At 36.0% G+C, this 72,089-nt stretch overlaps 3 protein-coding genes across 6 annotated transcripts; 2 read left to right on the top strand and 1 right to left on the bottom strand.

The window, feature by feature from the left end:
* Nucleotides 1-3,357: 3,357 nt before the first annotated feature.
* On the top strand, nucleotides 3,358-9,356 carry LOC131163823 (protein SENSITIVITY TO RED LIGHT REDUCED 1). 2 transcript variants are annotated; one of them, XM_058120602.1, is made up of 2 exons: nucleotides 3,358-3,616; nucleotides 8,212-9,356. In XM_058120602.1, exon 2 carries the CDS (start codon nucleotides 8,396-8,398, stop codon nucleotides 9,227-9,229), a length of 834 nt encoding a protein of 277 aa, XP_057976585.1. In that variant the 5' UTR covers nucleotides 3,358-3,616; nucleotides 8,212-8,395; the 3' UTR covers nucleotides 9,230-9,356. The 2 variants fall into 2 exon arrangements, with proteins under 2 accessions (XP_057976585.1, XP_057976586.1); XM_058120603.1 differs by having other exon boundaries at nucleotides 3,374-3,616; nucleotides 8,262-9,356.
* Nucleotides 9,357-17,264: 7,908 nt separating this feature from the next.
* On the top strand, nucleotides 17,265-18,954 carry LOC131163824 (uncharacterized protein At5g39865). Its single transcript, XM_058120604.1, has one exon. The coding sequence runs from the start codon at nucleotides 17,747-17,749 to the stop codon at nucleotides 18,530-18,532; it is 786 nt and encodes a 261-aa protein (XP_057976587.1). The 5' UTR covers nucleotides 17,265-17,746; the 3' UTR covers nucleotides 18,533-18,954.
* Nucleotides 18,955-21,075: 2,121 nt separating this feature from the next.
* On the bottom strand, nucleotides 21,076-35,052 carry LOC131163825 (probable ADP-ribosylation factor GTPase-activating protein AGD11). 3 transcript variants are annotated; one of them, XM_058120605.1, is made up of 10 exons: nucleotides 34,738-35,052; nucleotides 34,458-34,577; nucleotides 33,030-33,116; nucleotides 30,386-30,470; nucleotides 29,202-29,277; nucleotides 26,067-26,230; nucleotides 25,742-25,985; nucleotides 24,097-24,213; nucleotides 23,915-24,010; nucleotides 21,076-21,689 (listed from the first exon to the last, which is right to left on the bottom strand). In XM_058120605.1, exons 2-10 carry the CDS (start codon nucleotides 34,498-34,500, stop codon nucleotides 21,408-21,410), a joined length of 1,194 nt encoding a protein of 397 aa, XP_057976588.1. In that variant the 5' UTR covers nucleotides 34,501-34,577; nucleotides 34,738-35,052; the 3' UTR covers nucleotides 21,076-21,407. The 3 variants fall into 3 exon arrangements, with proteins under 3 accessions (XP_057976588.1, XP_057976589.1, XP_057976590.1); XM_058120606.1 differs by having other exon boundaries at nucleotides 33,030-33,110; nucleotides 34,738-35,036; XM_058120607.1 differs by lacking the exon at nucleotides 33,030-33,116 and having other exon boundaries at nucleotides 34,738-35,036.
* Between the last annotated feature and the right edge of the window lie 37,037 nt (nucleotides 35,053-72,089).

The raw sequence follows: 72,089 nt of genomic DNA on the forward strand, positions 1-72,089 counted from the left end.
ACTTGTGGCTATATGTCTCTCCCGACCCTTCTTGGTCGAGTTTTTGCTTGCTGAGAAGTTTCACGGCATCGGAGAGAGCTCCCAACTGTTGAGTCACAGTGATAAGTAGCTTCTGTTGTTCTGCTTGAATTTGTTGGGTATTGGCTTGAGTGATTTGCATCTCCTGCTGAGCTTTTTGATGCTCTTCTTGTCATTTTTTTTAGGGCAGCAATAGACTCCAACATCTGGTTCATGCGAGTTTCCTGTCCCATGGTGGTAGGAGCTTGGCTCTGATGCCAATTGTAATGAATCCACTAACAATGGTAATAAATGCTACAAGAATTGAAATGAACCCAATAAAAATGTGATGGGTACTTAGATGAATTAAGTGCAGAAGAATTGAATTACAGGGATGAATAGAGTTCAATGGTTGCAATTCATACAAAGAAATGGAAAAGAAAAGAGAAATTCAGGTTGGCTAGTTCAAGAGTGCCACTCTCTAAAGCAACAAACAGATTCCCAATTGTCTAACTACCCCCTTATTCTCGCTGGTCACCCCTTTAATACCCAACAACCCGTAGCCAAAAATAACAATGAAGGAAACAAACTGGTAACAAGACTCGAATGGGCTTTGGCCCAGTGCCCTGCCCCTTCCTCGTGGTTAAGTCCTGGCCCGCTTTGCTTTTGCCCAATCTCTCGCAACAAGGAGTTCTGGTCCCTAAGCTCCAGCCCATGTGCCTAGCCTGCAACGATCTCATCCTGCGAAGAGTTGTCCCGAACAAGCCCCACAAGCTACTCAGCAAATTATGTTCGACACTCAGCTTAGAGCCTTCTGTTTGAACTTCCCTATGACGAGTCGTCCCTTCTGAATCCCTCAAGCTGCTCAGCACCTTCTGTCTGACAATTAGCTCGAAACTTTATGTTCAAGCTCCCCCGCTACGCTCTGTCTTGTCCGAGCCCCTCGGTCTGCTCGGACTCCCCTCTGGTCATCCTCTTCGACCTTATTCATGGCAGTCTCGCAGATCTCAGAGGCGGTTGAACCGCGGAGGAGAGGATTTTGATTGACGAAGATTGCGGCGGAGATGAGGGCCATGGTGAAGTAAAGGATGTACACTGGGTTTGTATGTATATATCAAATGAACCGAATTCACTTAATTCATTTAATAAATAGGTTAAATTTGGATGGATCCGTTTATAAATGGATCAATTTGTCTTGAACCCAAATTTGTTTTAATTGGGTGACTCAATAACCCGTAAAATTTCGATCCGTATTGCCACAGGAGAAACCATAAGGAAAAAAAAGGTATAAAATATAGGTCTTCCAAGATCTGGCAAAATAGATAAAAATCTGTTAATTTGAACCATATTCATCATTTTTAACCGACTCATAATCATCCGTTTGTTAAATGAGTCAAATATGAGTTTTCATTTTCATATCCGCCCCCTTAGCTGGTCGGGTCGGGTCGGGTTTATCCGGCCGATATCCGCTAACTCGCTTACATTATTAAATATTAACCTATAAAAGCCCACTACCCCCTAAACCAGTCGGTCCAGCGGCTCTAGCCCACTGGGCACTGCCCAAAGTCCAAAGCACAAAGGCCCAACGCCCAAGTGTCCACCTGGCCCGCACGCGTGCCCCTCTCGAGTCTCGGGAGTTTTTTCCCGTTTTATTATGAAAGATAAATAAAATATTAAATAATACTCTTATTGGGAAAATATTTCCCAAAATGATGCTCACGTAATCTCACAGCTTGGTGCTGCGAGATTTAAAAACCCAACGAATAAGAAGCTGACGCGTGGCATGGTGGTAGAGCAAATCTCACAACACTAAGCTGCGAGATTTAAATGACCAGTGAGTGAAAAGCAGACATGTGGCAAATCTCGCAGCATGATACTGCGAGATTTAAGTGTCCTTATTTTCTTTCATTTTTCTTTTTCTCAAATAAAATCTTTCCAAAAAGGTAACATTAACATATTATATATATATATATATATATATATATATAAAGAAGAAAAAAAATGTCAAAAAATTATGAAACACTAAAACTAGATTCAAAAATGAAAATAAAAATAAAAAAATAAAATTAGTACTTTAAATAATATTTATAAAATTAATACAAGTTAAAATTTTAATTGAATAAATGCTCATTTTTATCCTTGAATAAAAAAATAATCCTTAATATAACCCAAAAGATAAAAAATAAAATTTTTAATAGAATTTAAATTATTTAATTTCAAAACTTGCTTTTTAATTAGTGACATAGGAGCAATCTAATTGTACATGCATATTGACAAATAGAAAATATAATTTTTGAATGACTTTTTTTTTAAAATAATACATATATAGATAATCATATTGTATTAAATTTAATTCCAACTTAATTAATAAAAAGATTTATTGATAAAAGAGATATTTTTAAGATTAAATATTTAAAATTTAACATATATCATATATTAAAATTACTAATTTATATTTAATTATTAATTAATTAGTAATTCGGGTAATTCAATTAACCAAATTAAAGACTCCTCATACTTGAACCGAAAATCGAATACCCAAAATTATCTAAATCTAGAACCGAACCAAACAAATCGAACTCGATCGGTTAATTCAGTTAAACCTGAATTATGCTCACCCCTAACCATGATACAATTTTACAATAAATAAATAAATAAATCCCCATTTTATCATCACTTATTATTATTATTATATATTATTTGAAAAAAAAAGTCATTTAAAAATTATATTTTCTATTTTTCAATGTGCATGTACAATAAGATTGTTCATATATCACTAATTAAAAAGCAAGTTTTGAAATTAAATAATTTATATTCTATTAAAAATTTTATTTTTTATCTTTTGGGTTATATTAAGGATTATTTTTTTATTCAAGGATAAAAATGAGCATTTATTTGATTAAAATTTTAACTTGTCTTAATTTTAAAAATATTATTTAAAATATTGATTTTTTTATTTGTTTTAATTTTTGAATCTAGTTTTAGTGTTTCATAATTTTTTGACATTTTTTTTCTTCTTTATATATATATATATATATATATATATATATATAAATATATAATATGTTAATGTTACATTTTTAAAATGATTTTATTGAAAAAAAAGAAAAGAAAATAAGGACACTTAAATCTCGCAGCATGATGCTGCGAGATTTGCTACGTGTCTGCTTTTCACTCGCTAAACATTTAAATCTCACAATTTGGTGCTGCGAGATTTGCTCTGCCACCGTGCCACATGTCAGCTTTTTGTTCGTCGGATTTTTAAATCTTGCAGCACCAAACTGCGAGATTACGTGAGCATCATTTTGAAAAATATTTTCCCATATTATTTAATATTTTATTTAATTTTCATAATAAAACGGGAAAAAACTCCGAGTCTCGGCCCCTCTGCCCTCCCACTCCTAGAGTCCAGGTTCCCAGCCCCCAGGTGAGCCCCATTCGGCCATTCGAGCCCTAGCCACCGAGACTCAGTGAAGAAGAAGTGGGGAACTGGGAACCAGTCGGCGGCCGCACGAGAGACAAGAGAGTGAGTTGGAAGGAGTTCTTCCTCAGTTCGTTCTGGGCTTCGGGATCTTCCCTCTCTTCCAGCTCAGGCTGTCTGCGATTTGACGATTAGCTGGTTAGCTTCTTTCATTTTATTTTTTAATCCTTGCCTTTCTTCGTTCTTTAGTCATAGGGAGATTGAGACTTCCGATTCCGGGGTTCTGTGGTGGTCTAGGTTTGGGAGGTTCCATTTTGAAGGTTCGTCCCGCCGTTGGCTTCCTTCTATGCTCCTGGTTCTTGAATTGTGTTTGGGCGGGCTGAAGTGCGTTTCTTTTGTTTGTTATTTAGGTTATCGTTGTTATCTGTTGGTGATTTTTGCAGTGTGGTTTCATCTTTTTTGTATTTGTGGTTTGTACTGGTGGTGATTTTTTCCCCTCTTGGGATGCTGTTATAAATTTCGTGATGTTTTTCTTGTTATTTTTTTGTGTGCGATCTGATCTGCCTGTGGACGGCTCTGCTACTTAGGTTGAGCTTGGCCAAAGCAGTAGGTCTATTCTGTTGGATGCAACTGTGATAAGAAAGGGGGTTCTTGTTTGCTTGGAACTTTTGGATTTGGATTGTTTGCATTTGCTTTTCTAAATTTAATTGAAATAGAGCATGGATGGAAAGAACCCAAATAAATTCTCAAAATCCTGAGAGTTATATCATAATTAGAGAAAAATGTACAATTTCTATAATTCCTGAGAAAAATGTAAATTTAAATAAAGGATAAACATAATGACTAAAGTTCAATATATGGAGTTGAAAAGTCATAGATTATGAATCATATGAAATAAGAGAAAGTGCACTGTAAAAAGACTCTTAGATTATGTCAAATTGATTTAGAGAAAGTACAATGTCAAAAACATCCCCCGGGAAGAGGTGGTGGTGGTGGTGGTTGCATTTAAAGGGAATAGCATAGGTAGGATGGAATTTTGGCAATGTGATAACACCATATTTGTGTCATGATTTATTGATGATATTGATTGCCATCTTTTGGGTTTGTGCTTAGATTGTTTTATGTGGTGGTATTTTTTTTTTTTGATTTCGTGTGTTAAATTTTTAATCATTTCTATAATGCATGAAAATTTTTTTAGGAGGTACAGACTGGTTTGCTTTAAAAAAAATAAAAGAGAAAAAAAGGGGGTTAGAATTCTTCTGGTTGTGATATATATCTATACTATCTATAAAAAAGACAACCAAAAGATATGTGTTTTCACATTAGGGTGGTTCCTTGTTTATTTGAGTGCAGTTCTTTGATAATGAAGTCCTTAGTAAAAGCATTAATTCCTCCTTTATAGCCTTAGTACCGAAGAAATTTAATTCTATTAAAGTGGGAGATTTTAGACCTATTGGTTCTATTAGTCTTGTCTCTAGTGTGTATAAGATTATTACTAAAGTCTTAGCTAATAGGTTGAGCGTAGTGCTTGATGATACTAAAGTCCTTTGTTCGAAATCTTTTTTCAAACAATTAACAAAGCAGTAAATATTTGAAATTTGGCAAAACAAACTAATGTTCAAGTTGGTGGAGGCTAGTGAAAATATGAATTTTTAGCTCTAAGCCAATACTTCTAGCAACTACATTATTTGTTATGTTAAATACTTTGACATTTCTGCATTGCTATTGTTGTAGGCCTTTGTCATTTTAAATACTTTGACTCACACGAGTCACACGGTTTGAGTTTCTATTTTGAGTTGGATTGGGATTAATTTATTATGTTTTATTGTACAGTTTTACTTGCATGAATCAAGAGTTGTTAATTAATATAAATGATTGAATGATTGATATAGTTACTAAAAAAGTTAATACACAAACTAATCGCAAGTTATCGTATACAATTTAAATTATTATGATAAAAAATAAATTATTAATAAAATTATATTTGAGAATGGCGGATTATCCGCCCATCCGCTATGAATTATTCGACCCGAAACCGCCTAATCCGCCACTTAAACGAGTCAAATATGGATTATGATTTTTTCACCCGATAATCCGCCTTATCCGTCATAGATAAACCGACCCGATCTGCTTTGCAAGGTCCGTCTTCGATAAATAAAAAAAAGTACTTTTAAGGGAGCAAGCACGGAGCTGGTACGGGTACATCTGCGCGCTGTTGCCTCCGTCATCGCCGCCAGTGCCGCCGGAGGTTAATTTCCGGCAGTCATCTGCGAGTCTTCTTCTTCTTCATTTTTTTTTTCTCTCCGTGAAATCTCAAGCATTGTTTGTATGCATGTGGTAAATCTTGTATAGAAATTTAGGCTTTGCAACCACACAGATCTATCTTTTTTTTTTTGATTCCCTAATTAGCATGTAGATATTACGCTCTTCTGCTGTTGGCTTTGGGGAGAAACCCTTTGAAATAGCTGTAATTCAACCCAGAATCTTCTAAGTCAGATTTCGACTTCAGTGCCCAACTGCCACTCCTTTTCCTTCTTCAAATTTTCATGAAGCTAGTGCTCCTGAATTGCCTGTGCAACAGCTATAGCTAGAGATGGATAGTCGCGGATCCAAGATTTTGTGAGGAGAGGCGAGACTAGACTTCCCTTCTTGGTTGGTGCATGGATTTCGTAGCTTAGATTGGATTTGTGTGAATTTACATAAAATACAGTACAAAATTTGCGTTTGGTGTAAATAACACAATTCCAAAGCTAAGGCCCAAAATCCATGCTCTCAAATGCAATCTTACTAAAAAATTTACATCCTATCTTCTACACTTTCTTTTCACATTTCATTTGCAAATTGATGATTTAATTAAAAAAATAATTTATAACATTAATTTTTATATCATGTGTACTCCAAATTTTTTGGTACTCTCTATCATTGTGAAATTGTTGATTAAGCACCTTAAATTATTTAAATTAATAAAATTTATAATATCCCAAAATGAGATGAATGAATGTAATTTAATATATACACAAATATGTTCATATAGAGCAAATGTATTATCAAAATATAGCTTATCAATGTTAGAACCATTTCTAAAACTCAATATTTGTGGAGAAAAAAGAAAGGTAGATAATTAATTAGAAATTATTTTATTTACTGTTGAATTTTCATGTGCCTTATTCTAGTTTATTGCGACATCATTATAGTGCTCCTTAGAAAGAATTGACAGGATTAATGATTCAGTAAAAAAGAAATTAAAGAGAATCGAATTTTTGAGGTTTGGGAAAAAAGTTGGGTTTTAGGATTTAACATGAGAGAAAAGAGTAAGAGAATATTTTAAACATTTTATGTAAGATACTTCAGTAATATTCTTTACTTAGAAAATTATTTTGAACACAACACAAATTGATCATGAGAGGGCTGAAGTTCAAAATTTAGAAAGGATATGGAGGGATTTTGGAAAGATGATATACTCCCCTCCATTCCCACCCATACACACGTACAAAAGAGAGCAATAATGTAATATTATTGAAAAATCTTGAATACTACAATAACACTGAACAATTTTTTGGTTGTTAGCCCACCCATGTCAGCCCCCTCTGTATGGGGTATCGATGAAAACACTTATTTTCCAAAGCTAAGCTACAGGGGTAAACTAGAGTTTGGTGGTCAAATTCATAAGAAACATATGAAATAGGAGCTGCTGTACTTTGTTGCATTGTACCACCTAATTACATGCTGTAATTAGACAGTTGAACCTCTAAAATTAGATAATGAACTTTCTCTGGAGCGGGTTAGAAACTGTTTGGGCAGTTTATGCTCTGCTCATAGGTTCATTTCACTAATACCATTGTTCAGTATCTATATTTTCACTGTTCTTTTTTCTCCTATATATATTTCTAACTATATTTAAGTTTGCACCAAAGTCTGTCCTTTCATGACACTGGGTACACAGTTACCCAGTTCACTCCAAAGTTTCAACTAGTTTGGGTTTGGAAGCACTTGTAATTTGTCCATGTGTTCTCTCTAGATTTGTTTGATTTGTATCATAATATTTTATGGTTTTCAGACTGCTGTAGTTAGATTTGCAGATCACTGACAACAAAAGTTGAAGTGGAAATTTATTTTAATACATGGAAATAAGGATGGCAGTTGCTTATATAATTTTGGCATAGTTGAGATCAATTTTGGGGTGGATTTTGTGTATTGATCTAGATTCTGTCCAAATAAATTGTTCATTATTTGCTTGATTTTTTGAATTTGAAATTAAGAATATTCCATAAATTTTCCTTTCAAACATGGATCTAGTATATAAGAATACACAATAAGATTTGACATTGGATATTGCTAAATCTGTTATTGCTTTGAGCCAGTCATATCTTAGTTTTTCTTAGTTTTTTCTTCTTTGAAAAACAAGGAAGAAATTTTGAGCCACTGCATTTTGGTGTTTTGGGGTGATTATGAAATCAATGCTTTTTAAAAAAAATATATATCTGCAGCAGAAAGGGTTTTTCTTTCCTCTCCTTTCCTTTTTTGTTTTTTTAAAAATTTTTGTCCCCCGGGGGGGGGGGGTAGAGAGGGATTTCCATGTGAATTATTTTGAAAATTGTTTTTCATACATGTAGAATGTTTTTGGTTACTGCTATTTTCTTAAATGATAAATAATACTTTGTAGTGTGCTCCATGAAATGGCAAATTCCATGACTCATAAAATTTTGAAACTCAATTTCATTGAGTTGGTAATAATCTTGCTATTGACTTTGGTTGATTCTCTCTGGATAAATTGTATGCCATTGGAATAATAGGTGGCAAATTTCTGGACACATCCAATTTGGATCTCAATTTCATCAAATAGGACTCGCCAATGTACATGGAATGCTGCCACCACTTGAATCTTAGCTCATCATTTGGAGTCGTATATTCTTGATTTCATATACTCCTTAAGAAGAGGCACCATTTAGTGATAAAAAAGAGATTCCGATTATATCAATGGCAGCTTCTGCAAAAACTCTTACGCTTGAAAATACTAAGCTCACTGGAGAATGGACAGTTGTTTTACCTCGTCGTGGCAAACATAGAAAGGCTATTCCCAAATTAAAAATGCCAGAACAACCAGAAGCATGGGCTCCTAGTGATCTTGAAAGTGATCACCGCAGAGAATCAAAATTGATGCAGAAGATGCTGATCTGTTTGAAGAAACTTGAGAGCTCACAGTTCTATCAAAGTTTCTTGGATCAAATCCAGACACCTAACATCCTAGACTCCTTACTAAGAATTTTGGGATCTGAATTGAAGATGCAGATGGTGATATATGGTATTGGAAGCATTGAATCATATGAATCTCCTCGATTGCAACTTAGCCTGGCAATCTTGATGAAAAGAAAGTTCAGTTGGATAGGAGACGTAGAGGTATTTGACCCCATTGTTTCTGCGACAGAATCTAGGATTTTGCAGTCTCTTGGCTGCTCTGTTCTCTCAGTAAATGAGCAAGGTCGGCGACAGGCTTTAAAGCCGACAATGTTTTTCATGCCACACTGTGAAGCAAAATTATACGACAACCTTTTGCAGGCAAACTGGAAGGTAGATCTCCTGAAAAACATCGCTTTGTTTGGGAACAGCTTCATGGCGTATGAGAAGTTCGTTTCGGACTTCAAGAACTCGCGTGTGGTGGATTCAGCAACGCATATCTTGGCTATTCAAAGGTTCACAGATGAAATTAAGATCAATACTGTTTCAGATGACTATTTTGGAGCCTTTAATGATTCAAGTTGGCATTTTTTTATCCCAGAATCTGAGAGGCAGCTGCAGTTAGGTAATTTATAACAGAGATTGTCAAGCAGGATTCAGAAACTGCTAGATGATTGAAATCATCCATATTGTTTCTCCATATTTAACTTGGAGAGATTTTGCTTTACTTATAATTGCATGCAAAGTGAATTATGTTGAGAAATGATCTCATTTCAAAACTTATGAACGGATTGGTATCATTGTCAAAGATTATGAAAACAAAAGCTAGAAATGAAAACTGAAAAATAGAATAGCAAGTTAATATTTATAAAATTAAAATAAATTAAAATTTTGATTAAAAAAATGCTCATTTTTTTGGTTGTATAATTTAGAACTTAAAAAATATAATTAAAATAATAAAATACTAAATAATACAAATTGAAAATGATATAATAAAAATAAAAATTATTATAATAATTTGTCTTAATTATTATATTTCAAGGTTTCCTAGTAAAAATATTTGTTAAATGGTCTTTATTATTTATGGATAATTTGTTTTAGTTATACCTTCAGCTCATGCATCATTTTATTTTAATTTTAATTTTAAATTATGTATAAAAATGAATTATTCAATTTAAAAGGTTAATTTTGGATACTAAGGGTCCTTTAATTTTGAAAAACATTTCTTATTTTTAACTTGTAGTTTGCAAAGAATTATTAAAATTTTAACTTATTTTTAGATTTTTTGAGATTCATAAAATAATTAAAAAAATAAAGAGTTTGCTTAAATTTTCAAAATATTTTTTCACTTTTTATTTTTAGATTTAAAAATAATTACGAAAAATTTTATTTATTTTTTAAAAATTTTGTATATGAGGTACTCTTTAGAATTCAGATTTTAGGGCTTAAAAATGAATTTATGTGGATTTAGTAGAAACTCTATATATAATTAACACAAATTAAAATTTAAGATTCAAGTTATGTGTTCAATAATGCAAAGTAAGACTTAGAAATTTTTTAAAAAATAATTAAAAGATCTTTTCTAACTTGTATATAAATTTTAAAAATTGAAAAATATGGTGTTATTTTTTGTAATTATTTGAAAAGTTAAAAATAAAAGATAAAATTATTTCCACAAGTAAATAATATCAAAATTATTTATTGATATTCATTTATTTCATACAAATGTTGTAAAATTGAAAAATTACTTAATTTTTTTTTATATTTTTTTAAAAACTAAAATTAAAAACTACTTTTCACAACAAAACATATCCTAAAATATTATGAAAATAAGTTGATAAAACAATTAAAAATCATAAAATTTAGTTTTTAATTTTAATTTGTAAATAGCTGAAAATCGATAATATAAACAAAAAATTAACAACAAAAATACAAACATTTAAATAAAAACAGAAATAGAAATGATATAAAAGATATCCTTAGATTTCTTCTTCTTGTTGATGATGCTTTTCTTATTTTTCATTAAGAAACTTCTTTGATGATTCCATTCTTTTTTTTTTTTTTTTTTGAATCATCGTGAGAACTTCGGCCATCAACGAACCACTCTTAATAGGACTTTGTCTATGCGTTTTTTTCCTTAATCTCATTTTATGTTTTATTAATTTGAAACTGGAAGGTTCAATTTGAATCAACCATTTTGTGAAAGGAATGAATAGTAAAATTAGGAAATTAATTTTTTTATATTATATTTTTTGTCTATATCTCAAATACTAATAAGAATGAAATTTTATTGAAATATGATTGAAAATTAAGTAAAAAAACCAAACATCAATAACATGTAAATTGGAAAAATTATTGGTTAAAAAAACCAAATAAGGAAATCAATTTTATTTTAAATGCTTTTTCAGGTAATTAATCAAATATGATTAAAAATTAAGAAAAATCAAATGTTGTAAAATAAAACTTTTGTCAATTAATTACTAGTTTATTTTCTTTTTCATTTTCCTTGACATTAAATATTGAAATAATTTTTTTATATAATTTTATTTTATCTTTTTCACTTTTTTCAAGCATTGGAATGAATTTGGAAAATATAAAGGAGAAAAAAAAAAAGATGAAGGAACCCATATATTTTTATGTGTTTAAGAAAGACGAAAAATCAATAAATGAAGTTTTTTTTTTTTCATATTCAATTATATTGTAATAAATTTCATTTTTCTCGCAGCTTTTTAGTAGAGAAGAAATGTAAAAAATATATGTATTTATTTATTTTTTCTCTCTCTAAAATTTTAACTCGAACCAAGCCTAAATTTATGCCGTCAAGGATCGACAATTGTTTTGAATGTATGTGAAGGTTTAAGAAACATTTGAGTGGAATATGCTTATAAGCTTCTCATTGTTTAAAATTTTAGAACTCCATTTAATAAAAAAAATAGTAACAAATTATTCAAAATTTTTAAAAAATTATTAATGCTATGTTTGGGAGCACGGACTTTGAATCTTGAATTTTGATTTGGGTGGATTTAAGTAAATTTTAATACAATTTTATTATATATTTTATCTAATTTTAATACGAATCCAAATATAAGCTCTCTCGAACATAGTGATAAAGTAGAATAAGCTAATATTTAGATTTATATAAAATTGAACAAATTCACTACACTTATGAATTGTCATTTCATTCAAATATGTAAAAATTTAAATAAAAAAAATTAAATTACAAGATTCTAAATATAGGGGTGAGCATAATTCGGGGAAACCCGAATTAACCGACCAATTTCGGTCGGTTCGGTTCGATTACGATTTTACCAATTTTCGGTTAATCGGTTATCGGTTCGGTTAATATGAATTAACAATTCGGTTAACCGAATTAACCGAATTGATAATTAATGATTCTAGTGATTCTACTCTTATAGTTTAATACCAAAATATCTTTTTTATTAATAAAATTAATAGATGAGATGCTTAATTAAGCTTGAATTAGTAAAAAAGTTATAATTATATTATGTTTTTAATAATTAATTTCAAATTATTTCGGTTAAATTCGGTTAATCGAATTACCCGAAAAGGTAATTCGGTCGGGTTCGGTTCGGTGAGCTTCCTTTGTTCGGTCGGTTCGGTTATCAGAAATCATTAACCGAAAATTTCGGTTAATTCAGTTAATTAACCGAATTTGGCCGAACCAACCGTTTGCTCACCTTTATCTAAATAAAGACTAGAATTACATTCTTAGACAAACACTGTTGTTTGAGATGTGACTCATATTTGAATGGAACACATGCACCGGAAAAGTATAGTGATGCAAAGAATAAGGAAGGAGAGTGTAAAAGGGAAACTATTGACAATTAGTCGATGGTTTGTTCTTAGTATCACCATCGATGGTTAGTTGATGGTTTGCTCTCAGTATCAACGTCGACGATTTTAGTCTAATGCAGGATTCAACTCTTAGTATCTTTTCGTCGACGATTTGCCTAAAACTATGGACGATTTTGTTTGGTGCAAGTTACGGATTTTGAATCAGGGGATCAATTGATTGAGAGATTTCGGAGGATTTTTCTCTAAAAATTGTTACAAGAATATTTTAGATGTAGTTTAAGTATTATGTATGCATAGGGTTAGTATGTAAACTATATTTGTAACTCTTGTTTGATGAGAAAGTGAAAATCAACTGCTTGCTCCCGTGAACGCACGTAAATTTCTTATGTCTTTGATTTTATTTGTTTTCCATTATTTTCATTGTGGTTAATTGTTAATTTTCGTATGTTTTTTATTGAGCACTTGCATTACTCGTTCTGGATTGTTTCGAGGTGCGAGGTTTCTACTACGCATCAACAATTATAATTCTTTATTTTGAAATATTCCATGATAATAAGAGGCAAAAGTTCGGTGGCAAATCACTCTTGACAATTGGACGAGTAAAAATAGGATCTTGAGTTCGTGAGTTCGTATCACCATTATAATACCGTAATGAAAAATAACATTCTTGTTAAAGTAGTCAAATTTCTCTTCACAAGTTACTTAAAAAATGCCTAGTCATTAGTATAGGATTTAAGGATTAAATACTATTAAAAATAGGGTTATAGTACGATCCGTCTTACAATTGCTTAAGAGCCAAATCATAAATTTAAGAGAAAATATGGCATTAATAATAAATCTAACTTTGTTGTTCGGTTCAAAGTAATTGTAATAATAATCATATTTATACTTCTTATTTTAATAATTTTTCATCCTTAAATTGACGCCCTTATTATTACAAACAATTAATCTCAAATCTTTAAAAATCAAGTTGCAATTAGCCAAATTTCATTTTAACAAATTCCACCCTATTTTACCACAAAAGGCAAAGCCATTTTAGCACAATTTTTTTTTCATTAAAAAATAAAATATGACTAAATTAAAATAAACATTTGAAGTTCGGGTTAAGTTTGTGGGAATTTGAATAGAATTTTAAATAATTTTAAATATACTCCATGTATATATATATATTTAAAAATACCTCATTAAAAATTAACACGAAATATATTAAGGAATGATAATCATACAAATAGCATCTAAGCCAAATCGCTAGAAGGAACACAATATTTTAACTTGAAATTATTAAACACGAAGCCCATAGCAATAATAGCACAATTAATAGACATTGTCGTGAAAAAAATTATTTTCTTCGCAAAGGAAAGCATGCATTTTGATAGTAAAAAAATTATATAATTTATGATGAAATAAATTATTTTTTCATGATAATTTGTCTTAAAAGGACATCCCAACTTGTAGATTGCTCGTAAATCTAATCAAAATTATCAAATGCAGTCAATTACGACCTCGGCAATTTTTTTAAAAAATAAAAATAAAAATAAAAATAAAAACAAAACAAAAAGGTTAATGGTAGGTTTTGTGGTTACAATTAGGGTCTCTTTACAGCGAAGTCACCACTACTTGGAACCCTAATTTGACATCTTGCCGCAATTCACTGAACTGAAATTATTAGTTGAAGCCACTTTTCATGGGTTGGGACAGTACTGATGAGATTCCATGTCTCTTGGGTTTGGTAACATGTACTTTCAGTAATGGGCCCAGAGGGCCCATCCTTGGAGCCCATGGCCCATCAGTGTGCTGCGTTCATGGAATCATGGCTCCCTGCAAGGGCCCATTTTCCCACTTTGTCCCAATCAGCTCCAAATTATTATTTAAAAATTATAATTTTGAAAAAATTATAATGCAAATCAAGTTTGAAGAAAAGTTGGGAGGAAAATTGAAAATGAGTTGGACAATTTTTTTTGAATGTATTAATTACACTAATTATAATTAATCAATCTTTCTTTCTATTAACATGTGATACGATTAATTATAAATCTTTCTTTCTATTAACATGTGATACGATTCAATTTTTTTTATTTTTTTATTTATGAGCCATTCGTATAAATATTGTTCCAAATTACATATTCCTACATAAAATTGCGACTAAAAGAAAATATACATGATGTTTAATTCAAAGAATATCTACTAGACAGTATTAATTTAGGGTTTAAAATTTAGGAACGTCTTTCCTACATCATTGTACACAACAATCCTTTAAGTTTTGTTTGGAACTCAGAAAGTATTAGAGAAAGGAAAAGAAAATATCAAGAAGTTCACATTTTCACGTTTGGTTGTCCAGAAAAATGAAAAAAAAAAATATCAAATCATTTTGTAAGAAGAAAAGAATAATTCTCCTTCTAGAATTATACTTTTCCTAGTAATGAAGGAAAATTAAAATTGCTTGGATTTTATTCCTTTTTCTTGTTTCTCCTCTATCAACAATTCATCTCATTGCAAGGAAAGCAGATCCTTGCTTTTTAATATGCATTTTTGAGTGTTTGAAATTTTAAGTAGGTCTTGACATGCACTTAAAGTAATTAGAGAAAAAAAAATTAAAACTATCAAATTGTTTTCATATGCAGTCGTGACAAAAATAGCATTATATGTAATTTTTTTTTATCATTGCACCACTGTGGCTTACTGACATCATGATTTTCTTTAAAGATTTTTTTTTAAATGATCGAACTGTTTGCTCACAATATATATACACAAAAGGAAATAGAATTGCAAACCAGTTGTTAATGTTTGTGTCAATAAAAAAAATCAATTATTACTTTGATAAAATTATCATTAAAAATATGTTCGGTTGGTTTAAATTTTTAAATATTTTATAGGCATTTTAAATTTTTTTTGCATAGTTGGAAAAAAAAATCAAAGAAAATAAAACTTAGGTTCATACCTACCTAAATTATATATAAGGTCAATGACAAATGTCTAACCTAAAACCCAAAAAGAAACCCTAGTTACCAAGAGGTGTATAGCACAATTTCACCAAGGCATTGATGGTTGAGGGTGGCTTGGTAGGTGGTACCCTTCCCATTGACCTATTCCCTTTAACATATTCTAATCCCTAAAGGGAAAGAAAAGTCCATATGATACAGCGAAAATTCTACGTGAAATATATTGATTTTTGTAAAAACAAGTAATTTTTATGTATATATACTTTGTTATGTGTAGCTATGGTAAGTTCTACGAGTTCAAATTTAATTTTTTTTTTTTTAATAATTAGGAGTTATAGAAATTAAAATTTTAAAATATAAATTATTTAATTAAATTAATCATATATTCATGATTTAACTATTTTAATTAAAATTTTTTAAGAAATATGTAAAGATAAGGACATTATATGAGCAATGAAGAGGAAAAGTATGAATTGAAAACTACTTCTTTATTCTTAATTAATACTATTATAAACTATAGAGACACATCGCGATTCATGACCCACCAGATGTACCTATTTTGCAGTTTTTAATTTTTTGTCTTTTTGTAGTTATGAAGAGAAATGTGTACAAAAAATGAGATAAAAATATAGTTGGTATAGAGGTGTAATTATGCATAAATTTGTCAATTTAATAGTTTATCCTTTATTTAAAATTTTATAAAATTTATTTTAATTACAAATTTGTGAAGGGGAAGATTTTTTTTTTTTAATAATCCAAATTTGGGAGTCTCTCAAGTTGCAGATGACACTAAATTAAGGGAGGATGTAACAAGACTCACGACTACTTTATGATAATTAAGGATGACTTTCGTGGAAGAAATAATTATTTTTGAATAATTAGGGTTTGATCAAAAAAATTAGGGTTTGTTTGAAGGAAGGATTTTGGTCAGTAAATGAAAGCAAAGGAAAGGAAAATGAGAAGAAAACTTTTTTTCATTATATTTTTCTCTTTAGATCAAATGCTACTAATAATAAAAAAGTGTACTACTAGAATTAAAAATTAAGAAAAATTAAACATTAATGGTGTATAAAACCAAAATTTTGTCATTAATTTGATATATATTTTTTATTTTTGTTCACTTTCCTTGATAGTCAAACATGAGAAATTGAATTCATTTGTCTTTTTCTTTCATTTCTCTCACGTTTCCAAGTTCTAAATAGGGTCTTAATGAAACCTTATAAATATTATAAAAGAAAAATTATGAAGCTTTTAAAAAAAAAACCCAAAATTCTAACATGAACGAGTCTTTAAACTTCTCAAAACGACAATAAATTAAGATAGGACGTGATAAACTTTTTAGTTTTCCAATAATAAACTAAGGACTAGCTTTCACATAAGAAACAAATTATATAATAAACAAAATATCAATCTTTTCCAAACTTATATCTCGAGAGTTTTTTTGAATCCACGCTTGAACAACTGGGGCCAATTCTATGTGCACCTAAAAACAATTGTACCGCAAAATTGAATGCAATGATGAGAAGAGAAAAGAAACAAATCACTTTATTTGTCCATCACAAGACAATTAAACGTATCAAATTTTAACCATTAAAATGAAATAACACAAATTTTTTATAAGCATATCTTTAATAACATTAATAGCTGTAAAAATGTTATGCGTGCTTGGCATTCTTTTGTTTTAATAAATACCCTTCATCCCTTCAGGACAAAAATCCAAACCCAAAATTGACCAAAAACTAAAATAAAAAAAACAGTTTATACGCACATGCGGTAATTGTTTTTCCCAAGAAATATAAAAAACTAAAATCCAGTCCGAGGAAAAATATAAAACACAGAAACTAAACAAAAAAAAAAGCATCTTTCGATCAAAAAAAGTAACTAAAACGCTTTTTTAATTAATTGAAACCAAACAAAGCGCAAGACTAAGAGCGTCTCTGCAACGGTGGGCGGTGTAGGCTGACCTCAGTGTATATCCCAACAGTCCATTTTCAAAGCTTCAAAACCTCTTCCGCGCATTCATTCTCTCCCTCTCTCTCTCTCTCTCTCTCTCATGGATTGATTGCTTTATATCTACGCTTCCAAAACCAGAAGCTCCACGGTTCGCAATTTCTTGCAAAAGCAAACTACAAAAATCAATCTCAACGCAAAAGCAACAACGAAGAACACCCTCTCCTGCGCAGAAACTGAAGCGTCCGAATCAAACCCACCTCCCAAAGCCACCGCCTCCGCCTGAATTGTCATCATTTCCACCACCTACAACCCCAGATCATCCGGTTAGGATCGTCTTCTTCTTTTTCTTCCAGAACACCGCGTAAAAAGAAACTCAGGCTCACCTTTTCCCAGCCCTAATTTGTGACTAAGGATCATCCCATCTCTGGCAGAACTTTTAACCCAGATGGCAGAACACGAGAGTAGCTATGAAATTTCGAGCAAATTAAGTCGCTCTCTGACCGTTCACTCAACCCCCAACCTTGAATTTGATCCCCCGAAAAAGCCCTCCCTCGATCGATCCCAATCGATCAAGAAACTGAGGAGTTCATTTGAAACATTTATCCCCAACAGCAATTCAATCAAAGGAAAAGTCAAAAGACTCTGCAGTATTTTTGAATCCGCTAAGTCTCAGCCGCCGGCCGCCGATGAATCGCCCCCTCAGTCAACAGCCAGTAAATTGAACGGTTCTGATTCTAGGGTTTCTTCGTTATTAAGTAATTGGATAACATTGCCTGGTACCGAGGACCGAATTGTGCTTTACTTTACTAGTTTACGGGGAATTCGGAGGACCTATGCGGATTGCTATGCAGTTCGGACGATCTTTAGGGGATTTAGGTTGTGGGTGGATGAGCGCGACATATCAATGGACTCTGCCTACAGGACTGAGTTGCAGAATGTGCTGGGTGAGAAGAGAGTGAGTTTGCCCCAAGTGTTCATTAGGGGAAAGTATTTGGGAGGGGCTGAAGTTGTCAAGCAGCTTCATGAAGTGGGTGAGTTGGCCAAGCTTCTTGACGGGTTCCCAGTTCGCGAACCTGGGTCTGTGTGCGACAGCTGCGGAGATGCGAGGTTTCTGCCTTGCACAAATTGTAATGGGAGTAGGAAGGTTTATGAGGAAGATGAAGGAGTGTTAAAGAGATGTTTGGAATGCAATGAGAATGGATTGATTCGGTGCCCCGATTGTTGTTCTTAAATTCAGCCCAAAATCAATGAATTTGTGGGCTCATATTTAGTGCAATGGGAACGAATTGATTTGATGCTTTGATTGTTGGTCTTGAATTTGAATCAAAATCAAGGGTTTCGGTGCGTATGCTTTGCCGTTAACTTTGATAATGTAAAGAATATTGCTGCTTTTGGTTTGGCAATGTTTGTGGATTTGGATTCAATTCAAATCTCTCATTGGATTCATCATGTCCTGTGAAGTGTTTGTCACTGGGAGTGTGTTTTGTCTGTTTATTTAAACTGTATTATAAAATAAAGTATGTGTCAGTTTTATACTGAAGTGTTTTCCTTACTGTGGTTGTATGTCACATTTGGGATGGGAGATTGGTTTTTTCGTTTTCATGCATGTGTGATTGTAAATACTGATTTCAATATATTTTGTTCTTTTAGCCACCATTCTGCACCAATAATTGTGGATGAGCAATGGTTTCATTTTCATTGAAAATTTGAAATGTAAATACTCATTTCTCTCTCTCCTGTGCGCTTGGTAGTTGGTATGCGGAGACTAAGAATATGGTCTGTGCTGTGATTCCTCGGGTGATAGTTTTTTGATGATGACTGTTGTTATTATGGCAAACATTGTGACCCTGTTTTATCAATGAAATTATGATTGCATTGTTAACTTATGGAATTTTTTTCAGAAATGGTCTGGTTGTTGTTTGATTGAACCATTTCTTCAATCTTTCATTTGGATTAGATTCTGCTTCTAGTTATCAAATTAGAGGACTTGTGTGCAAATTTTAAGCAAATATGAAATTTCAACATTTCATCATATTATTATTTCAATTTTTGTTTTACTATTAGTTATGGGAAAGTTACTCGTATCATGTGGTAATGGAGGGAGGCTGTGCTTACATCAAGTATATAAATTTTGGTTCAATGAAACTAATATAATTTTCTGAATTTTTTTGGGGTTACCCAATTCTTCTATATATACTTGATAAGTTTCTCACTCCCTTTTCTTTTGGGCTGTCTTAATCTGAATGTTTGGGTTACTGAATGGCTTGCTGATCCACCCTTTTTAGTATTTGGTTTTGGGGCATATGTCTTGAATTTCATCTGAGTATTTTGGTTTCTTTTCAGTAACTTTTGGTCATGTCTGTCCAAAATATTAAGATGGTTTAATTTGTGTACTGTTTTTGCTTAAGCATATGAAAATAATGGGTCAAATTTGTAATCTTGATTGAATCGTTAATCCTTATACTGCCCTTAATATTCTGTTTCAATCCTACTAATGCTAACAAGTTCTTGGTGTATTATATTCTTTTCATCATTACATCTATTTGTGATTTTCCCTTCTCATTTTGGATTAGGGATGGTCCATTTGCCTTTTATTTGGTTTGGGGTTTTTTTAAGACACGAGGATATTATCCTACTTTTTTCGAAGGTTGAATGACGTCAAATCATCATGCCCCTTATACCGCAGGGACACATACTACAATGGATGGGAAAACGGGCTGCAATCCCGTGAGGGGAGCTAACTCTAAAAACCGGCCCTCAGTTTGGGTTGCATGCTGCAACTTGCCTACATAAAGCTAGAATTGCTGTTAATCGGGGTCCGTTCCAGACAGCTTTCCTTCCTTTTCCTGGGATAACACTTCTTGCAAGCTTTTTCCTCATCGCCCTCCCTGTGGAATTCTATTGTCTATGGTCAGATTCATGTTCTTTTTGTTCTCCCAGAAGAGAAGCTACGTGTTTGCTGACACTGGACTTATCCATGCTGTTCAAAGTTAGTTTTAATTGGATTAGTGCCAAACTCAGCCTGGGATGAAAGTTCTCTTCTGGGTCTTAATTCTCAATCTATTTTGTTTTCTGACATTTTCCTGAAAGAGATGGAATTTGTTAACATTTGACTTGTCTGTCCACTTATATAATGGCTATTCATCTGTACTCAGTGTTTTGTGTGTCATTCACAAAGATGATCGAAGTTAAGTTGTCATTGTAAAGAATAGGCGATGTCCATTTATTGTTGCTTTTAACAATGCAAAATTCTGGCTATCAGCGCATTTTACACACAGCTCTCACAAAGAATGCACACATGATCTGTGCAGATTCATGGATTTGTAACTGTAATTAGCACTTCTTCCTCTCAGAACTATGGAAAAAATCATCTGTATAAATGATTTATGAAATAGGAAAAAGCTTATTAAGAGAACTTCTTGCTCAAACTTCTTGCTCAAAGTGTCTATGGAGGTGCGCTTTTGTACACTATTTTAATTCTGTTTGTCCTGTATATAACTCTATAATTTTACAACAGGTGCTTGTATAGCAATGAGGTTTCATTGCATGGAGATGGTTTCCTACTTGGAATCATCGTATTACAGTATGTGGTCTTGGACTCTTTTGTGCAAATCTTGGATAAAATATGCTAGTTTTTTGTTACTGTTTATTTGTTTTCAGGATGTTTCCTGTTCGTTGTGGCAACAGTTGATGCTGTTGTTGCTTCCAGAACTGCAGGGAAAATATGTTACAACTCACCGAAATGAAATAAATCCAAATCCTTGGAGACACTGATTTGAGAGTTGAATTTGTTCATTTCTTGAAACTAAAGCAACAGGTGGGAATAAAATGAAAAAAAAGGTTTGATTAAAGAAGCAATATTAACATTTTTCGTGCCCGTGCCCGTGCCCGTGCCCTTGCCCTTGCCCTTGCCCTTGCCCGGTGAAGAGTTTCTTTAACCATGCTTGTTTACAAATACACATATGGATCCATAACTCCATATGTTTGATAATGGAGAACTTTCCCATTCTCATTAAATAAAAGGAAACAACTGCATGAACACACTTGACAGGGCTTTGGATGCCTTTCAGATTACACTGATGAGCACATCATTGTTTCCTATGCTGCTATTGACTCAAAAGAACACACTCAAGCTCAATCTCTAGCAGTCCTCTCTCGACTTTCTGCAGCCTGAGAGTGATTTCCTGCTTTACTTTCCCATCCACCAGGGAGATGATACTATCTTTCACCAAGGTGTTCTCTATGCTTGCCACCCACTTCCCGAGCTGCATCGCTTCTTGGATTGCAGAATTCTCATAGGCTTTGGCAGCAGAGAGCAGGGGTTGAATGTCGATCTCCGCCTCCCCCATAAAATCATCGGTTGAGAATGTATCTTTGTCATAAACAAGCTGCAAACAACAATCCCAAAAGGCTCATTAGACATGATTCAGCACAGGAAAGCTTTTCATGTCAGAATTGATGCCTAACATATTAATAAACTACAGCATGCAACATTAAGTGCTTGATTCTATTGAGCTGTTCAATTTATGATAATAGGAAAAAGTAACCCCTACCAAACCCATTTAAAAGGCATTGTAAATTTAGAACAAAATCAACAGTGTTTTGTTTTTATTTCTAAACCGAAACAAGGACCAACTTATGTAAGTGATCTGATTATACCACTTCAGTTTCATAGGTAGCAGCCAATCCCTCAAGTATGTTCCATTTGATGTGAAATTACTGACGGCAAAAATTCTAAAAGAAATTCAATTTCGATCTCATCTAAAATCCACCATACTCTTTTTATTTTGGTACAAGGGAAATAAAAGATCCAGTAAATCTCTTATGCTGCCAAGGAATATAGAAACATAAAGTGAGGACCCAGACCCTTTGAGTGTTTTTTAATCTTTACAGAGGCTGAGAGGACACGGTCATATTTTCTCCATTGGACCTCAGTGTGACGCTAGCTGATTGGGTCGCATAAGTAGGTACTCAGAGCAAATGTGTGAAAACAATTTATCAGGGCAGTGGCATTGGAGTTCACAAAGAGTACTATAAAATCTAATCTCAAATGAGTACTATAAAATCTAATCTCAAATGGCTTCACAAAGAAGGCAAAGGCATTGGAGTTCAGGCAGTGGCCAAGAGAGCTTGTTTGGCCATCACAGTATACTGTTTATGGTACTTTAGCAACAAGAGGAGATTTGAAGGCTTAGTCACCCTTCCTGATGCTGTTATAAAGGTGATTCAAACTCACACTTTTAGAATAGTGTAAGATAAATTTCCCATTCTCTGTATTTGAGTTATAGTTTTTTTTTTGGCTAATTTACCCCTGGGTATGGGTTTTGATGTATTTGAGTGGTAGTTATTTGTGGCATGAATGCCCTGGGTTTTACCCAGTTTGAGTTGTATTTGCTTCTCTGGTTGTGTGAGCTATGGGCTCCCTTCCTGGGTATGCCCAGTATTTGTACATATCCATTTGGTCTATAATATAATTTTCTGATCAAAAAAATAAAAACAATTTATCATGAACATTAGTTTTCATGTAATTCTGTAATGGGCTACTTCCAAAATTACGGTTCATTCCTATTTTCACATATGAATTTTTTAAAAAAAACAGAAGCAAATTATCTATCCATGGAGTCACTTGTGTGCAGCATGTAGAGTGAAACTGACAATCAAACAATATATTAGTGCCAAGAAAGGACAAACATAAGAATCTATGCCATTAAAGAGTTTAATTTTTTATTTTTTCTTGTTTAGTTGGAATGAGAAATGGATATGCTATATTCAGGATGCAGGGAAAAAAATAGAATCAGGTGAATAGGGGTCTCATAAACTCTGTGTGGAAAAGGGTATCAGAAAGTAAGAACAGAAAAAAGAAACATGGAAGAGACGCAGGAGAATTGCATATAGGGTGAAATAAATCAGTGCTGGAAGCAGAGAAAAGAGGGGAAAAATATGTACGGCAAATATGTTTATCATTTTGTGAGACTAGATGATGGTTTTTCATATTATTTACAATTTATAAAGAGATCGCTGAGGAAATAGAGAAGGAGAAAAAGAAAAAGAAAAATGGGATCCTGCTGCTACTTTTTTAGCCATTAGGAACCAAGCTTCTAGGATTTTACTGTCCTTTCCTTTCCAACAATTTTTGAATTCAAAGCCAATGAAGCTACGATGTTGAAAGGCGGCTTGATCTACTTAGTGCATTCAATACATTATGTTTACCAATTTAGTCCCTAAAAGGAGTTTAATCTATACAAAGATAACATTTTCAAAATTTGCCCAGAGTCACGTTGAAGCAAGCAAGTTGCATTGTCAGCACACACACACACGCATAGAGAGAGAGAGAGAGAGAGAGAGAGAGAAAGTAATATTTTATTATTCTCAAGGATCAGTATTTGGTAGTATATGAGCATCATGAGACCGTAATAAAATGAAAAAAGAATGAGCAGGAACAATCATGCAGCTTAGTATCAATATATACCCAATGCAGGATATTACCAGAAATTGCAAGACATTCTATAGCAAGGTTTGCATGTGCCTGGATGAAGTGTGGAAATAATTCAATGTGCATCCAAATTTTCAGTTCCACATCAAGTTAGAATATGCATGAGAGAAACTGACTTACCAATTTTAGGGGAGGAATAGTATCCGGAATTGACAGTAGTAGGCTCTCATTCCAGACTGGGTTCAGATTGCTTTTTATAACGCGCGTCTTCATTGACTGCAACAGAATTTATGAAGAAATTAATCTTTAACAGCCAGTTGACCCAAGGGAAATAATCAGGAGTTGCATAAGACATAACTCACTTGGTGCCCCAATGTAAGGATGACATAAGGATCACTAGTCACTACATCCCGAACAGCTAAGTTGGTGCCTCTAACGACATTGACCTTTATCAATCCGACAAATTCAACCATACCCGCCTACAAACAATACTCATAAGAGCTATAAGACACAGGAATCCAAGTCAGTTTTAAAATCTATAGTGATGTTTGGATTGATTGATGTCTAGATTTTCATAGAAACATCTTTGCAATATGCTGGCTTTCAAAGTATCCTTTTCTTGTGGCATTAATAATAATAAGGGGGGATTCCAATTTGGGGTTGAGATGTTCTTGTGAAAGTCCTGGAAGGCTATTTGACAGTTATATCCTCTTTTTATTCCTTATGGAATTTTTATTTTTTTTTGGTGGGAAATAGGCATCATACTCAGTTTTGGGAAAACATTTGGGTGGGCGTTCTTCGCTTTGCTCATTTTTCCCCTTTTGTGCAGGCTGTCCTCTTCGCACAACGAATCTATTTCTTCATTCTTTATCTCTAATGGGGCTGGATTCTATTGTTTCCATTTTTGTAGGGTTCCTATTGAAAGGGCAGTATTGGAGCTTGCCTCCTCCTTAAGTTTGTTGGATGATAAGATTCTTTCCAAAAGGAGGGACTAGTGTTCCTGGATTCTTGTTTCTTCAGGGGAATATTCTTCTAAATCTTTTTTTTGAGCATTTAACCAATAAAAACTTGCCTTTCCCGCTTCATAGATCTATTTGGAAGGCTAAAGTCATCTCTAAGATTAATGCTTTTCTTTATTTGTTTGGTCGTTTTTAATAGAGTTAACACTACAATATGCTGCAAAGCAGGAGGCTTTTCAAGGCTGTATCTTGGGATGATGTTTTCTTTGTTTTGAAAATTCAGAATCTGCTTCTCACTTGTTCATTCTTTGCTCCTTTTCTTGGAGAATGTGGAACAATCCTTTTGGTTTATTTGCAGAGAGTGGGGTACGTCTGGAGTTGGTGGAATCTCTTTTTAGATTTTGTAAGGGGTAAAGATGCTTTGGTGTTGTGGAGGTGTGCAATTTTTGCAGTTTCATGGGGGGTTTTGGGTAGAGCAAATGCTTGTATTTTGACGGGGACGAGGATGCATTTGATTATGCTTTTGGACAGGATTCAATATCTTGCCTCCTTGTGCATTTTTGCAGCCAGATGTTTCATAAGGTTTTCTTTTTCTGATTAACAGCGTGATTGGCTGGCTGTGCTGTTGATTTATTTTAATTTTTTTGTTCTTGTATCTTTTGAGGATTTCTTATGCTTCTTGTTATACTTCTTATTTTTCGTAATAAAATCCCTTATTTTTCAAAAAAAATAAAATAATGATAAAGGCGAAGAAGCTTGGTTTAAATTGACAGATAAGATTAGAAAATCATGAGTAATTTTTCAGTAAAAAGCCGAGAAGTCATTGAAAGAATATGAGAATCTAGTTTCTTTCTTTCTTTCTTCTTCTTCTTCTTCTCTTTTTTTTTTTAAACTGAATTCTTCAACTAAACAACAATTCGAAAGAATGTGTATTACTTCACATTTTCCAACTGTATCATGCTTCAATTATAAAAAGCAAATTCAAAGTTCAAACACCCTTGAATAATCTGATAAGCAATTAGCATGAGTCAAAATAGAAAACGATTACCAGAGAGTTGTTTTTTCTTGAGTGCCTGTGCTCTTCTTTTCTTCTCCAGCTGTTCCGGAATGCCTGCCCAAGTCCATGGATTCGACTAGTTGTTTGTTTCTCATATTGTTTCTTATCTTGGGTTGGACCAGAATTATGGCTCAGATAACTGCCTGGATAGGGAGTTGAACTACAATTACGAACTGAGAAGGGGCAGAACAGCTGTTCATCTGAGTTCACAAATTGTTGTAGCTCATATTTTCTCCTGAATATTCAAATCAGAGGATTTGTGAATTAGAATGGTTTTCGGTTTCTGAAGTTATGAAAAATGTGATACCCATATTACCTGATAAAATCTGAGCGCTCCTCTATGGAGGAATCTGGTTTTGGTTTTTTGTAGTTTTCTGGAATCGAAGCTTCATACTTCAGGTTTACCAGCGTATTTCCACCCAAGCCTACTAAAGTATCAACTTGTTCATCTGTCCATTGATCTAGTTTAACAGATAATACCTGCAATATAAATAATAGTCACTTAGTCAGAAAGAGAAACCTATTCTGTTGGCACACTACCCCTACCATGTTATTATTTCAAATTTTATAGAATGCCCAAAGACAATGCTTTTATCGATTTATTTATTTACTGGATGCGGGCCCAAAGACAATGCTTTTATTGATTTATTTATTTACTGGATGAGTGCCCCCGCGGGGGGGGGGGGGGGGGGGGGGGGGTGTGGCGCTCTGGAAATGCAGTGAAGCAGCATTTCTTCCCTCACTAACCTACCCATTAATTGAGTTTTTATGAATATGAGACTGCATGCAGTAGAAAAGATGCTTAACATCTAGTAGTTCAGTATTGTAAGTGAACACCTCTCCACTAATGGATTTAGAGTTTATGGATCAGCTAAAAATACACCATTGATAAGTGACTTGTATTACTTAAAAAAATTATATATGCACATAAAGGATCAAGCTATAAGTAAGACAAACACCATGGGATAAATCATCTGGTATATGCTAGAACAAGAGGCAAAAACAAGCAGTTACATTTCTTAAATTTTTTTGCAATACCCACTGCACACCGCTCCCTTGACATATAGCAGCGGGATATCCCTAAATTGCTTTTCACATATAAGATGACAAATACTTTTGAGTTGTAATTAAAAAAAAAAAAATGATATCACACACACACACAAGTTGCTGGGCGATGATCAAATGTTCTTTAGTAGCATGGAGGCTACATCTCAATAGGTGCTAAGGCGGCTCTTATTCAGCTGGCAGTGGCTACTATTTTTGTTTTCTTATTGTCTTGCTTAAGATTTTTACCATCATTTCCAAAAGATGTTCAAGATGATGACAAGGGATATTTTCTTGTGGTTTGGAATGCTGAAGAGAAACAACCATCGTATTGAACAGAATGGGGGAGTATAGGCCTAATTCTTTAGGGGCCTGTTTGGAACTTGGAAAATGTAAGGTAAAGGAAAGGAAAATATTAATAATTTGGTTATCAAGAAAAATGAGAAAGAAAATTAAATATATAGCAGAAGTTCAATTTTACATATCATTAACATTTGCTTGTTCTTAATTTTTAATCATATTAGAACAAATTATTTTTAATCATATTTCATATAGAAATAAAATGCAATGGAAAATAAACTTTCTCCTCAGTTTCCTTTTTTTTTTTTTTTTTTAATTACTTAAACAAAATCTCGATCCAAATAGAGCCTAGGTGATCTTGGTAAATAATTACGCAAAAAGGCCTTGAATACCATTGCCTGGAGCAAAAGAATCTACTTTTCACTTTACCAGAGATTCAAGGTCTAGAGCATGTGCACCTATATGCATGTAATAGATATTCATGTATGCATAGTTATAAGGTAAGCTGGAGCATATGCTAAAAGTAATAATAGAAGCAAGAGAAATCTATATATATATATATAGAGAGAGAGAGAGAGAGAGCGATGAGAAAATGAATTGATAAATGAAGTCCAGTAGTGGCCCTCGTATGCTACTATGCTCTAAAGTTTATGTCTTGAGTTTGAACCCAGCATCATGCAGCCTGCGTTGCCAATTATATAAGAATTATGCCCTGCACCACGAAGCACTGAAAACCTTGAATCTCATTAACTTGCCACCTACCACAATGGACTAGGTTCTCTCTCTTGCCTTTCTTCTCATTGTATGATGCTTGTTCTGGGTTGAGAAAAGATTTGTAATAACTTAACTCCAGGTTATAGGTTGAGAGGTTCCTCTTGTAGTGATATTTTTTACATCTTTCTTGCTTTTTTTCCCCCTTTGCTAATAAAACATCTCTTTTCCTAGTGGCAGTATATGAACTTCAGTTCATCCCATATGTCACCTAATTATTTGAATAGATCAAGGGGCTTTTGCCCAATTGAACAATTCCAAGATCAAGGTGCATTGTCCAGCAAGCTCAGCTCTTATCTTCCTTTTGACACCTCATTTACCTCTCTCACCAGAAAGTATAAATTGAACTACTAAAGTTTCCCATTGGTGGCCACTAAAAGGCCTTAACCCCTGTAATTTGCTTCAAGGCAGACAGTATGGATATGTACTCTTGATTGAACAGTAGCTTTCTCCAGATTATGAAATATCTCCATTGATCTAGACTGTTTAGTCCTCAGCAAGTATGGCAAGATTCAGAGGCGGTCTCCATAAAGTGTTTCTTCTAGCTGTAGACAAAATTTCATGTTTTGAATAAAAAAAAAAGGAATTGCAGCACTTTTGTTTTCATGAGGGCCTTTTAGGAAGAAAAGAGTAGGAGCATCTTTGAGAACAGGTTTAGGAATGTAAGTCTTCCTGTTAAAAAATCAAGGTGCTTCATAATTCAGGGGCATCATTAGAGATGACATTGGATGATTTTTTGACAAGGCTGGAAATATTAAAGAAGCATTTTGTAACATTTATTTCATCAGTTCCCAAATTGGTTGAATTCTTATGTCCAACATCTGTATTTAGTGAATAATTTATAGAACTATTGCGTCCAAATTTAACAGCAATGCAACAAGAACAGAGTTTTCAGCGTTACAAGATTCAACCAATCAACATAAAATCAAGATGACAACATCAAACTTCATTTGATTTTTTCAGTTGTACTTGAATATCATTGCTTTGTCATAAAGTTAAGCATTCTCACTTTGAGAACTCTTAAACTTATCCTTTTGTGGCATGAGTTGAAAGAAAGCATCCTTCTCAATTCTACATGCATACTACCTAGTAGTTATCCTTAACGATTCTACATGCCTGTTTTTCAAAAAATCTGGCTGACTTAATTATCATCATTTTTTAAAACAAAAAGTTCTCGAGGAGCATGATTCCTCCTTTTACCAATCCTAATGGCCTGATTTTCAAACATAGGGCAAACGATCAGATAATTTGTGAATATGAGATTCAGCTTTTACCAAATATAAATTGAGATGAAAATTCGTAAACCAGGTTTAAGAGCACAGTTTGAATTCCATACCTTAGATATATGCACTCCAAGGCTTCTATGCACGCCAGAACACTTAATACAGATAAATACTCCAAGACTTAATGATCTGATGTCCACCAAGTAAAGTAGAAAGAACACATTATTAGAAAGTAGAGTATTAAGTTCATTTCAATGCCTGCCAAAGCTAAGCAGACTCATTAAAAAAATGAATGGAACAGAAAAGTAAGAGCAAGCTCCTTAGGGGTCTAAGGTACCAGTAAAAACAGGAGCTGTTAGGGTTTTACATTATAACAATAATGTGAAATCTATATAAAAAATACCAAATACAGTGTTTTTTGTTATCTTAACTGTCAACTGTATGCCTAACCAGGTAATATCAGATACAATGATGTGACATCAAAGAGGGAGAGAAGGAGAGACTAGAGAGAGAAGAAAGAGGAGGGAGAAGAAGGCAGAAGGGAGAAACAGAGATAACTTCCTGATTTCTAATTCACTAAAAGCTGCCTTCAACAATACAACCTCCTAATATATACATAAAAAAACTAAAACAAATAAAATTACAAATAAACACCTAAATAAATAATAAAAAAACCCATGGGACACAATGTCCTGCTTCTAGCTATGCTTCACACAAGGGGAAAACTGACCATCCTAATTTTGTTTTGGACACTGCGCTCTAGTGAGGTTTTAAAAGTTTGTTCAATGTTCTATGACTCTAAATGTATTACCCCACAGGATGTGTTGTAAGCTACATTGATGATGTAAACAAATCAAATAATTCCAAAGAAACTTGTAGAAAGAAGATGAAATTTTTAGTTATTTTTGAAAATTATGTTAGTACTTTTACACGAGCTATATATTTGGTGAGAATAAACACAAGAAACATAGGGAATGTTGTGAGCTGTAAAAGAGGATTTTGATATATTCTAAGAGTGTACATTATCTTTGGAACTATGAGATGTATTATCTGATCATATTTACACAAACTATTCATGACATCTATCGATCATAATTAATGTGTACAGAAACATCTGTACTATCAACTTTCAATGTACATGTTCTAAGGGTTCTCATTTTACAGTAACTATATGCATCATAACCATATAAAACTTCAAAGCATCTTAGAAGTAATTTGCACATGAAAGCCTACTGCAGCCGGATAAAGAGTAAAAAAGGCAAAATTTCCCAGTCAACTATTAGATCATGATACTTACACCCATTTTGGATGTGGAGATCCACAATCTGCGCAAAACCTGTTGCCAGATTCACGCAACAGATTCTCAAGTCTTCTTTGTGCGCCTAGTCAATGAAAAATGCAAGTTACAAAAGATAGGTAAAAGTAATCATTCTATAATGCAAAAAGCTTTCATAATAGGCCAAATGAGATATTATGTCCCTAGACAACACTAAGAGAAGCACGCCCCTGATAATTGATGCTATGGAAATTGAATTATTCTAAGAATGTGTATACCGTAGTGCAATCTTTTACTAGCAGTAATGGGCTCTAGAGATGATTTGAATTTCAGAAATAATTGATGCATGTATCAATATAGAATTCATTATGATCGAAGGAAGTTTCAGGAGGACGAAATACAAAATTTGACAATGTTAGCATATCTATATATCCATATTAACAAAAAAATAATCCTAGTCATACAAAGAAATCATCAAAGGTGAGGCTTGTGAAATGCACTGACATTAGGTAATTGGAATAAGTATGCCTTTGAACTTTGTCTCTCTCAGAGCTAGTGGTCATTTAGGCATTAATAAGATTGGTTCCGTACAAGCCACATTTCAAAATGCTGAATTGTTTCTATGACTAATGCTAAATCATACTATCATAGTAACTCAGCACATAAGCTCCTAGCAGCTTAAGCTTTCAGGAGTTATCCTGATTCTGATTACTTAAAAATTTGTATTCCAACATTGAATTTATTATTTGTCTATTTGTTGCCTAAAAAAACTTTGTGAATTTCCACCAAGAGATTTTGCTAATGAAAAAGCTTTTAAAGCTTTTCGAAAATTAAATATGTCGGACATTACGATTTTGAAGGAGTTTCGAATTAAACATCAGGAAGTTCGCGCCAGGCCTGGAAAAATTATTTCGTGGGTTAAACCTCTAGCAGAGTAGATAAAACTTAATTGTGATGAGAGTTGTAGGGGCAATCCAAATACTTCAGGAGGTGGAGGAATTATTCGAGACTGTCATGGCATGGCGAAAGCGGCTTTTCAAGATATTTTGGCAATGGTATGAACAATAGTGCGGAATTAAAAGCAATTCTGGAAGGAAACCGCTTATGTAAACGACTTCATTATTATAATGTGATTATTCAATGTGAATCGCGAATTGTTGTTGATTGGCTTCGGAAAGGTAGATGTACCTTGTGGTATCTTTGAGATTTTTGGGAGGACCTCGTGGTGGAGCTGGAAGGAGTGAACTTCATGGTGATCCATCAATATAGAGAAGGCAATAGTGCGGCTGATTTTCTCGCTAGAGAAGGAGAATTGGGAAACAATGTCATATACGAAGAACAACATCTTTTACCATGTTCTTTGAAAGGTATCTTTCGGATGGATAGGTTAGGTCTAATTTCTTTTCGTCATTAGTTCAACCTCTTGTTTTTTGTTTGGTGGGTTTAGGTTTGTTTTAAGGTTTTGATTTTTTTTTAGGCCTATTTAGAGTTGTTTAGTGGTTATCTATTTGTAACTTGTTTTGCTGGAATCACACTTTTCCTCCGCCATAAGTGAGGGGTTTTCTAATAAAGAAAGGAGGTGCCGCCCTTTTTTACCCAAAAAAAAGCTTAAGCTTTCAGGACCAATGTGATGGCTTAACCTTAAAGAATAGAACTACATTTTTTGAAACTTCAGTTGCTTTGATTTTATCTTCCATATATTTGTTTTCTATTTTCATGTTTTTGAAAAATGGTGGCGGTCAGCATAATGGTAGCAGTTGTGACCATCGTAGACATTACACAACAGGTAATGGACATCACATTCGTGAATTCTTTTCTGCTTTAGCAAATTTTCCAAAATTCACACATCTTGACCCCATAATCTGACATGCTAATGTTTTTAATGATTTGAAGTAAATTTTAATCAATCTAAGTATAATGAATATTACAGGTGTTGGATGTTACCTTGGTTTGTTTTAGTTTTTGTTGTTGCACAATTGCTACAAAACATTCATATTTCAAGCAAGAACACAAATGCACAGCACTAGAACGTGTTTTTGTCTCCAAATTAGGTGTAGGAAAAATATGAAAAATAAGGACAAAATAACTTATAATATGCAAATATGTATGTTCTTTTAATGAGGGAAAAAGTTAATAAACCTAAATGAAAAAAATAAAATTAATAATTAAAATAAAGTCAACTTAGAATTTAGTTTCTAAGGTGTGAACCTTTAATATAGAAAAAAAGAGTGGAAAAAATGCAAAAAAAAAAAAATACAAAAATCTATTTTAGCCATTCACAGCTGGTTGGATAACGTCATGGTCTACAATGATTCATAGCTACTATTATGGTACCATAATGAACCATATTGTCCAATATGGTTGTGAATCAAAGGAACCTCCACGATATTGCCCTGTCACAGTCTCGAAATCCACTGATACCATTGCATAACAAACAGTACAACAATTACGCACCAATTTTTTAAATAACAGAACTTATTTTGCATATAATTTCATTTGGTTGTGACACAATGAGAAGTACCTTCTCATAGACCAGAGGCATTGAAACAGACAAGTTCAATGTAATGGTTTGAAAAAACATTAAAGCACAATATATTCCGTTTCGAGAAAAACATACGCAATGTAATATTCAGTCAAGAACTTCAATAATTAAAGCACAAGATACCAGTAGAAGGTGTCTGTCCTTCCTTTTGGCAAGTCCAACTTGTTGAGGGGTCTGAACATAATAAGTCTAATAAGCAAGCCCCTGTTCCTAAAAATTGAAAAATCAATAAGTTGATGATAACCAATTGAATAGAAATACACAGCATGTGAGTGATTGGGGCACTAAAATGAAATCTATGGAATCTCACAGATATAAGACCCGTTATACGTATATGACATGGAATGTTTCTCCTCCGAAGGTCCTACATTGATATTAAGTTCTACATAAAACCAATGCAACTTTCCCATTAACTAAAATTTCACACTTTTAGAAACAAAGGGACACATCAGACAGAACCAATTATTCACATGTTTGTGTCATGGAGAAAGAAAATAAAGGATGGCCATTTCTTCAACATGCAATTAAGCTTATAGCGATCAAACTCAATAGAATGACAAGACTGTTTGACAAATCTTAGAAAATGAACTGTATGTAGAGGTTTGTGGATATCATTATTGGACATTACAATTCCAGAATTCTACTTTGGCAGAAGAACCCTAACAGAATCAACAAATGCAATGAAGTTTGTAGAAGGAAACAGTCCCAAAAACTATTATGTCAACCTTACTTTACCAGGGAAAAGTGCAAATGATTCATTTGTTAAACCCCACAAAGAATATGCTTATAAATGCATGAACTTCAATTAAAACATGGTTCCCAAAGGCTCTATGAAAACTACAGACCATGTATCTGCCATTCTTCATTGAGATTCATCTTCCTTCCAACATCAAAAAGCAAAATCACAAATACTTTTATGTTAAAAGTGCCTTCAGTCTACTAGCGACTTCTGCTGACATGCTGTCTGAGTTTTCTTTTCATGTCTTCAACTAAGTACAATTGAAATTGACAAAGTGAACTATTATTATCAGATAAAATGACACATAGATCACACCACAGTACACCATTTCTTCATCAGAAGCCCTTCTGTTTTGCCAACAACCAACACACCAACACATTATTTTTTATCTACAATTAACTGAGGGAATGATTTGCGAATTCCACATTCCTTGATAATATCTTCACGAATATTATTTCTTCAATTTAACCATAATTATTCTAGTGTTACTTAAATCTATTGTATTGCTTCCGCCGCCCCCCGCGCGCGCCCCCGGGGGGGAGGGGGGGGGGGGGTGGTGGGGGTGGGGTGTGGTGGTGTTGGGTGTCGGGGGGTGGGATCTATTTTCACCATCATGGACCGATGGCACCTCATCAAGACTATTTTGGTGCAACCCTATGAAAATGTATTTCTGTTAAACTTATCTATTAAAAAAGTCATAAACCTTTTGAAATTTACCCTACAGAAAGCCAATGCAACGTAGAGAGACAAAACTCGTTTAAGCCAAATAAGTGTCTCTGCATAAAATTTTCATGAATAAACACAAAAATTACCTGAAACATTGTTGAGCCGAGTCTCTTCCTGCTCAGTAGACATCTCCAGCTCCTAAATTTTGAAACCCAAACCATGAAATTTGCTACAATATGAAAATACCCATCTCATCAGCTTCCTCTCTGCATTTGACCAATTGGGTGTTAAAGAACAAATTCAAATCAACCTCTTTATGCAAAAATATACATGATTCAGAGAGAGAGAGAGAGGAGAGAGAATTTGAAAAACCACAACATGAAGGGATTGGAACAGACAAAACGAAGAACAGCAACTAATTCTTACAGATTGAAAGAAGGAGATGCTAACAAGACTTGGGAGAGGAATTTGAGGTCGAGATTAGGAACGATGCAATGAAAGAAAAGGGGATTTCACAAATAATGGGCGAACCCAGGAAAAAAAAAAAAAATCGTGAAAACTGCGGGGATTAATATTACATAAAAGAACAGTTGACCGGAATCAGGAAGATTTGATGATGGGTGGGAAAATTGGGAACAAAAGATTTCTCGTTTTGTTTTTCTATCGAATTTTGTTTATTTAATTTTTGTTAAATGAGATTTTGTCCCCACCAAAAAGTCAGGGACGAGTTATTTGATTTTCGGAACGAGAGTTATTCTGGTCGTTGGTTCGTCACCGGTCATCTGAACGCTGAAGGACTACCGCTCCCCCACGCGTTCCCCCAGCGCGTGTACATCTCCGGATAATTAAAATGTGCTCCCTATATTAAAAAGAAATGTTTTTAAAAACGTGAGTCACTTGCTCCAAAATTTTCCTTCAAAAAAATTAGTCTATATATTATTTAATTATTTTATTTTTTAATTTTTGTACAATATATATTATAATGGGAATATTATTTTTTAAAATTTATAATTTTAAACTATCAAATTATCAAAGTCTTAATACCAATTCATTGATCTCCAAATCTATAATTTTTTTAAAAAAATGCATATATATTTTTTTAGAAATTTAAATATAAAAACAAAAAATATCATTTTTTTTAGTTAATTTCAGTTTCAATTGCAATGTTCTAAACTTTTTCTAAAGATTCAGCCATTTAAATGTAATTTCCTATTAGGAACAAAATAATGCGAATCATAAGTTAAAAACCTAAATTTTTTTTTTTTCATATTTTCTGATAGCCAGCCAATAAGAGGGAGAGAGACATGTGCACATTATCATAGAGGAATTTTAACACATGCTATAGCGAGTTAACTTGAACCTTAGAGAAATCTCATTTTCTCACAACTTCTCAGTCGCATGTACACAAAGACTAATTGTCAAAAAGTATTGTGAAAATCAATACATGAGATATTAGATCTTAAAAGATTGAAAAGAAACTAGTGTAATGAAAAAGGGAAAATTGAAAAGTTTGCGATAGAATTAGATTGGTCATCGATATAGTCTGATGAGAATTAGACCGACCTTACTTCATTGTTTTGTATTTGTTGTTACGATATACTGTGAACTGGTCAATAAAGCAATGATATGAGGGAGAGAGAATTAAAGATGGTAATTATTATAATTTGGTATTAAAACCTATTATTGTGAAATATAAATAGATTCAACATAATATTTCTCAGGGAGTGTAGCCAAGACAATATTTATTGTTGACTAAATTTATGCATATGATTATTGAGCTAATAATAAATCTATCTCTACGATCTAGAATATTGCAATTGCACTAATATTATTAATTTTTTTTTTAATTTTCAAAAAATGTTGATTGATTCTTATATTTTAAAAAAATTTAGTGAGTAATACTAATTCTTACCATTATCAAAAGAAAAGATTAATGTTACGCATATCAAACATTGCTTGCAAACTTGTTTTGGACAAGAAATAGACGAAGTAAATATAATTATTTTGAGTCAATGTTTTACAACTTAATATAGATAAATTATCATCTTAGTTTGACTGATTATGTAGATCATTCTCATTAACTGATTTTTATTCTATAGAAAAATAGTTGTTGTAAATTTTATATTCTTAATTCAAAACTACTACACAGGATGGATTTGGATGTCAGAGACAACCTCCTATTACATATATTCAAAATTCTTCTATTTTGGGGGTTCATTTTTCATTTTTTGATTGCGAGTCAATATTAAATTTACAACTAAATATAGATCAATTATTATTTTATCTTGATTGATTATTTAGATCATTCTCATTAATTTCTTTCTATTTATTTATCTATTTATAAAAACTGGTTAGTTGTTGCAAAATTTTTCCTTTAATTAAAAATTACCTCAACATCGCCAATTTTGGATGTTAAAAAAATCCTCTTAATATTTGATATATCCCAAAAGTATATCACCTCATAAAGTCAACAGGAGACTAAGACCCAACATTGATGAGGGCAGTTACCACCAAAGTCTATTGCTCGGTCAGAGCAATTGACGCCTGCCTTATAAATGACGAGAGCAATCCGTGCCAATGAGGAGCGATTCATGCTCGTACCATAATTCGCCAATAAATGACATATCACCCTCGGGTCCTTCGCTATAAATAGGAACCCAGAGAAGAGGTTAAGGTATCTCATTCTTAACCCATCTTTACTGTTGCTTATAACCTTTCTAAAAGCAGTCCCTTACTTAGGCATCAGAGAGATCCCCCGGAGTATACCCCGGGTCCTCCAAGCCTCTCTTTCTTTGTCCTTTTCAGGTGATCGGGATCAGAAAACTCATCGGAGGTCACTTGATAATTTTTTGTTGCAACTGTTGGCGTCGTTTGTGAGAACATTTCTAAGAGGTTTTCTTCCTACTTCTGATCTTCGATCCCTGATCACGATGACATCATCAGAGTATTGGCTCGATCTCTCTTTCATCTTGATCGCTATCAATTACTACACCATTATCAATGTAGAGACCTGAACCCGTAAATAAGGAAAATAAATAAGAAAGGGGTAAAAAGGGAATAACAGCAGGGTTCATCGACGAAGGCAGTATGTTCATCGACGAAGTCCCTTCAACTCTTCGTTGTTGAAATTCAGAGTGTTGTCGACGAAAAAATACCAAGCTAACCAAAGAAAATATCCAGATGGGGTTTGTTGACGAGGGAAGAGTTTAATCCATGAACAACCTAGCTGGTTTGCCGATGAAGGCGCCGCTTCGTCGACGAATTTGACTCGGTCAAAGGCTCTATAAATATTATTTTTGGTTGCTTAAGGGTTAAGAAAACCCAAAAACTCACTCTCTCTCTCTCTAGAACCAGCGAGTTCTCTCTCTCTCTCTCTCTCTCTCTCTACGATTCTTCGCCGTTCGTCATCCGTTTCGACAATCGGAGGTTCCTGCGTGGATCAGAAAGAGAAACTCTATAGTTATAGCTGATTAGATCATTGTTTTGAGGATTTTCGGGATTTTTCCTAAAATCGAGGTAAGGATCTGGATTTGTTTTTGAATTGGTAGATCTGTAGTAAATAGGATTATATTGAATTATTGTTCTTCGATTTTTAGGTTTTGAGGTTTCTGTGTCATAGTTTTGGATTTTTAGATTTTTAGCTCGTGTTCCGGTTTTTACGTTAAAAGGTAATGGGATTTGTTTACATCAGTATTTTTAGAAAAAGAAACCACAGAATATGTAGCCTATGTTTATATGTACTTATTGGCTGCTTATTTGTAAAGTTTTATTGGGTATAAATGTCGAATCTTATGGTTTTGGCAAAAATGGAGTTTTTGGCATATGATCTCCAAATTTCTTATACTACTTTATTTGCATTAAAACTAAAGTAGGAGATGCTTGAAATTCTTAAATAGCAGCAGAAATGATATTTTATGAACCGGCTTATATGAAATGTATAATTTACCAAATAAGTGTGACATATGATATGAATTGAATCTTTATTGATTTGAGATGTACGTGTATGAATTATGGGGACTAAAGTCCCAAGTGATTATCAGAAAATGCAGAAAACAGGTGCCAGTTAGATGTCGTGCCAAGTATGAGAAAAGGGTAAAATCGAGAGGCTACGAGCTGGTTTTTACCACAGTATGAATGAAAGTATGCATGAATGAGATTATGAAAACACTATATATGATATTGGGACTGCAACTTGTCTCAATAGTATATGAAGCTTTAAAAAAGCTTATTTTATGTAGGCTTAGTACCGTTGCCAAAATAGAGGTACAGTGCAACCACACGTAGTTATTGTTCAGTGTGGGTACCCAGTAGTAGGCTTTGTAAGAAGGGCCATTGATCAAAAGGGATCAGAATGGTGATGGCCAAGTTGGACTACAGTATGTTATGATGCCTGATGATGCCTGTACATACAGGGCTCGATCAGTGTTTTCTTATCGCACAACCCTTGCCACGGGGAGTTACTGGCATAGTTATGATAGTTTCGAGCTAGACGGTGTTCTAAATATGCCTATACATGATTTAAAGGCTTTACTGGGCAGAGTCACAGGTCTGAGTACCAGACGGAGGGATCGTACAGTGTATGGGCCTGTACCCTACCCTAACCTCGGGAACTCTCACTTGTAATGATGTTGGGTTTTATATTATCAGGGAGTTATATATGCACTATATATACATTATAATATTAAGAATGTGCAATTTATGTAACTGTTTTCAAACAAAAATATAACTGTACAGTCACACACTAATATAATATCTTCCTCTTTACTAAGAAGTGTCTCACTCCAATCTTACAACCTTGTTTTCAGGAGTTACAGGAAATTGGTCCTAGTCTTCTAGAAAGACTTTAGAGCGTAGCGTCTGGTTAGCTAACTTAAGTTTTGTAGGAGTTGTTTAGCCAGGATGAGCTTCTTTTTGGGAATGTAATATAGTTTATGTTTTACGTACTGATGAATGTATGTAAAGAACAGTTAGATGCTTTGGTATGTCTATTAGAATCCATATGAATGTTTTATGTTTTTCGAAATATATGTGAGTATAGATCATTATTAAATACCCGTATGTCCCTGTTTAGGGCGGGTAGTTATGTATGTTATAAGGATTTGTATAAGATATGTATGTATAGTAGCACTCTGGGGCCGTATTAAGGGTCGGGGCGTTACAATCAAACCCATCTAATAATTGGGTGCAAATATTATCAAGATGGACGGTGAAGATTCCATTCCTCCATATCCTGTATTTCCAAGAGTCAATGGATTTGAAACGTTCAATGGTTGCATTCTCAAAATTTACAATTGCTTCATCATTTTGTTGCATTAAAATTGCCTTTGAGCTCATTTTGCAGGATTACTAATAATCGTAATCCTACACTTCTACTAACCCTGTGGATGTAGAACTTTGCTGTCCCCATTTCATCATCATTGCAGATTAGAAACAAAAGGAGTGGTGATGAGATCTCCTAAAGCCACGATGAGAACACAACATTTTAGCAAAGGAATCGAGAACTAGAAGGGGATAATCAAAAAATTTATGACACCACACAAATCCTTATCAAATGAAGGATCTAAAAATCCTAGCGGCTTCTCTAGCACTTGTGAGAATGCCAACCGCACCACAACTCGGAGTCTCAGCGACCGTTCCATTTGACCACAAAAAATGGAGCCTTTTAGATCCATGCGCCTGGAGCTTGGAACCGATTCTCAACAACATCGAACCTTCTCACAGTAGAGCAACACGAGCCTTTGTGATTGAAGCGACTCCCAAACCCATTTCTCCATCCCTACTCTCAATGGAATTTGGATTTTCTAACTCAACAATAATATCAAGCTACCACTCCTTTCTGTCAACACTCCATACAAATCTTTAACTTGTAAATCTTTTATATCGGTAGGGAGCTCTTTAGGTTGATTAAGGAATGAATTATCCCCATTTGAAACCCATAGGGTGTTCTAATAGGTTGACGCTCGTCTTTGGATTGAAACCTCTCTTTGTAACGCCCCGTCCCCCTACGTGGGCTCGGAGTGCTACTAATCCATTCATTTACCTGATAATCCACATTCTAACATCATGTACACAGCGTAAAACATAAATATAATTTCCACAAATATAATACCAGAGTTTACTATTTCTATCCATAATCCAAAATAACTATTCATCACCTGTATTCTCATATATACACATATCTCCCAAAAACATTCAGTATTCACAAACACCAGTATGTTTCACAATCATCCATATCTCAAAAGACTTAAAACATAAAACATAAAATATAAAATGTATACATCCCAAAATATCATCAAAATTATACCCTTTTTTCTAAAAAATGCTATAACAGCTCAAGCTCTCTAAGCTCAATCTCGTGGAGACCCTGAAAAAGATAAGTCATATTTGGGTGAGACACATCTCAGTAAGGGAAAAAACAATATATTAAAACAGCGTGTGACTAACATAAGTTAATATAACAACATAATATTTAACATTTCAAAATCGTTAACATAATTTCTGAAATCATTTTCTGATCTTATACAAACATATGCAAGGTATTTTACCCACGAGATTACTTAAGGATAGGGGTGATTACCTACCCATACAAGTAGCACCCCTATGCTCTAATACATTTGGCAACCCGAAGGTCACTACTGAAGCATATCAGGGCACTCACCTTACTCAGTAAGCCCTCTAGTGTTAGACTGATCTCGTACTCACACAGTTCAAACAAAGGTTTACCAGCAAAGGCCCCCAAGGATAGGGAAATCTACCGGCCCATACAAGTAAGTTCCCTCTGCCCTAGTATGTTATGCAGCCTACTGCTACATTTGATACTACTAGCGTACTCACCTTTCTTAGCAAGCCCTCGGGCGAAGAGTATGCCCCGCCCCAATTGTAACATATTCTATTAGCATAAATATTTCTAATATCATAATACATTATTCCTTCTATCATTATTCAACCATTCATGTAATGACCTGGGGAATTATGGTATTTAAATAATAAAGAGGGAGAAAAAGAAAATTAAAAGGTGGCACAGCAGGTCCTCACTTTCGTCGACGACGTGACATATTGGGCTCGTCGATGAGGGTGCGCTTCGTCGATGATAAAATACCGAGAGGCTATTTATCCATCTCTGAATTTCATCAATGAGAAACAAATGTTTGTCGACGAACTTCCTTTGTGACCTCTTCGACAAGGTGACGTGGCTCGTCGACGAAGGCTAGTGTATAAATAGTCTTAAACACGATTTTTCAGCTGATTTTTCGCGCAGAAACCCTCCTTTCTCTCTCTCCTCTTCGGTTTCCACCCCTTCTCTCTAAGTTTATGGGTCGGATTCTCGCCGGTTCAACGATCTGAGGCCACCACGACACTCCTAGAAGAGTTCTCTTCAAATCTGCTGGAGTGGATCGTTGGTGGGGCTAGCTTGAATTCCATCCCAGATTCCGGATAAGGTTTTTTATTCAGTATTTGACTTCCCTACAGTTGTAGAAAATGTAGTACACGTAGAAATACTGAATTTTTGTTCTGTGAGATGCTATTTTCAGGGTGTTGAACGGGGAACCCTGCAAGTGCAAGACTGAAATATTTTAAGGGCTCTTTAGGAATCAGATAAGGGGATAAATTAAGTTAGTTATTTTATGAAAATATATGTATAATTTTACAGCATCTGATTTCAGGAATATATATATATATATATATATATGTGTGTGTGTGTGTGTGTGTGTGTGTGTGTTTGGGAAAATACTGCTATAAACGATCATATGTTCTAAATATGCGTAATACATATTTTGTGTGGCATGAGTAGAGTTTATTATGAATTACTGTTTTCTGAGAAAATGTTAAATAATACAGAGTTTTTAAATGGTATACCGGCGTATGGGCCGAGAGTTATATATGATATATCGACGTACGGGCCGAGGATGTTCTCACATGATATGTCGGCGTACTAGCCAAGCCTTTTATATGATATGTTGGCGTATGGGCCGAACTTCTTATTTGATATGTGATACGGCGTGCAGGCCGTGATTGATAAAATATGAAATGTTGGCGTAAGGGCCAATGATTTTCATGTTATGAATGAATGTGATATGATGATATTGATTTGACAATTATTATATGGAATAACAATGTATCACAGTTTAAAAATATGTTATATGTTATCAGAACCTGGTTGACTTGGTTTAGGCTTACACGAGCATTATGATATTGTGTTATCGCTGTCGTACGGGACAACGTGAGGATGGATAGTCGATGTGATTTATTGAAGTGTTGGCGCCCCTGGTGTACGAACCAGGTCTGGCAGGCCCATCGTACTTACAGAAATTTGCTTTGACTTGGCAGTGGTCGTCCAGCCATTGTCAGGTCCCACTTCTAGGCCACACAACCTAGTCATGTGGGGGAAAGATATGACACCAGTCAGCTAACCTTCCAGGGTTATTTTTGTATTATTATCATTATTATTATGAGATGCAGTATGCTTATAAAAATCTAGTATGTTCTACCATGCTATGATTATATATGTTTTTCCCAGATATGATACAGACAGTTTCATTAAATATGTTTATGTATGGTTTTATGTATAACACAGAAATACTCATGTTGCCACACACTAGTATTAGTTTATTTTTCTTACTGAGAGGTGTCTCACCCCAAATTATATGAACATTTCAAGAGCCTCAGAAAGGAAAGCGAATAAAGTTCCGTTGCGTTAGATTTCGTTAGTCCTACCCTATCTAAAGGGTAAGTACTTGCTAGGGTCATACGGATTTTGGGTGGTGACCCTAGGACTATTTTGGACACTTTTGAGATGTGTGTACCTATATGATGGTTGTAGTAAACTATGGTATTGTGTCAAATGGTACTATGAGATGTATATGGTTTTATGTTTTTTGCTGCTTAGGCTTACGTGTTGTATTTATGATGTATCCCTGGTACCCACGAGTTCAGGTTGATTATGATCTGGTAGGTTTATTACATCGATTTTTATTATCATGAAAAAAAATGGTAAATAAGCAGGTTGTTACAATTCACATCTGTTCATGTTCATAGTTTTAACATTTCATTTCATTTTACTTTAAGTGACTCTTTCCCATTTACATTGTTCACATTTCTCATTTCATTCCATTTTTATTTCATTCCATTTTCATTTCATTCACTTATACTACAGTTACTCTTTAGCCGTCATCAGTTAGTCCACATAGAAATGCGCTAGAATCTGCTAACACAACTCCTTGTAGCTGTCATCAGTTAGTCCATATAGAAATGTACTACAATTTGATGACACGACTCTTTTTAGTTGTCTTACATTTACATGGTTGCATTAACATACACAAGTAGCATAGTTCATATTATATTTCATTCTCAATGCATTACTTAGCCTGCATCTCATACATTTAACATATATTTGCACAGAACTTACATTTACTCACGCCACACAATTTAACAATAAAATTCATAAATTGCCTGTAAAATAAGTCAACCAACATTTAACGTTTATATACTAAAAATACCTTTCATTTCTTACATAATTATCGTGAAAATATCTTTCACTTTCATCAGTTCATTTTCGCATATACGTATCTAATAAACAATCCTAAGCTTGGAAAACATAATTTAAATGGTTGGCATTTTAAACTTATACCAAAACATGTACACATATATATAACACAATTCATTTTTCATTAAATTCATAAAAATTCTTATCTAATATATATTTTTCCTTTACTTGATTTCCTGAACTACGCCAACAGGGACCCCGAAAAATACCCGCGACACTCACCCGAACCCTGAATCAAAAATCCTAATTCCATTAAATCAACCCTAAATAAAATACTATTTTAACATTTCCTGGTCCCATAAATTCTAAATAAATAATTATACCCTCAAATATAACCAATTTACCTAATTTTCCAAATCCCACTCTCGCTTTGGAGTGGGGTTTAGAAAACCCAAATTGAAAATTTACTCTAACCAAAATGACGACGATCGTGACTAAGACCCCGTGGTGGTGCCTGATCGTTGATTTGACTAAAGATCTAAGGAGAAATTGAGTAAATTAGGAAAATTTATCTTACCCCAGGAATGGTACCTATGCCACTCCCACGACAAATCTGCTCTAGTAAAAATGTCGGTGGCGGAGTTAGGAATCCAACGGTACCCTTCGTTTCCCGATTGACTGAATATTTTCTAAAAAATTGAGGAGAGTAGGAGAGGAGACGAGGAGAGAGACGGAGAAAACAGACGGACGCAGAGAGAGCTTTCTAGGAGAGGCGCATATTGAGAATCCAATTGAAATTGGATTCAAATGGCTTCCTAAAGAAGCTTTACCTCTATTTATATATATATATATATATATATATATATATATATATTGTAGTAATCCCAAAAAAAATTAAAATTTAAAAAATAAAAAAAACTAATTAAAATTAAAATTAAAATAAAAAAATAATTAAAAATGTAAAAAATTAATTAAATTATTATTAATTAAATAATATAATAATAATATTATTATTATATTATAATAATACTATAATACTATACTAATATATAGGATATACATTAAGGGAAACAATCTTGAGATTGAAATCTCAGGATTGTAGAAAGAAGAGGCACACAGCCCCTCTCATCTCCTCATCTCCTCATCTCCTCTCTCCTACTCTCCTTCATCTCATCTCCATTATTCGGCCGATCAAAAATCCAAAAATACCATTGAGCTCTGCTCGCTGCTATTGACATTTCTACTGGAGCGGATCTGTTGTGGGAGCGGCATAGGCATATCCTCTAGGGTAAGACCAAATCTCAAACTTATCTCAATTTCTCTTAAACTATAAGTCTCATTAACAAACGGAAATTGCCAGGAGACTCGTCGGGAGATTCTCTACAGTCTAAGTAGAGGGAGTTTTCAAATTGGAGTTTTGGGGTACTAATCTTAAATCGGGGATAAGTTTGATAATTTAGGCTTTTATTAGGCTATTTAGGGTATTCAAAACTTAGGAAACTTTTAGGGAAAGTTACTCTAGGAATTATGACAAATAATATGGCGAAATTTGAATTTCAGGGTTTAGGGGTTTTTGAACACTTGTGGCATAGGCCGGGGTGTTATTGGGCTTTTTCAAGAATCGGGTAAAGGGATTAAGTTAAGTCAGTAATTTTATGAAATTTGAATTAATTTAATTGTTCTGTTTATATACATATATTTATTTATTTATTATTTATTTATTTGGGAATTTAAAGGCTATTTTGAAAACCAACCGTTCAAAATGGACTTTACAAACATAGGTTATATGGTATGATATTTTTTAATAAAATGAACGGTGGAAAACTTGTTTGTTTATATGGATATGTTAAAATGTGAAAAATTGTGTGGTAGATGATTTAATTTGTATGAATTATTATATATCTGAATTTGAGATTTTGAAATACTGAATTGTTCGAGAAATACTGGAAATACTTGTGAAAATACTAGAACTGTTTATGAAATGCAGGTGTTTGAATTAACAGTCGGTGGCCGGGTATTATTTGATTGGCCAAGGGTTAGGATTATTATTTGATGGCCGAGGGCCGAGTTTTAATTGATAGCTATATGCGGGATTGTGTTTTGTGGCGAGGGAGCCAAGTTTTTGGAATAATAGGAAATATATGTGAATTAATATTTTAAATGATGATTTCTATTATCTAAATTGCATGATATGCTTTAGGAACCCTGGGGACCAGTGTAGTGTGAGCACGGTACTATTGCTAATTAGACCATGTGCACCCACACTGTTTGGATAGAATTGTAGGGGGTCCAGACGACTGCCTGCGTTAGGTTGAAATAAGGGCGTTGGACTTGCAACTTTGTTGTGGATGCCTGCAGATGTGTTTGTAGAGGATATTATTTTTGACTTTGTTTGGGCTGATCACCCAGGCTTAGTCCAGCCTTTAGGCCGCACAACCCGTGCCATGGGGAAAGTGAATGACGTATTTTTCACAAGGAGTGTCTTATATGCATATCTGTTAATTTATGTGAATATGAATAATTAATAAGATAATTTCGAAGGCTTGCTGAGAAAGGCGAGTACCCTAGTAGCAGTAATGGTATTAGAGTATAGGGAAGCTACTTGTATGGGCAGGTAATCTTCCTTATCCTCAGCTAATTGCCTATGTGAGTGTAAATTAAGAATGTTTTCATAAATGTGTTTATCTATTTAGTGAACTGGTTATTTTCTATACACTAAATGCATGTTGGCCACACACTGACATTAACTTAGTCTTTCCCTTACTAAGTTGTGCCTCACCCCTACTTTACAAACTGTCTTTTCAGGGAATCCTAGAGATCGGGTCTAGCAGGCTAGAGGAGCCGGACTAGAGGTGAAAACTTATGTAGGTAGTGTGTAGATAGAGATTTTATTTTTGTTTAGTTTATAGGATGTAATTATGTGAAAATGGATATATTTGTGTATAAAGATAGTTAGAACTTTGGTAATGTAATTTGAGGATTTTATATTTTATTTCCATTGCGTACGTGTGTTTTATATTTGGTGAATAAGGTATCAGGTGCACTGAAGTCACTAAAGTAGCACTCTGAGCTCATGTGGCGGGTTGGGGTTGTTATAGGTGGTATCAGAGCCTAGGTTTGTTAGGTTCTGTAGACTTCGAGGATTGATAATTACCAGAATATAGGTTGAGATAAGATAAGGATAGGAGTGGGGAGGTTAATATGAGTTTTGGTCTGGAAGTTTGGAGGCAGAAATCTATTAATGGACTTCTGTGATTTTCTAAATCAATCGCGAGTTTCAGAAAACCATGGTAAATCCATCAATGGTTTCGTTTTTAGGTTGAGAGACTTGAACTCAGGAAATTTAGGTTGGAATGTAAGTATAAGTGGGTATGTGTGTGAAGTTAATGTTGGGATAGAGATTTTTACCTTAATGGTTTGTGATAGAATTGGAATATGAATTATTAAATTAGAATCTATATATTATATCCATTTTATTATTCCATAGTTGCATTAATTATGTTAAATGTGAAATTTCTAAGTCAGGTTATATCCTATTTACATTTTATTAGATAGTGTCATTGTATTATTTGATTCAGGTGCAATCCACTCTTTTATGTCTCGAGGATTTATTAAACTATGTGGGTTAGGGTTCAACTATTAGAGACAAAGTTAGTAGTAGGTACACCGATAGGGTCAGTACTAGTATGTAGCAAGGTGATCAAGGATTATCCAGTTAAGATTCAGGGGAGAGTGCTGCCTGCTAGTTTGATAGTTTTTGATATGCATGGTTTTGACATTATTCTGGGCATGGAGTGGCTAGCATCTAGCTACGCGAGCATTGACTGTCATAGGAAGGTGGTGGTATTCAGACCTCCTGGGGAGCAGGAGTTTGTATTTTTTGGGCTATGTGTTTGTTCGGCACCATGGATCCTTTCTACTATTCAGGCGAAGAGGTTACTTTTGGGGGGATGTTAGGGTTACCTTGCAGTGGTGAAGGAAGCATCGAAGTAGGAGCTCAAGTTCGAAGATATCCTAGTGATAAGGGAGTTCTCTGATATTTTTCCAAAGGATTCATCGGGGTTGCCTCCTGATCGTGAGGTGGAATTTGCAATTGATCTGATCCTAGGGACAACACCTATCTCCAAAGTCCCATACAGAATGGCTCCAATTAAATTAAAGGAGTTAAAGGAGCAACTACAAGAGCTTCTAGACAGGGGGTTTATCAGAACGAATGTATCGCCCTGGGGTGCACCGATGTTATTTTTGAAGAAGAAGGACGGGTCGATGAGAATGTGCATCGACTACCGAGAGATTAATAAAGTAATAGTGAAGAACAAGTATCCATTACCCCGAATTGATGACCCGTTTGATCAGCTTCAGGGTATGCAGATTATCTCTAAAATTGATCTGCGATCTGAATATCATCAGGTGAAGGTTAGATCAGATGATGTATCAAAGACTACTTTTCGAACTCGGTACGGCCACTTCAAGTTCTTGGTTATACCGTTCAAGTTGACGAATGCTCCAACGATATTTATGGATATGATGAATAGGGTATTCCACGAGTATTTAGAGTAGTTTGTTATTATGTTCATAGATGATATTTTGGTCTATTTGAGGAGCCCTGAGGAGCATGAAGCTCATCTGAGACTAGTACTTTAGGTGCCCAGGGAAAAGAAGTGTAACGACCTGAATAAAATGACATTTAAATAATAAAAGAAAGGGAAATGGAAGCCGGAAACATAAGTAAGCAGTTGACTTCGTCGACGAACACGTCGACGACATTGAACTTTGGAAGGATTAAGAAAAGGGGATCAGCAGGGCTTCGTCGACGAATACAGGGGATTCGTCGACGAAGGCTTAAGAAAATTCTTCGACGAAGGACTGAATTTTATCGATGAAGAAATACCGAGAGGGGGGTTTGAGCCGACTGAATTTCATTGACGAAATTTATAAAGAATTCATCGACGAAGGACGGACTCGTCGATGAACCCTGTTCTATATATATGTAAATTCTGATATTTTTAACTTATTGAAGAAGCCTTCTCTTCTCTCTCTCTCTCTCTTCGGTTTTTTCTCTCTCTCTCTCTCTCTCTCTCTCTTCGATTTTGGCCCCGTCAGTTGCCGGATCGAAGATTTGAGGCTACCACGATGCTCCTGTCGAAGTTCTCTACAAGTTTGTCGGAGCGGATCGTCAGTGAAACGAAGTTGGAAATCATCCCTAAGTTGAGATAAGACTTTATACACAATATTCAGATTTTTGACAGTTGTAGAAAGTGATATGTGCGTAAAAATACTGAATTTTAATTTTGCGAGTTTTCATTTTTAGGGTGTTGAGTTGAGAACCCTACGGGTGCGGGGAAGATTTTCTTAAGGGCTTTTCAGGAATTAGGTAAGGGGATAAAATAAGCTAGCTTTTTTTGAAAATTGTATGTATATATTTATAGCACTCATTTTCAGGAAAATACATATGTTTATATATATATATGAATTATGTTTGGAAAATACTGTTTAAATAATGATATGTTGAATACGTGGAAAATTTGTTCAGTGTGGCATGAGTATAAAAATGTTGTGAAATACTGTTTTCTGGGAATGTGGATGGTATAGATTTTTTATGATGGAAAACCGGCGTTTGGGATGAGATATTTATATATATGTGGATGTGATTTGCCGGCGTACGGGCCGTACTATGTGGATGTGATTTGCCAGCGTACGGGCCAAGCTATGTGATTTTCCAGCGTACGGGCTGTGCTATGTGATTTGCCGGCGTACGGACTGAGCTATGTGAATTGCCGGCGTACGGGCCGAGCTATGATAAAATGTGCAATACCGGCGTACAGGCCGATGATTTTCATTATACACGTATATATGTGAAATGATATGATTAATGTGAAAATAAATGATATGAGATATCTATGTATCACAACTTTAGTATATGTTATATGATATCAGAACCTGGTTGGTTTAGTTTAGGCTAACACTTGCACGATGTCATTGCTATGTGTCCATGGTCTTTGTGATCATGATATCTGTGTTAACGCCGCTGTACGAAGTGGTGTGAGATTGGATAGTCGATGTGGTTATTTTCAAGAAGTGTGTTGTTATCGCCCCTGGTGTACGGACCAGTCTGGGTAGACCCATCGGACCTACAAGCTATTGTTTGACTTGGTAGTGGTCGACCAACCATTGTTAGGTCCTGCCTTCAGGCCACACAATCCAATCATATGGGGGTAATACATGACAACAGCCAGCTAACCTACCAGGATTGTTTTATGTTATTATTATTATGATATGAGATGAGATATGTTATGAAAATGCAGTATGTTTTGCCATGTTTTGATATACATATGTTTTCCCAGATTTGATAAACAGTACTGAATATGATATGTATAGTATATGCAGAACACGGTATACTCATATTGCCACACACTAGTATTAGTTTATTTTCCTTACTGAGAGGTGTCTCACCCCTAAATTTTATAATTTTTTTTTAGGAGCCCCAGATAGGAGAGCGGGAAAAGCCCCGCTGATCTAGAGCAGTGGTTTTCCCGTTTTGAAGGGTAAGTTTTTGGTAGGGACAGTTAGGTTTTGTGGGGGATTGTCCCTAGATTTCATTTTTTGGATGTATACACTGAGAGATAGTGATTGTAGTAACTCTGGTATGTTGTAATGCACGTTATGATGAGATATATATATGATTATATGCTTTCTGCTGCGTAGGCTTCTGCTATAGATATATTCTTATATATCCCTGGTACCCACGAGTCCAGGTGGACGGTGACCTTCTGAGTTGGAACGTGAGATGTGTGGTATTGATTTTATGATGATATGATTATGAAAAAAAAAATATATGAAAAATAAGCAGGTCGTGACAAGAAGTTATTTGCTAAACTTGAGAAATGTGAATTTTGGCCAGAGCAGGTTGCATTTCTAGGTTATGTAGTATCCAAGGAGGGGATTTCAGTGATCCTGAGTAAAGTAGAGGTTGTAGTTAAGATGGCAAGGCCGAAGAATGTGCAGGAAGTTAGAAGTTTTCTAGGTCTTGCCTGATACTACCGCCAATTTGTCGAGGGGTTCTCCAGATTATCAGGGTCTTTGACACGACTCACGAGGAAGAATATGAAGTTTGATTGGACCGACGAATGTGAGCATAGCTTCTAGGAATTGAAGCAGCGCCTAGTCACCGCCCCAGTGTTGGCCCTTCCATCAGGTGAGGGTGGATTTGTAATTTATAGTGATGCATCGTAGAAGGGACTTAGTTGTGTTCTAATGCAGCAAGGGAAAGTCATTGCATATACGTCTCTTCAGTTGAAAGAGTACGAAAATAACTATCCTACACACGACTTGGAGCTGGCTGCAGTTGTGTTTGCATTAAAGATTTGGCAACACTACCTTTATGGTGTAAGGTGTGAGATCTTTATCGACCGTAAGAGTCTCAAGTATTTCTTCACCCAGAAGGAGTTGAATATGAGGCAGCGCAGATGGCTCAAGTTGATAAAGGATTACGACTGCACCATTAGCTATCACTCAGGAAAGGCGAACGTGGTAACCGATACATTGAGCTGGAAATCTGGGGGTACGTCAGCCTCAGCAGTTATGACTTCGCACCAGATTGTGATGGACTTGGAGAGGTTGGGTGTAGAATTGGTAGAAGGGAATCATCAGGCGTTCATTTCTAGTCTGGTGGTTCAACCGATTTTATGGGAGAGAATCAGAACAACTTAGTTGAAAGATGCAGAGTTGATGGAGATTGTGGAGAAGATACAGGATGAACGGCACATCGACTTTAATGTTGCTGAGGATGGAGTTCTCAGATTTCACAATCGATTGTGTGTGCCAGATGACGCAGAGATAAAGAGGATGATTCTGGGGGAAGCTCACCGTTCTCTCTATTCTGATCACCCAGGTAGCACGACGATGTATAGAGACTTACGTGAAACATTCTGGTGGAGTAATATGAAGAGGGAAATTGCTAAATTTGTATGTCAGTGCTTAACGTGTTAGTAGGTGAAGGCAGAACACCAGAGGCTAGCAGGACCACTTCAACCACTGGACATCCCTACGTGGAGGTGGGAGCATATCTCGAGGGACTTTGTATTGGGATTGCCTTCAGTGTTGCATGGGCATAATGCCATATGGGTAGTGGTTGACAGATTGACGAAGACTGCCCATTTCATTCCGGTTAGAACCAGTCATTCCATGGATAAGCTGGCAGAACTCTATGTTCAGGAGATAGTTAGAATACGTGGCATGGCCATGTCCATCGTTTCAGATCGGGATCCACGGTTCACTCCCCATTTTTGGAAGAGTTTGCAAGGAGCGTTGGGTTCTTAATTCACTTTTAGTACTGCATTTCACCCTCAGACAGATGGACAAACTGAACGAACCATTCAGATTCTCGAGCATATGCTACGGGCATGTGTGTTAGATTTTGGGGGCAGTTGGATTTGATATCTGCTGTTGGTTAAGTTTGCATATAATAATAGTCACCAGGCCAGCATTGAAATGGCACCATATAAGGCCTTGTATGGTCGTAGGTGCCGATCTCTGTTGTATTGGGATGAATGAAGTAGGCGAGCGGCAAATTTTGGGACCAAAACTTGTTCAACAGGCCTCTACAAAGGTCAAATTTTTCAGGGAAAGGATCAAGGTAGCCTAGAGAACGGGTCTAGCAGGCTAGAGGAGCCGGACTAGAGGTGAAAATTTATGTAGGTAGTGTGTAGATAGAGATTTTATTTTTTTTTAGTTTTAAGGGATGTAATTATGTGAAAATGGATATATTTGTGTATAAAGATAGTTAGACCTCTGGTAATGTAATTTGAGGATTTTATATTTTATTTCCGCTACGTATGTGTGTTTTATATTTGGTGAATAAGGTATCAGGTACACTAACATCACTAAAGTAGCACTCCGGGCCCATGTGGCGGGTCGGGGTCGTTACATATATATATATATATATATATATATATATTATACTTTAACTTATATTATATTAAACTTACATATATATATATATATATATCTTTATTCCAATTAGTTTTTTTTCTTTTTTTTTTCTTTTCATTCTATTCTTTTTTATTTGTTTATTTAATACATTAATTTAATAATATTTAACTAATTAATTGATTAATAATTTTAATTAATAACATTTTTTTCTAGGTTATTACACTCTTTGATCTCTACATTTATTTGGTTAAGGGGCGAAAATCTGCCTTCAAGATCAAGAACTTCTCCTCGCCATTTCAATTGGCTAAAGAACATTTAGATGCCCTTGATTTTATTGCGGAAAATGAAGGATTTTGAGACCACTCGGCAAGGAAGGAAGTACATACAGCAAACTCGAACGGAGGTAGCAAGACTCTCCGCCGCTGCAAATCGATTCTCACCGTTGAGAGAATCTAATGATGAATGTGAAGATGGTCTTGATTTCATTGTGAATCAAGGGGGTAATAGACATGTTTGGGTCAAGAAGAGTCAGCCACAGATCCGTGAGGAGGTGGTGAGGCTTAAATATGTTCATCACAAACCCCAAATCGACTTAGAATGCTACGAGGAAGGAGAAAGCTGATTGTGAATCATTTGATCTATAGGTGACAACGTTGAATATATAGGTGTTTCTGAAAATCTAAACCGGGAATCCCATGTTCAAATGCAGGAGGTTGTGATCGAGTCATCCGAGGATGAATCTAATTGTCACGCCCCGAACCCGGAAATGGGACCTAGGGTGAATTTAAGTAACCTAACATGTCTCTGTATCAATTAAAACATACATGATACAACATAAAAAGAGGGTCCGACCCCTTGGGGTGAACGGATGCCCTATATACATACATACAAACGTCTATACTCATCAAAATACGCAGCAAAATACGGTGTTTTATACATAACTAGTGTCATACCAGAGTCTATACTATACAAGGATATACATCCCTACGAATACCATACATACTACGGGTGTTTACAAAATCCATCACAACAACCCGGCCACTCTCACCACGGTAACTACCTGATACCTGACTATTTTATAAATCCCTAGAATCATTTTGGAACTCACGTTCCTATACATTTCAGCGTACGGTAATTAGCCACCACATAGCTGTTTTACAAATACCTGGAACAATTTTATACAACCATACATACCACACTTATTTGGTTTACGGCAAATCATATCATTTACAATTTCAAGTATACAGTTTATGCAAATATGGATTACGGTCACCTCAATAATACAATTTAAACAAGACAAGCGATTTTCTAAACAAAGTAGAGATGATACCCGAAATCCCCAATTTTCCCGAAAACTGTAACCTAAAAATCCCGCATTTTTACCCGATAGATTTCCCTAAATAAGTAGCCAAAACATACACATGATCGTAGCCTACAAGCTGATTTCAAAAAAATGAACTAATATAAACAAAATCCCCTTACCTTAACTCGAAATTCAACTACGAACTCTACGATCCTCAAAACTATGAACCGAGACTCCGAAATCTACAAACCACAGTACAATACATACTTACAATCCGTACTACTACACATATACCATATCAGAAATGAAAACCGAGCCTTACCTCGATTTTAGCCTGAAACCCGAAATCCTCCGAAACAAGATTTCGATCCACTAGAAACGTAGAGAATCCTTCATTGATCCTCGCTATAACTTTGGATTTGCGAATCAGATGATGTACGACAAATAAAACTAGAGAGAGTGAGTGTAGGGAGAGTTCTAGAGAGAGAGGGAGAGCTTTTGGGAAAACTTAGTCCCTAAGCAACCCAAAATATCCCTTTATAGCACCTTTGACTCAAGGGATTTCGTCGACGAATTGGTGTCCTCGTCGACGAAGTCTTCAGAAATTTCGTTGACGAGATAGGAATTTCATCGACGAATCCTGATATTTAAATTTTCCTGAACCCCTCGGCTTTTTCTTGTCAACGAGCCTCTGAATTTCGTCAACGAGTTCTTCACTAGCTTCATCGACAAATTATGGCTTCTTCGATGAAGTCTGTACAATTTCCACTTTTACCCCTATTTTACAAAATAAACCCATATATCACGGTTTGAGTTCTTACAATCTCCCATCCTTACAAAAATTTCGTCCTCGAAATTTGCATTCTCTTTACAAACACATTCATACTAATACATACATACTCACTCTAAAGTGAAACCAAAATGTCACGATACATACACACATACTCTAGAGAATACGGCGGCCATTTATACGCAGCCCTGTTACGATACATACATACATACTCTAGAGAATACGACGGCCATTTATACGCAGCCCCGTTACGATACATACAAACATTCCCTCACTCATGGCGGAGGAATACCGTGGTTACCTACATACACGGTCTCGGGAGCTTACAATACAACATGACTCTCCCAGAGACTAACCGCTAAATACAATATGATAACAAAGGATTACATACATGCATACATACTCATATCACCCTGCTATCCAAGTACTACTCTGAACAACTGCGGATACTTCCGACGTATTTCCGTTTCTAGTTCCCAAGAAGCTTCCTTAATCTCGTGGTTTTGCCACAAGACCTTCACCAATGGTATTTCTTTGGTACGAAGCTTTTGAACTTTACATTCCAGAACCTGAACAGGTAACTCCTCATATGCTAAAGTATCCCTAATTTCTAACTCATTATAACTAATAACATGTGAAGGATCCAATACGTACCTCCTCAACATGGATACGTGAAACACATCATGGATGTAGTGACCCAAAGAATAATAACATTTTAATAATAAGAGGGAGAGGAAATAGATACAGAAACAGAAGGAGGCTGTGGACTTCGTCGATGAACGCTCCGCGTTCGTCGACGACATTGCATTTTGAGGGAAATAAAAATTTCAGAAGGTTTCATCGACGAAGGTTTAAAGAATTTTGTCAACGAATACAGGGCTTCGTCAATAAGAAAATACCGAGAGACAGATCGGGCTTCTCTGAATTTCGTCGACGAATATAGGGCTTCGTCGAAGAATTTATTGAAGGATTCATCGACGAAGTGACGTGTCTCGTCGACGAACCTGGCCCTATAAATAGTGGAAACCTGGGATTTTTATCATTTTCACCGCGCCTCTCTCTCTCCTCTCTCTCTCTCTCTCTATGTCACTCTCTCCCTTCTTTCTTCGATTCTGGCCCGACTAGTCACCGGATCGACGATCCGAAGCTACCACGACGCCCCTGGGGGAGTTCTTTGCAAATCTGCCAGAGCAGATCGTCGGGAAAATAGAGTTGGATTTCATCCCAAATTTAGGGTAAGACCTTTTAACCTATTTTTGGTCTTATGGTAGTTATAAGAAATGATGTAGGCGGAGAAATACTGATATTATGTTTTGGCATATGTTGGTTTCAGGATGTTTTGTAGGAGGCCCTACGGGTGTTAGACTTGTATTCCCTAGGGGCTTTCCAGTAGTCAGGTAAGGGAAATATGCTATGCTAGGTATTTCTTAAAATACTATACAACTTATTTAATTATGAAAATTATGTATTTAAGTATGTTGTGGCTTGTGAATATGAATATGGTACGGGTATATGTTTTACGAATGCTAGTTTCATGATTTTACGAATTTCAGTACCATGATTATGTGAATTTCAGTACTATGATTTTATGGATTCTAGTACCATGATTATACAAATCTCAGTACCATGATTATACGAATCTCAGAATTATTAATATGCAGTTTCAGTGTTATGAATATATAATTCTCAGCAGTACGACGTATGAATTACAGTACAGTTTATGCAGTATCATGGTTATTACAATTACTTCAGAATCATGGTAAATTAGTTAGCTTTGTATAAAAATATATTATATGATATCAGACCCTGTTGGACTTGTAGTTACAGAGTACGGTACCGTTGCTACAGATATTATGTTACTTTATGAGTGCAACCACCTATTCATATAATATGTGGTAAGGTCGACCACCTAGGCCCTTGAAGAGGTTAGGCTCCCCATCCAAATATGGGTTGAGGTGGGCAGTTCGACTGACGGAGTTCAGTGATTTATTCTTAGTTGGCCAGCCAGGGTAAATTCAGCCTACGGGCCACACAACCTTGTCATGAGGGGGCAAGTCATGACACACAGATAGCCACAGGGAACAGTTTCAGTTACTATTACATACGTACGGATTTACAGAAATAGGGACCCTACTTATGTACACTAGAAGTACTTTGAATTATAACCTATAAAACTGCTATGTTAAACAACGTGGAAAGGGGTGGTGTATTTTGTTATTTGTACTGTACTTTTGTATTTAGTTATTCATGTTTATATGAAAACAGATTTCATGATATATAGTAGCTCATTTTCCACACACTAGTAATAGCATATTTCTTCTTACTGAGCGTTGGCTCATCCCAGTGTTGAAATATTTTTCAGGTGATCCAGGTAGGCGAGCAGACCAGGCTCGCAGATAGAGAGGCGTCTGTAGTGCCCTGTCAGAGAGTGAGTACATTTTTGGGGACTGTTTTTGTATATCCCAGTATAGTTGAGGGAATTTTTGAAAAACAGTTATATGTGTATATTTTGGGAAACACAGTAGTACTCTGTGATTGGTTTTCGTATTGTATGTAATGATTTATGGTTATGTTTACATGATTTCCGCTTCTTGCTGCTTAGGTTTATAGTTGGGTTTACCCCCAGCATGGTATCAGAGCATGTAGAATATTAGTGGAAAAAAATCAGTTAATTAAGGAGGTCGTTACAATGGACCCTTGAGAGTGCTGGGGGTAGTGCAACTCTGTAGGCTACTGGACCCACTCGCTCAAGTACCTCGAATGGTCCGATATATCTCGGGCTCAACTTGCCCTTCCTTCTGAATCTCATCACTCCCTTCATCGGAGCGATTCTAAGGAATACTTTACCCCCTACCTCGAATTCCAACTCACGGCGGTGAACATTCGCGTAACTCTTCTGCCGACTCTGAGCCGATCTAATCCTCTCCCAAATCAAACCTACCTTCTCAGATGCTTGTTGCACGAGTTTAGGCCCTAAGACCTGATGTTCACCGACCTCATCTTAATACAAAGGAGATCGACACCTCCGACCATACAAGGCCTCGAACGGTGCCATCCCTATACTAGCCTGGAAGCTATTGTTATAGGCAAACTCCACTAGTGGCAGAAACTGAATCCAACTACCACCGAAGTCTAATACACAAGCCCGTAACATATCTTCCAAGGTTTGTATTGTCCTCTCCGACTGTCCATTAGTCTGGGGGTGGAACGCTGTACTGAAAGTAAGCTTCGTCCCCAATGCTTCCTACAAGCTCTTCCAAAATCGAGAAGTAAACCTCGTATCCCGATCTGAAACAATGGACACCAGGACCCCTTGCATTCTCACAATCTCATGCACGTACATATCAACTAGCCTACTCAAAGGGTAGCTAACCTTCATCAGTACAAAGTGAGCATATTTCATCAGCCTATCCACAATTACCCAAATAACATTCTGCCCATAAAGCGCTGTCGGTAATCCGGTAACAAAGTCCATGGAAATATGCTCTCACTTCTACACCGGAATAGGCAAAGGCTGCAACGGCCCTGCCGGCCTATGATGTTCAGCTTTCACCTACTGACACGTCAGACACTGCTCCATAACTGAGCAATATCCCTCTTCATACCACTCCACCAGAAGGACTTGCGCAAATCCCGATGCATCTTCGTACTACCCGGATGTACCGTATACAAAGAACGATGCGCTTCCTCCAGAATTGTCCTTTTGATCTCATCGTCATTTGGAACACACAGTCTAATCCCAAACCTCAACACACCTCTGTTAGAAATGTTAAAATCCGCAGCCGAACCCTGCTGCACTTTCTCCACAATCTCAACTAACTCCGCATCATTAGCCTGCCAAGGCTTTCCAGGTCCTGCCTGACATGATGCTGAGTTACAACTGTAGATACTGCTGCATGTTCTGACTTCCGACTCAATGCATCAGCTACCACGTGAGCTTTTCCCGGATGGTAGCTAATCGTGCAATCGTAGTCCTTAATCAATTCTAACCACTGCCTCTGCCTCATATTCAGCTCCTTCTGAGTGAAAAAGTACCTGAGGCTTTTGTGGTCAGTGAAAATATCACACAGAACACTGTACAAATAGTGTTGCCAGATCTTCAAAGCATGAACAATAGTAGCTAACTCTAGGTCATGCGTAGGGTAATTCTTCTCATACTTCTTAAGTTGCCGAGAAGCATAAGCTACCACCTTACCTTGTTGCATAAGCACACATACCAAACCTTTTAGGGACGCGTCACTATAGATCACAAAACTCCCATCCCCCGAAGGAATGGTCAACACTGGAGCAGTAACCAGCCGGTGTTTCAACTCAAGAAAACACTGCTCGCAATCACTAGTCCAATCAAACTTCACTCCCTTCTTAGTCAATCGTGTCAGAGGTCCAGATAATTTAGAGAATCCCTCCACGAACCGACGATAGTAACCCGCCAGTCCCAGAAAACTTCGAACCTCTTGCAGGCTCTTCGGTTTAGCCCAGTCGACCACAGCTTCGATTTTGCTAGGATTAACAGAGATACCACCCTCAGACACCACATGGCCTAAAAAAAGCGACCTGTTTCAACCAGAATTCACATTTCTTCAGCTTAGCATACGGCTTCTTTTCCTGCAAAATCTGTAGCACTAACCTCAGATGTTCCACGTGCTCTTTCGTACTCCTTGAGTATACCAGAATGTCATCTATGAATACCACTATGAATCGATCTAGGTACTCATGGAAAAACCTGTTCATCAGATCCATGAACACCACCGGAGCATTCGTCAACCCAAAAGGCATGAGTAAGAACTCATAGTGGCCATATCTGGTTCGGAAAGTAGTTTTCGCTACATCCTCTGCTCTAACCCTCACCTGATGATATCCTGATCGCAAATCGATCTTCGAAAAAACCTGCGTCCCCTACAACTGATTAAAGAGATCATCTATACGAGGCAAAGGGTAATGGTTCCTCACCATCACTTTGTTGATCTTATGGTAATCAATGCACATTCGCATCGACCCATCCTTCTTCTTCACAAACAGTACTGGAGCTCCCCAGGGCGAACATTAGTTCGAATGAATCCCCTGTCCAGTAATCCCTGCAACTGCTCCTTTAACTCTCGAAGTTTTGCTGGAGCCATCCAGTATGGAGCTTTAAAGATCGGTGTCTTACCGGGTAGCAACTCTATCCCAAAGTCCATTTCACGAACCGGAGGTAAACAGCGTAAATCATTTGGAAACACGTCCGGAAACTCGTTGACTACCCGAATGTCCTCAAGCCTCAACTCATTCCGCGACGGTTCCTGGACACAAGCTAGGTACCCCTGACAACCATCCAAGAGTAACCTCCTTGCCTGTAATGTCAATAAAATCTGTGGCATCAAACGCACACACGATCCCATGAACTCATACTTCTACTTCCCAGGAGGTCTGAACACTACTACCTTCTTCCGACAGTCAATCACCGCATAACTGGAGAACAACCAATCCATCCCCAAAATGACATCGAACCCCGACATGTCGTATACCATAAGATTCGCCGGTAATAGCTTCTCCTGAATTTCCACTGGGTAGTTTACCAACATCTTCCTACAAAAAGATGTACTCCCAGATGGTGTAGTAACGGATAACACCTCATTCATGACTTGGGTATCAACCCCACACCGTCCCACAAAATTCACAGATACAAAGGAATTGGTTGCCTCGAATAAAATAAAACAATAGCTCTATTCGAAAGCAATAACATGGTACCTGTCACCACGTTCCCAGCGTGTTCCGCATCTACTGGAGTAAGTGAATATACTCTCGTCGGAGTCATGGTTGCCTAGTGGTTCCCTTGAGGCATTTGATTACTCCCACGGTTCTGACTCTGTGCAGGCATAATCCTCCTTGGTTCCTGACAGCTCTTCGCCATGTGGCCTGACTTGCCACAGTTGTAGCAAACACCCCAGAATGGCCGACATTCACCATCATGCCATTTATGGCATTTGGCGCATGGTGCGGAGGATGGATCCCCCTAAGAACTCTATCGCTCGGTGTTCTGCCGATAACCAGAGTTGTAATTCTTCTTCTTCTTCCACTAGCTCTACCGAGGTCCACTCTGAGGACCAGAAGATACTGGCCTCTTCCCCTAAACCTGCACTACCTCATCTCCCCGAAGGTCGATTCAACTATGATGGCTTTATCCACCAGAACGGAGAACTCACGGATATGCAACATCCCTACAAGACAGTGGATATCCTTCCTCAGACCCTTCTCAAACCTCCGCGCCTTCTCGTGCTCATTCAGAACCAAATACGGTGCAAATCGAGATAACTTGATATATCTGGAAGCATACCTCTACACCATCAAATTTCCTTGCGTCAGGCCCGAAAACTCATCAGCCTTTGCATCCCGGGTGGAGACCGAAAAGTATCTCTCGAAGAATATCTCCTTGAAGCGGCTCCATGTCATATTAGATGGACCAGCTCTCTGCCTCTCAAGCAGACTCACTACTGTCCACCATCGCCCTACCTCCCCAGTCAACTGGAAGGTAGCGTACAAGACCTTCTGCTTCTCAATGCAGTGGAGGACTCCCAAAATCCTCTCGGTCTTCTCAACCCAGTCCTCTGCCACTATCGGATCAGGTCCTCCCGTAAATGTCAGAGGGTGCATGCGTGTGAACCTCTCGATGGTACACCTCGCATCAATAGGAGAACTCTCACGTCTCCTAACACTCCGCCCAATCTCTCATATCACCTGTCTCACCAAACCACGAGACACAGAAGGAGACTCATCGCTTTCCATCTCCTCAGAGCCACTCTCCAAGTTATTATCCTTGGGCTGCATTCTGAAAACAGAATAGGAATCGGTTAAAATTCCTATATCGTACGCAGTTAACACAATCATAGTCCTAATCATGTCAACTATCACTCTCATAGGTCTAAGTTTGTCCCGTCACACGACACGGATCCATCAATGGTTTGCCTTGCCTTTACTGGAATCGTCATTCCAGGAAAAACACGGAATACTGCTGACACATCCCGATCTAGCAACAGAACAACCCTCGACCAACACTACCCATTTTCTACATCTTATACTTTGGTATGCACACATCAATACTCCTAACCAAGTCTACAAGACCTAACAACCTAGTTAGCTTTTATACCAAGCTGTCATGCCCCGAACCCGAAAATGGGACCCAGGGGTGAATTTAAGTAACCTAACCTGTCTCTATATCAATTAAAACATACATGATACGACATAAAAAGAGGGTCCGACCCCTTGGGGTGAACGGATGCCCTATATACATACAGACAAACATCTATACTCATCAAAATACGCAGCGGAATACGATCTTTTATACATAACCAGTGTCATACCAGAGTCTATACCATACAAGGATATACATCCCTACGAATACCATACATACTACGGGCGTCTACAAAATCCATCACGACAACCCAGCTACACAAACTCATACCTATCAGGCACTAGGAGTAGCTACACAACACCCCTCGCTTCCAGACACTAGGATGCTAGTTTCGGTTACCTAAAGGACCTGAAAAACATTTATATATATTCGGGGTGAGACACCTCTCAGTAAAGGAGAAAATAGGTTATATCAGTGTGTGGCATACCAGTGTCATTTTACATACTTCAACACACTATACATACGATATAGTTTGAAACAATTCGTACAATTTCATACATATACATGCAGTTCCATATAGTTCTAGTATTTTATCAAAACCATTCCAGTGCATACGATACCCAAAACATACATACATACAGTCAGTGTCGTCACACTAGTTCATAACTACACAAGGTCACCTCATCTCATAGCGATTACATTGCTACATACGCAACTACGCTGCGACGATCAAGGCCCAATAGTGAATCCATTGCTACATACGCAACTATACAAAGTCACCTAGTCTCACAGCTATTACATTACTACATATGCAACTACGAAGCGACGATCCGGGCCCAATAGTGATTACATTGCTACACATGCAACTACACAAGGCAGTCTCACCATGATTACATTGCCACATGCAAAACTACGCTGCGACGATCTCAGGCCCATAGTGAATCCATTGCTACAAACGGTGTAGAACACACCCTTCGGTGACCAGCCAAAACATACAGGTGATGTTTCACACCTCGGATATAGAGCTGACCACTCTCACCACGGTAACTACCCGATACCTGGCTATTTTACAAATCCCTGGAATCATTTTGGAACTCACGTTCCTATACATTTCAGCGTACGGTAATTAGCCGCCACATAGCTGTTTTACAAATACCTGGAACAATTTCATACAACCATACATACCACACTTATTTGGTTTATGGAAAATCATATTATTTACAATTTCAAGTATACAGTTTATGCTAATATGGATTACGGTCACCTCAATAATACAGTTTAAACAAGACAAGCAGTTTTCCAAACAAAGTAGAGATGATACCCGAAATCCCCAATTTTCCTGAAAACTGTAACCTAAAAATTCCGCATTTTTACCCATTAGATTTCCCTAAATAAGTAGTCAAAACATACACATGATCGTAGCCTACAAGCTTACCGATCCTAATTTCGAAAATGAACTGATATAAACAGAATCCCCTTACCTTAACCCGAAATCTAACTACGAACTCTACGGTTCTCAAAACTACGAACCGAGACTCTGAATTTTACAAACCACGGTACAATACATACTTACAATTCGTACTACTACACATATACCGAATCAGAAATGAAAACCGAGCCTTACCTCGATTTTAGCCTGAAACCTGAAATCCTCCGAAACAAGATTTCGATCCGCTAGAAACGTAGAGAATCCTTCACTGATCCTCGCTGTAACTTTGGATTTGCAAATCAGACGACTTACGACGAATAAAACTAGAGATAGAGAGTGTAGGGAGAGTTCTAGAGAGGAGGGAGAGCTTTTGGGAAAACTTAGTCCCAAAGCAACCCAAAATATCCCTTTATAGCACCTTTGACCTAAGGGATTTTGTCGACGAATTGGTGTCCTCGTTGACGAAGTTTTCAGAAATTTCATCGACGAGACGGGAATTTCGTCGACAAATCCTGATATTTAAATTTTCCTGAACCCCTCGACTTTTTCTCATCGACGAGCCTCTGAATTTCATCGACGAGTTCTTCACTAGCTTCGTCGACGAAGTCTATACAATTTCCACTTTTACCCCTCTTTTAAAAAATAAACCCATATATCATGGTTTGGGTTCGTACACTAATGAAGAAGAAGATGGTGAACCAAATCTTCAAGTAAACCCAATAGGTTCAAATTCGAAGAAGGGGATAGATTCAAAGTCATTTGACGACGAATCTGATGAAGATAATGATGGTATATTAAATTCAAATGTTTCAAAATCGAAGGAGTTAATAGATTCAGATGGGGAAAACGAAGGCGAAGATGGAACTGATGCTTTAGAAACTTTTGGAACCAAGGATACTGTTGATTCTGATTGTGTGTTGAAGTTGAAGAAGTTGCTACGGTTTTGGGTGGGACTAGAGCTTGCACTTCAGGTCTTCGTGCACCATGTGTTCAACGAAAAGATGTTGAGAAATGCTGCTGCTCATTCGGGTAAAGGGAAGGGCTCCACAGGTGCTAGTGTGTAGTGACCCAAAGAATAATAGTATTTTAATAATTGAAGAGGGGGGAAAATGGAAACAAGAACAAAGGCAGGCAGTAGACTTCATCGAAGACATCGCACTTTGGAAATAATAATAATTTCAAGAAATTTCCAGGCCTCGTCAACGAATACAGGGGTTCGTCGACGAGAAAATACCGAGAGAAGAATTTGAGCTACTCTGAATTTCATCGACGAAGGGTAATGTTCGTCGATGAAATTACTTAAGGACTCGTCAACAAGATGACGTGGCTTATCGATGAAGCCCGCAGTATAAATAGCCCTAAACTCATTTTATAACAGAAAATCAATGCCGCTCTCTTTTATCTCTCTCTTCTACGGCCTCTCCCTCTTCTCTCTTCAATTCTGGCCTCGTCAGTCGCCTGATCGACGATCTAAGGCCACCACGACGTTCCTGGTGGAGTTCTCTTTAAGTCTGTCAGAACGAATCGTTGGTGAAATGAAGTTGGAATTCATCCCAAATCCAGGGTAAGGTCTTTTATTCAGTTTTGGCCTTCTAGCAGTTGTAAGAAATTATGTAGGCCAAGAAATATTGATATTCTGTTCTAGAAAATGTGGTTTTCAGGGTGTTGAGTGGAGAATCCTGCGGGGTGTAGGACTTGTTATAATAGGGGATTTTTAATAGGAAACAGGTAAGGAAATATGCTATGCTAGGTAGTTCTAAAATGATTTCCAGTATGAAATGTTTATTTTTACGAGTTTATTATTAATAGCAGTACATTATACAGATTATTAATTATGAATATTATGTAGTAAATTACTGTGTGGTTTGAGAATATAAATATAGTACAGAAGCAAGTTTTACAGTATTTTCAGGGTATGTTTTTATAGAATATACAGTCAGCGAATATGTTTTATAGTAAATACAGTTTACAGTACCATGATTATACAGTTTTCAGTACCATGATTATACAGTTTCCAGTACCATGACTTACATATTACAGTTCAATTCAGAAATATAGTTGACACAGTTACAGTTTATTTCATTGTCATGGTTAGTACAATTATTTCAGAATCATGGTAAATCAGATAGTTGAATATATAGAGATATATTATATAGTATCATACCCTGTTGGACCATACAGTTACAGAGCACGATATTGTAGCTACATACAATTTACAGAGTGCAACCACCTATTTAGATAATACGTGGTAGTAAGTCGATCGTATAGTACCCTGACGTGGACAGGCTCCCCATCAGATATGGGTTGAGGAGGGCAAATTAGACCGATGGAGTATAGTGGTTTACCTTGGTCGGCCAACCAAGGTAGATCCCGCCTACGGGCCGCACAACCCTGTCATGAGGGGTTAAATCATGACACACAGTTATTCACAGGGAAGTTTTCAGTTACTATTATGTATATACATATTTATAGAAACAGGAAGTTTACTTAGTTATATTAGAAGTATTTTGAGTAGAAACCTAAAATACAGATATGTTGAGAAACATGAAAATGGGGATGGTTTCTATTACTTGTACTGTATTTACAGGTTCAGTTATACATAACTTCTATAGCAACGGATTTTCATAGTATTGTAATTCAATTGCCACACACTAGTAATAGCATATTTCGTCTTACTGAGCATTGGCTCATCCCAATTACTTTAACCTTTTTCAGGTGATCCAAGAAGGTGAACAGATCAGGCTCGCAGATAAAGGGTCCTCAATATTGCCTTGATTTTAAAGTGAGTATTTTTGGGAGTATTTTTGTGTAGTCCTATCCAGTTGAGGATATTTCTGGGGAACAATTATATATGTATATTTTGGGGAAACAATTTAGCACTCTGGTATTGTATATAATTACATATGGTTATATTTATTTGATTTCTACTTCTCGCTGCTTAGGTTGATGATTGGGTTTAATCCAATATGGTATCAGAGCATGTTAAATGTCATAGTATAAATATATATAAAAAAAACCCCATTTAAATAGCAGGTCGTTACATAGTGCTTCTGTCATTCTTGTAGGTGTTCGATCAATGGCTGCAAAGAGCAATGCAGATGATAGTGCTAAAGGTGTTTTTCAAAATGCCAAAAAAGAAGGGAAAGATAGGTTCTTCATGAAAGGCAACAAGAAGGTTGCGTGGAGGGATCTCTTTGCCAAAAATAGGCACCAACAGAGTTGTGGTGCGGTTCCTTGCTTTGTTTTGAATGGTAAGGTTGCTCAAGTTGAAGAAAAGGACATCGATGATTAAGAGGGGAATTAGAAGCACTTCTTAGTTGGATACTTTGCGAGTAAATTCCTAGGCAAAGCGGCTCTAAATGCGATTGTTGAGTCTTGGTTTGCTAAGGTTGAGGTGCGCGACCATAAAAATGGTTGGATTATAGATCGAAGGAGGATGAGGTAAACTATGATTTGTCTTTCGAAAACATTGATGGTGACGACGTTGTTTACCTAGATTTGAAGGATTCATACAGAGTTGTTTCTCTGGTAGATTGTAATATATATATATATATACAAAACAAGAAGCTACAAGAATGAAAGAAAATCGAAATGATTTTGTTTTCAGCCATGATTTGAAGTAGCAGAAGGGTATGGGGCTAAATGAAACCCCCTATAGCAAATTAAAGATCGGGAAGATAGATTCTGATGGACATGATGTTCGTGAGAGCTCGACTCTAAATCTAGATCCAAACAAATCTACAGTACATAACGAAGTGCATCCCCTAGAAACTCCTATCAAAGCTATCAAAAAATGCCATGAATGGAGATTCAGATATGAAGTTAGCAAAGAATGTCAAGAATGGACCAATCATCCTTGCCTAACTCTCAAGGTATGGACTTTTCTCCTTTAAGCTGGTTTCTTTTAGCAAGAACCTAATTTCTATTGCTAGATTTACATACAATCAAAATCATGATGAAGTAAATATTATAATTTCCATAAAAAAAGATCTGAAGTTAGCAAAGAATGTCAAGAATGGACCAATCATCCTTGCCTAACTCTCAAGGTATGGACTTTTCTCCTTTAAGCTGGTTTCTTTTAGCAAGAACCTAATTTCTATTGCTAGATTTACATACAATCAAAATCATGATGAAGTAAATATTATAATTTCCATAAAAAAAGATAAAAATGGCACTGTGGAACCCACAACTGGCAGTTTGGTGTCAACTTTTATTTTGATTAAGTAATTAAATAATGGGAGATACTTGCTCTATCATTTGAAAATCACAATAAGGTTCTCTAGTAGATAAATTACCAAAGAAGAACCGATCTTACCGAGGCTCCAAGATTGCCCAAAAGATTAGCACAACTCACTAGGCAAAAAAAAATCGGCCCAAATGAAGAGTAATACTCGTGAGACTCGAAGACTGCCCAAAAATGAGCACAACTCATTAGGCAAAAAAGAACTGGCTCAACTGACGAGCAACGCTCGTAAGGCCCGAACACTGCCCAAAAGATGAGCACAACTATCACGACCTACTCATTTTCACATATATATTTATTTATTTTTATTTTTTTTCAATAAAAATCAACATCATGCACTCCAACTCAGTAGGTCACCATCTACCTGGACCCGTGGGTACTAGGGATATAATAGAACATACAGCAGAAGCCTATGCAGCAGAAAGTATATAATCATATACATCTCATCATAATGTGCAATGCAACACATATACTAGAGTACTACAAACACTATCTCTCAGTATATACATCCCAAAAATAAATCTAGGGACAATTCCCACAAAACCTAACTGTCCCTACCAAAAACTTACCCTTCGCAAAGGGCAGATAAACAACACTAATTCTGCGGGGCTTTTCCCGCTCTCCTATCCGGGGCTCCTGAAAAGTTATTAAAATTTAGGGGTGAGACACCTCTCAATAAGGGAAATAAACTAATACTAGTGTGTGGCAACATGAGTAATTCGTGTTCAACATATATCATATATAACACATTTAGTACTGTTTCATCAAATCTGGGAAAACATATATATATATATATAAATCAACATGGCAGAACATACTGCGTTTTCATAACATATCTCATCTCATATAATAATAATAATAATAATAATAATAATAATAATAATAACATAAAAATTATCCTGGTAGGTTAGCTGGCTGTTGTCATGTATTACCCCCACATGACTGGGTTGTGTGGCCCGAAGGTGGGACCTGACAATGGTTGGCCGACCACTGCCAACTCAATAGTCTAGTCTGTAGGTCCGATGGGTCCACCCAGACTGGTCCGTACACCAGGGGCGATAACAGCACACTTCTTAAAAATAACCACATCGACCATCCAATATCACACCACTTCGTACAGCGGCATTAACACAGATATCATGATCACGAGGACCATGGACACATAGCAACGGTACCGTGCAAGTGCTAGCCTAAATCAAGCCAACCAGGTTCTGATATCATATATATATATTGAAACCGTGATACATAAATATCCCATATCATTTATTTTCACATTAATCATATCATTTCACATATATACATGTATCATGAAAATCATCAGGTCCGTACGCCGGTACACATTTTATCGTAGCTCGGCCCGTACGTCAACTACACATAGCACAGCCCGTACGCTGGCAAACAGTAATCACAAAGCACGGCCCGTACGCCGGCAAATCACATCTCATAACACGGCCCGTACGCTGACAATCACAGTCACATAGCACGGCCCGTACGCCGGCAAATCACAGTCACATACCACGGCCCGTACGCCTGCAAATCACATAAAAATCTTGGCCTGTACGCCGGTTTTCCATCATAAAAATCCGTATCATCCACATTCCCAAAAAACAGTAACATTTTTACTCATGCCACACAACAGATTTTTCGCATATTCAACATACAAACATTTTCACAATATTTTGCAAATATAAAACATATATATATATATATATATATATATATATATATATATATATAAACATTTTCTCAAAAACAATAACTAGTTTAGTTTATCCCCTTACCTGATTCCTAGAAAGCCCCTAATAAAATTGCCCCGCAGCCGCAGGGTTCCTAACTCAACATCCTGAAAATGAAAAATTCCAGAATTAAAGTTCAGTATTTCGAAGCATACAACATTTTCCTCAACTGTCAAAAACCCAAATATTGAGTAGAAAGTTTTTACCCAAAAGCATTCAAGTTTAACACCTGAGGGGTTCCCTGACCAATACTCTGAAACTGAAAACCCTCAATATTAAATTTCAGTATTTTCATGTGCACAATATTTCTTCTAACTAGCGCAAGACCAAATATAGCTTAAAAAGCCTTACCTCAACTTTTGGATGATTTCCAACTAGCTTTCTCCCACGATCCGCTCCAGCAGATTTGGAGAGAACTCCACTAGGAGCATCGTGGTAGCTTCGGATCATCGATCCGACAACCGGTGGGGCCGGAAACAAAGAGAGAAGGGAGAGAGAGTCGTAGAGAGAAAGAGAGAGAGGTTTTTAAAAATGATATTTTCCCCGGATTTTTCATACTTATAAAATAGAGGATTTCGTCGACGAGGCCGACCTTTGTCGACGAGTAATTCACAAATTTCGTCGACGAGACCCTGTATTCGTCAACGAAATTCAGGTTGCCTCGAAACCCCCTCTCGGTATTTTCTCATCGACGAAGCCCTATGTTCGTCGACGAAATCTTTAAAGCCTTCGTTGACGAAACCCTGTGTTTGTCAACGAAGCCCTGCTGACCTCCTTTTCCTTTAGTCCTTCCAAAGTTCAATGCCGTCTGTTTTCGATTCCCATATCCCTTTTCTTTTATTATTTAACTACCATTTTATTCGGGTCGTTACAACAAGTCATCAGGCAAAAAAGAGTCGGCCCAACTGACAAGCAACGCTCGTGAAGCCCAAAAACGACCCAAAATATGAGCACAACTTGTTAGGCCAGAAACAACAAAAAAGATGAGCATAACTCATTAAACCAAAAATAGCCCAAAAAGCCTCTTGAAGAGCTGCTCAGCACAAAAGCCTTACAAGAAGCTACTCGGCAAAAAATGCTCTCAAAGAGCCACTCGGCACAAAAGATGAGTACAGCTCATTAGGCAAACAAAAATCAACCCAAATGAGGAGCAAAAACTCAAGAAGGTAAAGTAAAATTAATTCAAAGGCTGCTTGACACAAAAAGCCTTCTAAAGAGTCGCTCGACACAAAAAGCATAACAAAGAACTACTCAACACAAAATGCCTTTGAAGAGCTGGTCAGCACGAAATACCCATCGAAAATTGGTTCGACACAAAGTACCCAGCAACAATCGACTTGGAAAAGCCGACTCTGCTCCAATCAGCTCAGGAAGCAATATACACAGAATAGTCAGCTCGGATAAGCCAACGTTGCCATGGTCTCAACTTGGAAGTAGTATATTCATCAATAACCGGCTTGGATAAATCGACATTGCTACGGTTTTGGCTCGGAAGGCGCATACTCGGCAATAACTGGCTTGGTAAAAGTTGACGCTATTTCAATCTTGACTCGGATAAGCTGACTACCCACCAACATTGCCTTGGCAAGCTGTGTAACAAGCAATCAATTGGTTTGGTTGAGTCGAAATTACAACAAGATTGGCTCGAATAAGCTGACTACCCACCAACATCAGCTCAGCAAGCCCTTTGGCTTGGGAAGCCAAATATAGGGAGACAACTCACAAAAAAAAAAAAAAGACAGGACGACTTTCGAACTTTGGAAACAAGCTTCAAAATTCGAAACTAAAGGGGGGGGGGGGAACTGATATACCCCAAAAGTATATCACCTCATAAAGTCAACGGGAAACTAAGGCCCAACATTGATGAGGGCAGTTACCACCCAAGTCTATTGCTCGATCGGAACAATTGACGTCCACCTTATAAATGACGAGAGCAATCTGTGCCAACGAGGAGCGATTCACGCCCGTACCATAATTCGCCAATAAATGACATTTCACCCTCGAGTCAAACTCCTTCACTATAAATAGGGACCTAAAGAAGAGGTTAAGGTATCTCATTCTTAACTCATCTTTACTATTGTTTATAACCTCTTTAAAAGCAGTCCCTTACTTAGGCATCTGAGATATTCCCTGAAGTACACCGCGAGTCTTCCAAGCATCTCTTTCTTTGTCTTTTTTAGGTGATCGAGATCGAAAAACTCATCGAAGGTCACTCGATATTTTTGGTTGCAACATTATTATATACACAAATAATTTTAGTGATCTTTTATAGACAAAAATATTAAGAGCTCGTAGGGATAAGAATGAATTAAATAGTTATACAACACTTTGTTGAAAATATACGTAACATTAAATTATTGACTTTCTCAAACAAAATAAGTCTCATGGATTATCTTTTAAAAGCATTGTTATTGAAGCATTTTTATATACTATATTGGACTTATTTTTTATTTTTATTAATAATTGTGTTAATAATAGAGGTATTTCCATGGTCTAACATTTCTCTATGTCACCATATTAAATTGAATTCATGTGCTATTAAAATATGGGCCATTTTTTAATTAATAAAGAGAGTGATATGGATTAGAGAGGATTACTTAAACTCATTCTCATCAATGTAATCATATAATAAATGTAAAATGGAAAAAAAGTCAATTAATACAACTTGCATATTTAATGGTTTAATTACAATTTTATTTTACAAAAATAACAATATTAACTTAGTGGGATGACCATTAATGAGTTCCCTAAAAA

Source organism: Malania oleifera, chromosome 9, assembly GCF_029873635.1.
Source record: "Malania oleifera isolate guangnan ecotype guangnan chromosome 9, ASM2987363v1, whole genome shotgun sequence".
Classification (NCBI taxonomy): Eukaryota; Viridiplantae; Streptophyta; class Magnoliopsida; order Santalales; family Ximeniaceae; genus Malania; species Malania oleifera.

Excerpts from the sequence above, each read along its gene's own strand:
- LOC131163823 (XM_058120602.1), top strand. The coding sequence starts at position 8,396 with ATGGCAGCTTCTGCAAAAACTCTTACGCTTGAAAATACTAAGCTCACT.
- LOC131163824 (XM_058120604.1), top strand. The coding sequence starts at position 17,747 with ATGGCAGAACACGAGAGTAGCTATGAAATTTCGAGCAAATTAAGTCGC.
- LOC131163825 (XM_058120605.1), bottom strand. The coding sequence starts at position 34,500 with ATGTCTACTGAGCAGGAAGAGACTCGGCTCAACAATGTTTCAG. Across the intron at positions 33,117-34,457 it reads TCGGCTCAACAATGTTTCAG|GAACAGGGGCTTGCTTATTA; the intron begins GTAATTTTTGTG and ends TTCAATTTTTAG. Across the intron at positions 26,231-29,201 it reads TTGGAGTGCATATATCTAAG|GTATTATCTGTTAAACTAGA; the intron begins GTATGGAATTCA and ends TTTATATTGCAG.